The sequence below is a fragment of the Pristiophorus japonicus genome, chromosome 18 (assembly GCF_044704955.1).
Source record: "Pristiophorus japonicus isolate sPriJap1 chromosome 18, sPriJap1.hap1, whole genome shotgun sequence".
Classification (NCBI taxonomy): domain Eukaryota; kingdom Metazoa; phylum Chordata; class Chondrichthyes; family Pristiophoridae; genus Pristiophorus; species Pristiophorus japonicus.
In genome coordinates, this window is record NC_091994.1 from 89,862,018 (window position 1) to 89,917,131 (window position 55,114).

Genomic DNA, 55,114 nt, shown 5'->3' on the forward strand with positions numbered 1-55,114 from the left:
GTGATCCCGGAGCACGGCACTGCACCCCAAGGTGATGCACCCCCATTGCCAACCACACAAGAGCCAGCTGCAACATTTTGCTTCTGGCTCGGAGCATGTTCCCATCTTGGGATCGTCCTCTCCCGAATCTGTCCAAGCAGCGTTCCGGCTGTCATCCCTCCACCCCCAATGAAGCATCGCCTGAGGAGCTCCTTGGCCAGGTGGCTTGGAGTCAGGAGGGGAAGGGGAAGGGGTAGAGGTGGGGAGGAGAAGCGCGGGGGTGGGGGGGGAAGGGTTGATTTGTACAGAAATACTGATGATTTCAGACTAATGTTCGGTTTAAATGTTTTTTATTTAACAAAACCTTGTTGCGCATTGGCTCAGATAGCTGCGCCGTTACACGCTGCTGATTCCTTAACATCAAAGGGTATAATTACACTTAACTTCAATCAACGTAAGCTTTCACTGTCACCAAGGTGATGCCCACCATTGATGTATGACCTGCACACCCAGCAATGTGTCAGCCTTGTAAATAACACCAACGTTCTTTCAGGCAAATTGATCATTGATGAGCTCCTGACGTAAGGCTCTTGCAGCTATCATGCCACCGTGGGCCCGTTCATGCAGTCTACAGGGGGCGGGGGCATGGCTTCAGCATCAGCATGATTGTCTGGGATGATATCAGTGTCCTTCTCCTCTTCCTTTCTCTGGCGAGGTGGACTGTCAGACTCATCAGGCAATTCTTGTCCCCTCCTGATAGCCAAGTTGTGCAGCATGGAGCTACCTGCTCAGCGTGGTATTGGAGCTCGTCTCCTGAGTGGTCCAGGCATCTAAAGTGCTGCTTCAGCATGCCAATGGTTTTCTCCACGATATTGCGAGTTGCTCTGTGGCTCTCATTGTATCGCCTCTCGGCTTCGGTGTGGGTGTCACGCAAGGAGGTCATCAGCCAGGTGGTGAGGCCATATCCTTTGTCACCAAGCATCCAATATTGACCTGGTGGCTGATTGTTAAACAAGTCAGATACAGTGCTCTCACGCAGGATGTGAGCATCATGGATGCTGTCCGGAAATTTAGCATTCACTGCCATTATAATTTGCTGGTGGTCGACAACCAGTTGGACATTCAGGGAGTGGAATCCCTTGTGGTTCCTGAAAACCTCTGCATCTTGAAAAGATGCCTGCATTGCGATGTGCGTACAGTCTATTGCTCCCTTCACCTTGGGGAAGTTTGCAATTCTGGAGATTCCTAGAGCCCTCTCACTCTGTGCCTCCCTGGTCATAGGGAAACTGATCAAGTCCCTCCTGCGTGCGTACAGGGCTTCAGTGACCTGTCTAATGCAGCAATGTGTGGCATGCTGAGAAAGTCCGCAAATGTCGCCAGCTGTGGCCTGAAAAGAATCTGAGGTGTAGAACGACAGTACCGCGGTGACTTTGACCTCGGCGGACAGTGCAGTACTGATGGTGGTGGCAGGCTGCAGATCTGCCCTTATCAACTGCCATACCTCAGTGATAACCTCTTTGTGGAAGCGCAGTCTCTGAAGGCAGATGGTGTTGGGTAAGTTGAGGTGAGACTGCTTCTCCTTGTACTTGCGGGTCGTGTAATGTCTGGTCCTCATCAGACTGTCACATCTTACATTGGGCACATAATGCAGTGGAGCGTACCTTCGACGATCTCAAGTCTACTGCATGTAATTGGTTATCAAGAGAGGGTGAGAAAGGACAGGCCCCATTGCAGTAGCTCTCTGTTTTCCACCGATTGGTCACAAACAAGAAATGTCCCGAAGAAGACACCTATTCAATTCCAATCGGTCACAGTGTGGTCAAGATGTTTGTAGAGATGTTCACATCAACACCAACGACCTACAGAGTACATCTGAACTCCGCCGAGGTTGAAACACAGCAGCCTTTTAAAAGATGCGACATGTGATGTAGAACATGGCGTCCATAACGCTGTGATTAGTTCCGGTTAGTTCCACTTTTTCTGGCCGTTTTTTTGGGGCAAGCGATATTATGTGCGAGGTGGTGAAAGTGACGCTGGCTGATCTCCTGGGCGTTAATTTTGCCAAATGTGATCTTTACGACAAAAAAAAGTGGGCGGGCGGTATTATTGAATCTCGGTATTAATTCCGTGTGGAAAGTAACGCTGGCCGATATTATGGCCGTTGATTTCGCCATTCTGATGATTCCGCCCCAAAAAAGTGAGCAGGCAGTAATATTTTTTCCCGGCGTTAAGCACATGGGGAAAATAACGCTCGCCGATAAGTTTCCTAAAAATGCCTGTCAGTTTCCATTTTGTGCCAAAATAGGCGATATATGGGCGTTATACATAATTTCAGCGGTAAAATGGGCATTAAGTGGGCGTTAAGCACGCAAAGAAAGTGGAGGTTCTAGCCCCTGGTGTTTTTTGGGCAGCTGATTTCCCCTGTTCATTCATGGCATTGTAAACATGGTGAGGGATTCTCTCAGTTTGTTCAAGCCAGTGAAATCTTTAAGTGTATTATTTTACAATATAATTATAACGTTACTAACATGTATTGAACAGAGGAATCTTCTCGACACATTACTGAAGTTGTTAAATACACCACAGAAGAGCAGATTAATGTCATATTACAATTAACGGATTGTAGTTAAAGAAGCATGGAGAAAAATTTGAACACTGCTTTTTATCTGCCTTCTGTTTAATTCAAATTAAGTCTCTTTGTTCTGGTCTGTATAAAAATGAGTGAAGGCGATCTGTAGGTACAGTCAGTGTATCAGGGGTACATTATAGTGCAGAAAGACTTGCCTTGATCAGAATACCTTGAATATCTTGCACCTTTGCATAGAATTATGTAGAATTTACAGCACAGAAACAGGCCAATAGGTCCAACAGCTCCATGCCGCTGTTCATGCTCCACACGAGCCTCCTCCCGCCCTTTTTACTTCATCTCACTCTTGCAACATATCCGTCTATTCCTTTACCCTCATGTTATGTGGAAGTTCAGTTCGCGAGAGGAAATCCTGCCAGTGCACTCACTTCCCTCTGTCATTTTACTTCAATTTAGTAACATAGGAACATTAGGAACAGGAGGAGGAGGGGCCTGTTCATGCCTGATCTGTAATTGATCTCCATTTACCTTCCTTGGATCCATATCCCTTGATACGTTTACCTAACAAAAATCTGTCGAACTCAGTCTTGAAAGCTCCAATTGTCCCAGCCCTTTTGGGGTAGGGAGTTCCAGATTTCTACGACCCTGTGTGAAAAATGTTCCCTGATTTCACACCTCAATGGCCTAGCTTTAATTTTAAGATTATGTCCCTTTGTTCTGGAGTCCCCCACCAGGGGAAATAGTTTCTCCGTATCGATCCTATCCGATCCTTTTAACATTTTAAACACCTTGATCAGATCACCCCTCAATCGCCTGTACTCAAGGAAATTTGAAATCATATTTGTTATAAACTCCTTCTGGAAATAATAGAAACATAGACATAGAAAATAGGTGCAGGAGTAGGCCATTCAGCCCTTCTAGCCTGCACCGCCATTCAATGAGTTCATGGCTGAACATGCAACTTCAGTACCCCATTCCTGCTTTCTCACCATACCCCTTGATTCCCCTAGTAGTAAGGACTTCATCTAACTCCTTTTTGAATATATTTAGTGAATTGGCCTCAACAACTTTCTGTGGTAGAGAATTCCACAGGTTCACCACTCTCTGGGTGAAGAAATTCCTCCTCATCTCGGTCCTAAATGGCTTACCCCTTATCCTTAGACTGTGTCCCCTGGTTCTGGACTTCCCCAACATTGGGAACATTCTTCCTGCATCTAACCTGTCTAAACCCGTCAGAATTTTAAACATTTCTATGAGGTCCCCTCTCATTCTTCTGAACTCCAGTGAATACAAGCCCAGTTGATCCAGTCTTTCTTGATAGGTCAGTCCCGCCATCCCGGGAATCAGTCTGGTGAACCTTCGCTGCACGCCCTCAATAGCAAGAATGTCCTTCCTCAGGTTAGGAGACCAAAACTGTACACAGTACTCCAGGTGCGGCCTCACCAAGGCCCTGTACAACTGTAGCAACACCTCCCTGCCCCTGTACTCAAATCCCCTCGCTATGAAGGCCAACATGCCATTTGCTTTCTTGATTGATAGGATAGCGCCCTGATTATAAAATCCCCCCCAAATACATATAAACTAAAGTAAGAGAGCGATATTGAAGCTCGATTTTTACAATCCTGGTTAGACTTAACTTGTATTCAGATTCAGTAGGACTTCGCAATGTAACCCAAAATATGCCTGTAATAAAACTGACCAACCCCACCCTACTTGTTGGATATTTTAAATATCTTTCCCATTTTAAATTTCAAAAAGTGAGAGAAGTAACGTTACTGTTAGTCACTTCACTCCAGAGAATGTCGTACTACCACTGGGACACAAACTGCTAATTAAAAGCCACGCACACCAAGCTCCTTCGATTAGCTCGTGGATGAATGCGATGTGGGATCTGATACTGAGCCATACAGCTCACAATGGCTCAGATTCAATCCCCGGTCTGTGCTGTTAATTGATCCCAGTCGGAGCATCAGTCGTGGCGGCACAATTGGCCTTGGTTAAAGAGACAAAAACAATCGGCTTGGATTCTGGTTCCTGTTCACTATCTAGTGACTCCAGCTGGAAAGTGTGCATGCTTGGGCACTGGGCGAGGGCAGGATCAGACTTGGCAGTGGTGCCTCCACCCTTCCCCCATGATTAAAAGTTCATGTCTGGGCTCACACATGAAGAATAACCACTTGATTGAGGTATGGGAGGGAGGGCGATGCCCATGGAACCCATACCTCAATAAGAATCAATCAGTGTCTTCAGGAAACCATTGGGGGAGAAAAGTCACGCATGCATAATGTAATACATAGCAGTTATCATACAGCAAAAATGTGCGTACTTGAGACAGACAGAGAGGAATAACCATTGAGAGAGACTAGCAGACAACAAGCCAAAGAGAGAAGAGAATAACTATGGAAAAAGTCCTGCTGAATACACAGGAAATCCAGAGCGTATTGCAAGAAGTGGCATGGCTTGGGCTGTTGGGATCAAAACAGACGTAAATGGGAAAAATGTGCCCAAGGAATGTTAAAACAACACAGCCCTCACAAAGCCCAAGAGCCAGAAGGTTGAAATGAAGCAGTAACTATTCACAGTGCCTGAGGAAGACATTGATGTGTGACCAGTACAGCAGACTGTATGAAAAGAATAACACAAACATGTAGCGAAGAGAAAGAATCACATAACAATCCCGACCCAGGTTTCAGTTATCAGGAAGAGTCTGCAGTGGCTCAGAATTTGCTTGGATAAATCCCGTGTGGCCCGATGGTTAGATTTGTTTTTGCACCTTTCAGTTCAAAGTGTTTGCGTTGTTGCAAATTGCTGGAAATGAGAGTTGTTAACAACACGACACAGTCAATGGAGCATCTGGAACTTTGGTGAATGACGGGACCAACAGTCTATCTCCTTAACATAGAAACATAGAAAATAGGTGCAGGAGTAGGCCATTCGGCCCTTCGAGCCTGCACCACCATTCAATAAGATTATGGCTGATCATTCACCTCAGTACCCCTTTCCTGCTTTCTCTCCATACCCCTTGATCCCTTTAGCCGTAAGGGCCATACCTAACTCCCTCTTGAATATATCCAATGAATGGCATCAACAACTCTCTGCGGCAGGTAACCAATGAGATTTTAAGGATAGAGAAAGAAACAGAGGATGGCGGAGAAGGAAATAAAGTGAATTAGAGTCAAATTAGGTACAGAAAGGGAAATAAATATTGGATTAAGAGAGAGAGAGAAAAAAAGAGACAGAAAGTTAAAGTAAAAAAAGTTATTGCAAGGCTAATGGCAACTTGTTCAGCAATTTGTGGCGATTGGCAACTGACAGGTATATCTTCCTCACCACAGATTGCTGGCTTATTTACACACTAATAACGGCGTGCGCATTAAACTCACCGGTATTTTCCCAGCAAACTCAGTGCCGATGTGTCGAGACTTGGGGAAGGAGGAGCGCAATGACCTAAAGATAGGGTTTACCTTGAATGGAGCTGGTACGGGTCACCCTGAGCAGAGGCTGAGCATCTTGGGTCTACCTCCAGCTGGGTTTTACTGCCTGATTTTTAAAGTGTTGTTTTGCTGACCAAGTAAACCTGTTCACCTCATTGACCAGGTAATCGGTGCCTAGCAACCAATCTATTGGTTAATGAGCGGATGAACGCTTTATGAAGAGTTTTCACTTCTATTCACTAACTGGCTGCACTTATCATTACTATTATCAGATAACAATACTTTCTATTGGCATTTTTTGGAATGTTTACAGCGTAATATTTTTCTACATTTTTTTTCTCTGATCTCGGTGATATTTATTTTCTGCATATTTTGCTTCTATGAATTGAAATATTAATATTATGACCCTGGATTATTCCAGTTAGTGTGGTCTAATACTACCTGTGGCCCTGTCTATTGGGAGCATAAAACATGAGTGACTGCAGGAGTAACATCCAGCAACTCATATTTGTTTTTACTCTAATTCTTAATTTGATTTAAAAATGTAATGTTGTGATGTGAATACATCTCCATTTCCCTCTCTGTCTCTTGTTTCCCAATCTTTGCCCGTCTCTCCAGTTCTCTTCCTGATTATTATTCTCTCACTGGGTTGTTTCTCAGTCTCTACCTGTCTTAGTGATTTTTTTCCCTGGTTATTCTCTTCTCTCTCTTTGGGTTGTTGTCTGCTAGTCTCTCTCAATGGTTATTCCTCTCTGTCTGTCTCAAGTACGCACATTTTTGCTTTTCTGTTTTCTCTGTTGTAACACATTGGGCTCAATTTTCCCCAGTAATTTGTGCCATTTCTTTGGAGCAGGCTGCTTTTTTTGGCCTAAGTTTAAAAAAAACAGTTTCCCCAATCAACTTGCACCAGTGTAACTCAGTTAATTACGATTTTTCTAGATAAGTTTTTTTTTCAGCCAAAGGGAGCGTAACTTGCCACCCGTGCCAATTCTGGCCACTTAGGCAAGTTTGGCCAGCTGAGAGTTACTCCAGTTCTGCTTCAGCCAGTGTATGTGACCTCTGCAGAAAAACCTTCTGGAGAGTTAAAGAGATTGGCGCAGGGAAGGAAATTGGCAGAGAGAGAGAGAGAGGAGAGAGAGAGAGAGAGAGAGAGGCTTTAATAATTGGAGGTAAGTTGCTGCAATATATCTTCATGTGTTTTTAAGTTGATTCAATGTGTTTTAATGTGTTTTTTAATTGATGCAATGTGTTGGGAGCTGGCTGTATGTTTCACTTTGCAGCTTTAGCTTGCATTGTGTCCCTGATTACCATGGCAGCTGATCTTTAAGGCGCAGATCAAGGCTCCACCCTCAAAACTAAAGGACAGGTTAGGCCACACCAAAATGAAGAAATCCAATGGGGAAACACAGAACATTTTTTTTTGGCATACTTGGGCCCCCAAAAAATGGGCGTAACTCTTCAAGTACGCCAAAAAAAAGCTTTGGGGAAAATTGAGCCCATTGTCTTACTTTTAACTGCAGGATTGTGTAACATTTGCGCCTTGACTAGCTCTTGGATGAACTTCTAAATGGAGGTGCATGATAGCAGAATATTCCTTGGGGGAGTCTACCTTAAAACATATTGCACTCTGCGAGGTGCCCCTTGTGTTGCCTGTGGAGTCAGTGATTATTCAGGTTGTCCAATGTTGTGCCTTTCGGAAGGCAGCAAAATCAGATGTAATAGAATAAAAATGGTGAAATGCACTTTTAGAAATGGCCACTTGTCTGCTGTGTCAGTATGTATCCAAAATATGGCTGACAGTTCAACCAGACCCAGACTTCAGAAAAGCAGCTGTATGTCACCAAGTCAAATCTTTTCAGTCTGCCTACATACAATATACGAGGTGTCTGATTTTAAATCATCTTTCAGTGCAATAAGTGATTACAGAAGGGATAATTGCACTGGATATTCTTCTCATGCAGCTGTTGAACCTTTTCCTGCTTTTGTAAACCATTCCATTCCTTTATGTGTGTTACGTATGCAAGGTTCAAACTGAGTACTGTTTAACTGAGCAAGGTACAACCTTGCTCCTGCTTTATTTAGGCCCAAAGTGCTTGACTCACAAAATGGCTGGCCTTTTATACCAGAGCAGCACCGTGTGCTCAGTGGCCTCCAACAATGACATCATCTGGTGGCTAAAAACAGCATGTACATACATGACAGAGTGCCATGTTGTTTGAAGTTGGTCTATATGATAGATTTATCCCACAATCAGCTGGGATGAGTGGAACATAATGTGAGACTTCTGATGATGTGAAATGCAGAATTCATCTTGTGGTCGTGTTGCTGCAAAGGATTCTGAATCAGATCAGCTTTCTGCAAAGTGTTTCAGGAGTCGGTATCCTGTGGTGAAACTACGTTTGGAAGCTGGATGCTTTGGTGCAGTGAATGATGGAATATTCCGGGCTTTACAACTTTATCAATCATCCGTAAAGAGAAGAAAATTTAATCATGGGCTTTTGACGCTTTAATGCCCCTCCGCTTCGATTAAAGGGGAGGACCCCTGTGCACTCTGCAAGGCCTTTGATGGACTCGAGTAGGCCAAGAGGGCAGCATGTGACTGGGCCTGCAGCCCGGCACCCAAGATGGAATGCCAGACTGCACGATGGCGACCCGGACCACACTAGGGCCACTATTGTTGAGCCGACCTGAGGTCATCCACCTTGGGAAAAAACAACAGTAAAAGGGAATATTATTTGAATGGGGAGAAATTACAACATGCTGCGGTGCAGAGGGACCTGGGGGTCCTTGTGCATGAATCCCAAAAGGTTAGTTTGCAGGTGCAGCAGGTAATCAGGAAGGCGAATGGAATGTTGGCCTTCATTGTGAGAGGGATGGAGTACAAAAGCAGGGATCTTGCTGCAACTGTGCAGGGTATTGGTGAGGCCGCACCTGGAGTACTGTGTGCAGTTTTGGTCACCTTACTTAAGGAAGGATATACTAGCCTTGGAGGGGGTACAGAGACGATTCACTAGGCTGATTCCAGAGATGAGGGGGTTACCTTATGATGATAGATTGAGCAGACTGGGTCTTTACTCATTGGAGTTCAGAAGGATGAGGGGTGATCTTATAGAAACATTTAAAATAATGAAAGGGATAGACAAGATAGAGGCAGAGAGGTTGTTTCCACTGGTTGGGGAGACTAGAACTAGGGGGCACAGCCTTAAAATACGGGGGAGCCAATTTAAAACCGAGTTGAGAAGGAATTTCTTCTCCCAGAGGGTTGTGAATCTGAGGAATTCTCTGCCCAAGGAAGCAGTTGAGGCTAGCTCATTGAATGTATTCAAATCACAGATAGATAGATTTTTAACCAATAAGGGAATTAAGGATTACGGGGAGCGGGCCGGTAAGTGGAGCTGAGTCCATGGCCAGATCAGCCATGATCTTTTTGAATGGCGGAGCAGGCTCGAGGGGCTAGATGGCCTACTCCTGTTCCTAATTCTTATGTTCTTATGAGTCGGCTAACAAAAAAAGATGGCGGCCTGAGGCGCTGGCACCCTTCCCTGGCATTGACTTCCGCTTGCGCCAGCTGGCAATTTCGCCCTAGGGGCGTTAAGGAGTCGCTGCAGGGCGATGAGGGGTCGACGCGGGGCGATGAGGGGGTCATCGCCCGTTACGCGGCGGCATAGGGCGCTAACCGTTGGGCATGGCTCCGCAAACTCCCAGGCAATTTACCGGGAGATGGTAACGCCCCCCTCCCCCGGGCAAAAAGTGCCTTGCACCCTGCTGGAGGCGCTAACAGGGCTATAAAAAGGACCAATTTTTCCCTCCTAATCTCCTAACCAGTTTTTAATTGAAATTGCTTCCTTTCCTATAATTCTGTACCCCTTCATCTTCTCCAATAGTCTCCCTATGTGATACCTTGCCAAGGGTTTTCTGAAAATCTATGTACACCGCATCCACTGCATTTCACCTGTTCACCTTATGTCATCTCTTCAAAGAACTCGGAGGCCTAGAAATTCGTTTCAGGCAGTGCCGCAAAACAGGCGGTATCAGATCGACCGCCAGTTAAACATAGCGTCTGATATTCAGTTCCATTGACTGCAATGGGCAGCCGATCCAATACCGCCCAATTTCTCCCCCGCCCCGATACTAATTTCTAAGCCGATCAGATTTATCATGCACAATCTTTCTTTCTGAAATTGGCAGCTTTTAAAATTCTCTCTTCATCTATTAGTCGTAATTCAATCTCTAATTAAAGATTCTAAAATTTTCCTTATCATGGATGTTGAACTAACTACCTGCAATTACTTGGGTTATCTCTGTCTCCCTTTTTGAAAATGGGTATTACATTGGCCACTCTCCAGTCCTCTGGCACACACCCACTCTGAAATGAACCTTGAAATATAATTTCTAGGGCCTCCGCTATTTCTTCCTCCATTTCCCTCAGTATCCTTGGATTTATCCTTTCAGGTAATGGCACTTTGTCCTTCTTTAGCTTAACTAACTTCTCTACTTATTTTATTTGATGATAATACCTCTTATCTTGCTTTTAGCCAATTTATTATTTACTTCCTCCTCAATATCCATCTCTTTTGTAAACACTGATAAGCATCCCTGGACATTTCTATTTATCCTCTGTTATCTTCTCAGGGTCCACCTCACGCTGAACAGTTATGTTTTTCTTAATATATTTGTAGAATACTATTGTGTCTGTAAGCACTCCAGTAATGACTCCACGAGGCAAGGTATTATACTTGAACTGTGGTGACCTTAGTTCATTTATTGCAGCTCTCGAGTAAGGGTACAGTATGGTGAGCTCCCGTTTATACCTGGTTACCTGTCGTGTACTGGTGGCCCCGTAGGTCTCCACCAGTTGCACCCTCTGGTGGTACAAGCATAGTGCATACAGTGTGAAGGTACATTCAGTAGTCTTATGTAACTGTACATTGAGTGTACAGGGAGTATACTTATATTATACATATACAACATCACTCTCGCCATAGTCTTGTGTCACTGGCCTTTGCATTGTGTGCTCTGGCCCTAAACTTGAGTGCCCAAAGCCCTTGCACCTTGTCAATGCTTTGGCTTGGTTCTCTCCCTGTTGACCCCCAAGTCCTTATTGCCACAACATTAGGAAATAGTCAGCAGTGGACGGTTTGAGGTTGCAGTGGGGGTTGAGTGGGTTCTGGGTGTGATTCATGTGTGTCCATGGCTACATACATCCATTTCCAACCCTCCGCAATACATAGACTATGTGTGTGACTCAACACCTGCATTTGCATACATGTACAGAAAGAAAGAACAAAAAAAAAACATAGGATTAATTGCATCACTATTGGTGTTCTGCAGTAGTGGAACAAGTACATTTTACAGGTAAGGTACATACGTGATATCCCAGTCTTGCCCCTGATTTGTGTAGGTGCAGGTGGGTGAGGACGCTAGTTCCAGAGTAACCGGACTGTGTCCAGGTTGTCTGATGGCGGCACTGCGCCCCCTGCCAGCTGGGTGGGCTCGGATCGCTCACCTGGCTGAGTCTCAGGGCCTTTGCCGTTGCCTAGTGGTGGGCAGAGCCACAGGAGTGCGTGGCCTCTCTGTCCTCCTTTGAGGGCTGCGGTATCTCCCTGCTGCCCTTCAGCGATGGTGGGAGCCTGGTCGTCCAAGGTCCCATTGGGAAAGCTGGAGGATGCTCTTGCCCTGGTAGCCAGAGAGGTAGAGCCGATCGGGGGCAGGGTACCGGTAGTGGTGCCTTTGCCGTCCGCTGATCGCTGGTCCTGCAGCTGGTATGCTCCCTCTGTGTGTGGCCACGCTCCCTGGGGCATCACTTTGGTCCCGGAGGCACAGGCTACATGATCGGGTAGCCCGCTGGACCTGGTGCTTCCGATGGGAGGTTGCCTTTGTTTTTGTCGGCGTACATGTAGAACCCGGCATCGTACATCATTATTTCATTTACAGTCATATTACATTGGTTCCGACTGCCCTCGCCCGGCTCAACATAGTTAGTGACATTTACGTATTTGCATTTGTCAATTACATTGTTTACTTGTGTATCATCGGCATCGCTATATAAAGAGTGGAACTGTCCCTTTAATTGTGATGGGTTGCCGGTCTCCTTTAAGAGGGCCTTGCAATCTTTACTCCAATCCGGTTCACTGCTCGGCATCACATGTTGCTCCCTCAACGCTGCCCCTCGTGGTCTGGCCGCTGCCATCTTTACTTCAGGCGCTTCACCTCGTGGTTCCCACGAGGTAGGCTGCGGTGATCTTTTTTTCCCCAGATTCTGCCACAGAGGCAGGGAAGTTGCCTCCTGCGTCGATTCTCTTCCTCCAGAGTTCTGCCACTGGCGCCTGGGAGGTGAGGTTGGTTCGTTTTGCCGTTGGGTTGAGCGGTCTGTGTCATCTCCACGCAGTTGAGTTGAGCGGCTGGTTTCTCAAGTGTTGTGCTGGATCCAAATTTGGGGCCGAATAGGATGTCGATCGCCAGAGGCTGGAAGTTCTCCCAGCTCTAACGGATTTGTTTCATCCATTTTCTTCCGAGCAGCGTTGGACCATCACCAGCAACGATCCACAAAGGTAACTTGTGCATCGCGCTGTCATGGGACACTTGGACATCCACGCTGTCAAAGACTGGGATGGTGTCGTTTGTGTAGGTGAGCAGCTTCACTTGGATCGGGATCATTTTAGGTCGTTCGATTGGATTGTCCCAGAGTTTCTCAAAGGCCGTCTGATTCATCAGCGATTGGCTCGCCCCTGTGTCCACCTCCATCGTGACTGGAACATCGTTGATTTCGACTTCCATTTTCAGCGGAGAGCTCTCGATGGTGCAGGTAAATACTCCGTACACCTCATCGTGAGGCTGAGCTGCCTCCTGGACTCACTTTTCATCGTCACTGGAGTCCAGATGATCAGCCAACTCTTCATCGACTCGGTGAGTACAATTTCTCTTGCACATTCGCAGGAGGTGGCCCTTCGTACATAAGAACATAAGAACATAAGAACATAAGAATTAGGAACAGGAGTAGGCCATCTAGCCCCTCGAGCCTGCTCCGCCATTCAACAAGATCATGGCTGATCTGGCCGTGGACTCAGCTCCACTTACCCTCCCGCTCCCCATAACCCTTAATTCCCTTATTGGTTAAAAATCTATCTATCTGTGATTTGAATACATTCAATGAGCTAGCCTCAACTGCTTCCTTGGGCAGAGAATTCCACAGATTCACAACCCTCTGGGAGAAGAAATTCCTTCTCAACTCGGTTTTAAATTGGCTCCCCGTATTTTGAGGCTGTGCCCCTAGTTCTAGTCTCCCCGACCAGTGGAAACAACCTCTCTGTCTCTATCTTGTCTATCCCTTTCATTATTTTAAATGTTTCTATAAGATCACCCCTCATCCTTCTGAACTCCAATGAGTAAAGACCCAGTCTACTCAATCTATCATCATAAGGTAACCCCCTCATCTCCGGAATCAGCCTAGTGAATCGTCTCTGTACCCCCTCCAAAGCTAGTATATCCTTCCTTAAGTAAGGTGATCAAAACTGCACGCAGTACTCCAGGTGCGGCTTCACCAATACCCTGTACAGTTGCAGTAGGACCTCCCTGCTTTTGTACTCCATCCCTCTCGCAATGAAGGCCAACATTCCATTCGCCTTCCTGATTATCTGCTGCACCTGCAAACTAACTTTTTGGGATTCAGGCACAAGGACCCCCAGGTCCCTCTGCACCGCAGCATGTTGTAATTTCTCCTCATTCAAATAATATTCCCTTTTACTGTTTTTTTTCCAAGGTGGATGACCTCACATTTTCCGACATTGTATTCCATCTGCCAAACCTTAGCCATTTGCTTAACCTATCTAAATCTCTTTGCAGCCACTCTGTGTCCTCTACGCAACCTGCTTTCCCACTAATCTTTGTGTCATCTGCAAATTTTGTTACACTGCACTCTGTCCCCTCTTCCAGGTCATCTATGTATATTGTAAACAGTTGTGGTCCCAGCACCAATCCCTGTGGCACACCACTAACCACCGATTTCCAACCTGAAAAGGACCCATTTATCCCGACTCTCTGCTTTCTGTTAGTTAGCCAATTCTCTATCCATGCTAATACATTTCCTCTGACTCCACGTACCTTTATCTTCTGCAGTAACCTTTTGTGTGGCACCTTATCGAATGCGTTTTGGAAATCCAAATACGCCACATCCATCGGTACACCTCTATCCACCATGCTCGTTATATCCTCAAAGAATTCCAGTAAATTAGTTAAACATGATTTCCCCTTCATGAATCCATGTTGCGTCTGCTTGATTGCACTATTCCTATCTAGATGTCCCGCTATTTCTTCCTTAATGACAGCTTCAAGCATTTTTCCCACTACAGATGTTAAACTAACCGGCCTATAGTTACCTGCCTTTTGTCTGCCCCCTTTTTTAAACAGAGGCGTTACATTAGCTGCTTTCGTGTTACAGCCTTTGCAAGTATAGTCTTTGTAGCCGGTGGGCCCTGTGATTTCCTCCACAACGCCAACATATGGTTGGCCGGTTGGCCGGTTGGCCCCATGTGGTGGACTCAAGGTTGTGGGACTCGGGGTTCTGTTATCTCTACCCTGAGAGAGACTGCTAGCAGCAGCCTTGCCTCCGAAAGGCGCCAGTCGGTTCACGTAACTTGCTGGGTTAGAATCCTGGGGGTGAGTCATCCGCTTGGAATCGTAGGCCAAGACCATGAATGCCTGGCTCACATTGATTGCCTTCTGCAGGGTGACCATGATGTCCACAGAAAGCAACCTGTGGAGAAGGCCCTCGTGGCCAATTCCAATAACAAAGATGTCCCTCAGTGCTTCGGTGAGGTGGTCACCAAAATCACACGGTGCAGCCAATCGTCTCAGGTCTGCAGCATATTTTGCGATTTCTTGGCCTTCGGGCCGCCGGTGGGTGTAGAACCGGTGGCCGGCTGTGAGGGTGCTCTCTTTAGGTTTGAGATGTTCCTGTATCATCGTTACGAGCTCTGCATATGTTTTGGTTGTTGTCTTTTCTGGGGCTAGCAAGTCTCTGACGAGGCCATAGACAGTGGGCCCACAACTGCTGAGCAGGATAGCTCTGCACTTATCAGCCAGCGAGGTCGGGGTGTCTCCCGCCAGGTCGTTCGCAATGAAAAAGTGTTCGAGCCTTTCCACAAAGGCCTCCCAATCTTCCCCATCGGCAAATTTTTGAAATGTGCCAAGGTTAGCCATTTTTTGCGTGGAAATTCGTAATCTCGTCACCAGTTGTTGTGTCTGTAAGCACTCTAGTAATGACTCCACGAGGCAAGGTATTGTACTTGAACTGTGGTGACCTTAGTCCATTTATTGCAGCTCCCTTTTATACCTGGTTACCTGTCGTGCACAGGTGACTCCGAGGTCTCCACCAGTTGCACCCTCTGGTGGTACAAGCATAAAGTGTGAAGGTACATTCAGTAGTCTTATGTAGCTGTACATTGAGTGTACAGTGAGTATACTTATATTATACATACACAACAAACACTTTACTGTTCTTAATATTTTTTGAGACTCTCTCCTAATACTTACTCCTTATCCCGCTCTTAATCTCTTTCCTTATTTCCTCATATTCTCTCGTTTATCATTCCTTTAGGCACCATATACCCACTTCTTCAGTTGTAGATTATTTTTAACCTATTCATTTATTCAGCATTCAGAATCCTGACATATTCTGCTTTTTAATGGTGTACATTTATTCTGCACCTTTATAATCCAAAAATATCCCATTGTTGATCTACAGTCCCGTGTGCCAGTTTCTTGTTCCACCGCGGCTCAGCTAGCTGACTCCACATTTTTATAAAATCTGACCTATTCCAATCTGGCGCCTTTGTTTTTAAACTAACCTTTTCCCTTTTTATTTGGAGCTTAAACTCTATCATACTATGGTCACTATTCCTGAAATACTCACCACATTTAACTCATCTACTTGATCTATTTCATTACTCATTACAAGATCAAGCAACACCTTTCTGCTTGTTGGAAGGAACTCTGCACTAATTTCTCTGCTTACTTCCCTCCCTGTCCCAATCTATGACTGCATAATTAAAATCTCCAACAATAATTTTGTTATTCCGACTCAGCTCCCTGATCTGTTTACAAATTTTCCCTTTCATTCCTCTCCCACAATTAAGGGGTCTTTGATTTTGAACCGTATTGACTCTGTCTGAACCTACTTTTTGTGTACACCAGTCCTCTCTGCAGCATGTATTCTCGCTTTTGTTCGACAGGGCTGTGGTGATACCCGCCCTCCTGTATGGCTCAAAGACGTGGACCATATACAGTAGACACCTCAAATCGCTGGAGAAGTACCACCAACGATGTCTCCGCAAGATCCTGCAAATCCCCTGGGAGGACAAACGCACCAACGTTAGCGTTCTCGATCAGGCCAACATCCCCAGCATCGAAGCACTGACCACACTCGACCAGCTCCGTTGGGCAGGCCACATTGTTCGCATGCCCGACACAAGACTCACAAGCAAGCGCTCTACTCAGAAATCCTACACGGCAAACGGGCCCCAGGTGGGCAGAGGAAATGTTTCAAGGACACCCTCAAAGCCTCCTTGATAAAGTGCAACATCCCCACCGACACCTGGGAGTCCCTGGCCAAAGACCGCCCTAAGTGGAGGAAGAGCATCTGGGAGGGCGCTGAGCACCTCGAGACTCGTTGCCGAGAGCATGCAGAAACTAAGCGCAGGCAGCGGAAGGAGCATGCAGTAAACCAGACTCCCCACCCACCCTTTCCTCCAACAACTGTCTGTCCCACCTGTGACAGACACTGCAATTCAGTCACCTGAGAACTCACTTTTGGAGTGGAAACAAGTCTTGCTTCCACTCCAAAAGTGAGTTCTCAGATGACTGAATTTCGAGGGACTGCCTATGATGATGATTCCCTCCTTCACCTATACTGCTACTCCTCTTCCTATCTTACCTATATGAGATTAAGAGAGGGATAAGGAGTGAATATGAGGCTCAGTGGCTAGCCCACTCGCCCCTGAGTCAGAAGGTTGTGGGTTCTAGTCCCATTCCAGGGACTTGAGCACATAATCTAGTCTGACACTCCAGTGCCGTGCTGAGAGAGTGCTGCACTGTGGAAGTGCCGTCTTTCGGATGAGACATTAAACTGAGGCCCCGTCTGCTCTCTCAGATGGACGTAAAAGATCCCATGGCACTATTTCGAAGAAGAGCAGGGGAGTTATCCTCGGTGTCCTGGCCAATATTTATCCCTCAATCAACATAACAAAAACAGATTATCTGGTCATTATCACATTGCTGTTTGTGGAAGCTTGCTGTGCGTAAGTTGGCTGCCACATTTCCCACATTACAACAGTGACTACACTCCAAAAGTATTTCATTGGCTGTAAAGCGCTTTGATACATCTGGTGGTCGTGAAAGGCGCTATATAAATGCAAACTTTTCTTTTTTTTCAATATTGTCCATCCAAAAATTATTATAAAATATTATAACCCTATATGTTTATCTTTCCCTTCTGCCCAGTTTGCAGCCAAGTTTATATTAGTGCTAGTAAAGTTATATCTTCCTGCGGCATAATTGCTTTCAATTCTTTAGTTTATTCCCCACATTCTGAGCACTGCAGTACATACACTTTATCTCTTTTTCTTTGGTTTCTATTTAATGCTACTCCTTTCCTCTTGATTTTTCTTGTCATAAATACTTCATGCCTTTATCTTGAGTCTTTTCCTTGCTTTTTTTTCTGGTCAATTTGATTTTCTTCATTGACTCCCTTTATTTCTGTATGCTGGCCCTTTTGCTAAACTGTTCTCTATTTCTACCTTATCTATGTTTTTTTACGTTCTCTATTTACTTTTTATGATCGCTTTTATTTTCCCTGCCCCCTTCCTTCCTTCCTTCCTTACTGGTTTAAATGTCTATTCACTTCCCTTTTCACCCATTTTGTCAGTTCATTAGCTGCGTTCCTGGTCAGGTGGGGCCCACCATTGTGGAATAGCTCCCATATTAGAAATGGTGCCAATGCCCCATTAAACAGAAACTCTTCCTGACACCACCCCTTTCGCCATGTGTTGAGAATCCTACCCTTTCTATCATTTCCTATTCTAGTGCGTGGCTGTGGATGGGGGTGAGAGCGGGGGGCGGGATGAGCGGTAATCTGGAGAGTACCACTCTTGAAGTCCTGATCCTGAACCTGCTTCCTAATCTCCTTCTGCAGGAATTCATGAAATGCTGGAAGGATCATGCCTTTATCATGGGAGTCACAGATGCTGTGCTATTGTTCTCACTTAAATATATGTATGTGCGTAACCCTAATCCTAACCCTAACCCTAGTGCAGTGTCCACGTGTGTGTGTCTGCCTGTCCATGTGTGTGTGTATCTGTCTATCCATGTGTGTGTATATCTGTCTATCCATGTGTGTGTATATCTGTCTGTCCATGTGTGTCTGTATCTGTCTATCCATGTGTGTGTATCTGTCTATCCATGTGAGTGTGTATCTGTCTATCCATGTGTGTGTATATCTGTCTATCCATGTGTGTGTATATCTGTCTATCCATGTGTGTGTGTATCTATCTATCTATGTGTGTGTATATCTGTCTATCCATGTGTGTGCATATCTGTCTGTCCATGTGTGTGTATCTGTCTATCCATGTGTGTGTATATCTGTCTATCCATGTGTGTGTATATCTGTCTATCCATGTGTGTGTGTATCTGTCTATCCATGTGTGTGTATATCTGTCTATCCATGTGTGTGTGTATCTGTCTGTCCATGTGTGTGTATCTCTCTGCGAGCACCTGACTGTGTTTTTCTGTGTGTCCGTGTGTGTATGTAAAGAGTTGAAAGACAAGCAATCCGAATGCAGGTTGTCTCCTTGGTATTTAAATCCCAGGTAGAGGCTTCTCTTGTGTGTTCCAGTTACAAACACTTGAAATCAGCAAAACCCTCGAGTTGTAGTCTCATCACATCCTTCCTGCCGGCCCCCATGGGTATCAGCGATTAGGCTACGAGGGCTCTCAGCAGATTAATTATTTCCTTGGGTTGGAAAAACGAATCAGCATTTTTTACCCAGCTGCTTGTTCGCACTTGTTTCTTGCTGACTAGAAGCTTTGACGAGTGACACTGAGCTTAAAGGATACATGGATCTGGCTTGCCTCATACTTAATGTATCACACTTTGTTTATTTAATTGTTTCCCTGCTTGTCCTGAAGGCACTGGTCTGTAATGCTCCTACCAGTGCCCCAGCTGAGATCAGCGAACACTGCACCCAGCGGGGTTGGGTCTCTTCGGTCTGTGCGGTTCCATTTTCCCCATTGAACCATCGATGAAACCCTGTCATTTTGTTTTTCATTTGTTTTAAAGACTGCACAGGCTGGGTCTCTATTTTCTCTAGAAAAGAGAAGACTGAGAGGTGGCCTTATAAAAGTCTTTACAATTATGAAAGTGTTCGATAAGGGTAGAGGTAGAGAAGATGTTTCTACTTGTGGGGGAGTCCAAAACCAGAGGCCATGAATATAAGACAGTCATTCATAAATCCGATGGGGAATTCAGGAGAAACCTCTTTACCCAGAGAGTGGCGAGAATGTGGAACCCGCTGCCACGGGGAGTGGTTGAAGCGATTAGCATAGATGTATTCAAGGGGAAGTTAGATAAACACGAGGGAGAAAGGAATAGAAGGATAGGTTGATAGGGTGACATGATGAGGGTTGGGCAGGGCTCATGTAGCGCATAAACACAATAGACTTATTGGGCCGAATGTAATTAGAAACATAGAAACATAGAAAATAGGTGCAGGAGTAGGCCATTCGGCCCTTCGAGCCTGCACCACCATTCAATAAGATCATGGCTGATCATTCCCTCAGTACCCCTTTCCTGCTTTCTCTCCATACCCCTTGATCCCTTTAGCCGTAAGGGCCATATCTATAGAAACATATAAAATAGGGTCATTCTATTTCAAAAATGAATAAAAGAGATTATTCTGAGGAAACACAGGCAGATAATAGTGATAACAAGCTCCATGATTAGCTTACACTGGATTTACCTGATGCTAAACAGCCACTGGGGTGGATGCATGCCTTCCTCTGTGTGCAGGACTGCCTGAGTAAGATGCTGTTTATATTATGAAATTAAACGACGACAGTAGTCCATGCTCATGCACGTGGGTGCTTACATAGAATTACATCGGACTTACAGCACAGCAACAGGATCCGCGGACCAACTTGTCTATGCCGGTGTTGCTCCACACAAGCCTCCTCCCACCCTACTTTATCTAACCCTGTCAGCATATCCTTCTATTCCTTTCTCCCTCATGTACTTATCCAGCCTCCCCTTAAATGCATCCATAACATTCGCCTCAACTAGAACACGGTGTCACTGACTCCAGACAATTACAGCAGTTTCATTTCTTTCCAGTCACACACTTTAACACTTTGTATGCTATTTAACAGGGTCATTTATGCTATTTAACAGGTTTATTTTACATCAAGTTGCTCCTTTAAGGTCTATTTCAAAACTGAATAAAAGAGATTATTCTGAGGAAGCACAGGAGGATAATCGTGATAACAAGCTCCAAGCTTAGCATACACTAATGTGGAAAATATTCCCAGATACGTCACAGAAGGAGGAGAAAAATAAATAAGAGGACTAACCGAGTTGACACGAAGCTGTGGTGAGAGAGTTAGGAGAGCTGACAAAATGCAAAGCTGTTTTGAGAATGTTTTTGAAGGTAGACAGAAATAGAGAACCGGAAAGGTTTCTGGAGCAGGTTCCAGAATTGAGGCAGCTGAGGGCTCTGCCACCACTAGTGGGGTAAAGGGAGGGCAGGAGGCACAAAAGACCAGAGATGGAAGTCTGAAGTGTGTAGGAGGGACACGTGTCTGTCGGCACTTGCAGAGATGGGGTGGAGCAAGACGACAGCGAGGTATGAAGATGAGGACAAGGATTTTAAATGTAATGCATTGGTAAACAGGAAACCCAGTGTAGGTAAGTGAGGACTGTGGTGATGGGCAAACTGCATTGAGTGCAGGACAGGACACAGTAAGCTGAGTTTTGAACATGTTGCAGTTTATTCAGGATGGAGAATGAAAGTCCGGCAGGGAGGACACTAGCGAAATCAGCCTAGAAATGTAGATGCGTGGCACCCGTTTGTGGGCGCTGTATGGCCTCCTAAGCCTCCAATATCGCGTGCAGGAAGCGCATGCCCATTACAGGCCAGATAGTGCGTGGGCTACCATAACGGTGAATGGCAAAAAAGCGGCATTTGTGCTCGCACCTGAAACAGGTGTTAGGTTCTTTGCAGATACAAATAAGGGGCGTATTGTCTGTTTGAGGCCCCCACTTCCCCCACTATCAGTGACAGCTGCCCGCAGGAAAACTGTGTGTGTCCTAACAGGTGGTCCTTAAATAGACCGCCTGTTACGCTGCACAAACACGGTATATTCTAAAAAGATACTAACCTAAATGTGGAGCTGCTAGCCCCACTCCCACCCTTCCGCTGCTAGATCGGCATCTTACCCCCCCCCCCCCGCGCTGATTACCGTCATTACCCCCGCTCCCCCCCCCCGCTGATCAACATCATTATCCCCGCTCCTCCCCCCCGCTGATCAACATCATTACCCCCGCTCCCCCCCCCGCTGATCACCATCATTACCCCCGTTCCCCCCCCCGCTGATCACCATCATTACCCCCGCTCCTCCCCCCCGCTGATCACCGTCATTATCCCCGCTCCCCACGTCACCCCCCTCCCCCGCACCCCCCCACCTGCTGATCATCACCATTACCCGTGCCCCCACCGCCGATCGCCCTCGTTACTTCCCGACCTGGTCGCGCCCCCACTTTTTGATAGCAGCCCCCCTTCCCAGTCACCGTCCCTTCCTCACTTACCTGAGGACTACTCCAATGCCATCAGCGACCCAATCTTTAATCGCACCTTGCCTGTGAGCTGCCTGTTGCTCTTGGCTCACCAGCTTGATGTATATCGGGAGCGCCATGTGCCTCACCATTCAGCTGCAGGGATCAGTCCCTGTGCCGCCCCCCCCCCCCTACCCCCTCCTCTGTGCAGCCAAATTTCCCGACCATCAAGTCTAGATAGAGTGGATAAAGCTTTCGGCAGAGGAAGTATGTCGTTTTGTTGATAAATAGGATGTAGGATTTGAAGCTACGGTCAAAGTAGATGCCAAGATTTCACACAATCTTGTTCGGCCTGAATGAGTGACCAGGGAGGTGGCTGCAGTTAGTGACAAGAGATGTAGATATGGTGGAGGCCGAAATCAATAGCTTTGGTCTTCATGGTGTTCAGTCGGAGCTAATTTCTCTCTGCTCCTTGAAAAGTGTCCTTAAAACCCACCTGTTTGACCATCTGTAGAGTCACCTCGATTAACCTCCAATAAGACTCTATCCATCCATTCCTCGCTTTGAAGCACGTTAGGATGTTTTTCTACAGGAAAGTGTTGTGTAAATGCTGGTTGTTTGTGGGCAATTGAGGGTAGGGGGCCCAGAAGAGGCAAGGGCCCAGGGGCAGCACGGGCCAGCCCACACTGCGATATGTGTGCGCATTAGGTCCGTGCAGCAGAGCAGGTCTCCAGTCATCCTGGTTAACCCTTGCCACTGGATAAAGGCCTAGCTCTGTCAAGCCCGTGTGGTGGCTGATGTGCAACGGTCACCACACGTTAAAAAAATTCATGCACAGGCATCTTCCACCCCTGGAGTTCAGAACTGGAATATCGAGTCCTTCATTGAAACATCTCATCCTTTTTGGTGTGGAAGCAAGTCATCCTCTTTCGAGCGACCGCCAATGATGATGATGTTTGTAAAGAGTTACAAAGGGCATCCATTCAGAGGGTTACATTGTAAAGAAATGTAAAAATTATATAAAGTGTGGGCTCTGCCATCTTTTCATTTGTTACAGGCCTGGCTGTAGACCTCCATACAGCAGAACACCAAAATAAATAGGCACACCTTCAGCCTGCTCCAATATATAAACCTATCATTTTCTCAAACTGTTGGCGGTGACCATCTGTGTGTTTTAGTAAACTGTCCTTACATCAACCTAAATTACATTTCTCATCTTTCAACATAAAACTTAGTTATTTTTCTCTTCAAACGCTGGGAGTTATGAATGTGGGTGTAAATCCATTTTTCAACTGAAGAATAAGAAGTCTGAAGTTTGATTGCCTTGAGCGATTGGCACTATTGTGACTCAGTGACAAGCTGCGATCCAATTAACGAACCTATTGGTGATGTGAGTAGTGCTACAGACACTCAGACTGAATTCTTTCACTTTCAGTCATTCCATCCCAAGCCAATTATGATGAGGTGTTGATACCAAGACAAGGCAGAACATCTCTGACATTGTTTGCATGCACATACCTTTAATTAAAAGAATTGTGCTGCTTATCATGTGGGGAGTGTTATTTAATTTAGAGGGATCCTGCATATTTCTATTCTCCCCGCACCTGTGCGTGCTGACACATACATACATACACATAATTTTTTTTTCATGTGGTGAGCATTTGTGCCTCTTCCTCCTTTTCAGGCAGTGAGTTCCAGACTGCCACCACCCTCTGGGTGAAAAAAAATTCCTCTCAAATCCCCTCTAAACCTCCTACCTCCTATAAAAGAGCACATCACAACTTCCAAGTTTGCGACGATTTCGAGGTGGGAGACTGGTGAAGTCATCAAAACCCAGGTCTCTGTTTGGAGCATGGGCAGGAACATCAGCAGGGCCCAGGTACAGAGGAGGAGCAGGAAGGTCGGGACAGATGAGCGGCGAGAGATCGTGGCGGAGGTGCGGCGAGAGATTGAGGCGGAGGAGCGATGAGAGATCGTGGCTGAAATTCGGCGTGTGATCGTGGCGGAGGTTCGGTGAATGTTTGGTGCGGAGGTGCGGCGAGAGAGCGTGGCAGAGATGCGGCGAATGTTTGTGGTGGAGGAGCGTCGAGAGATCGCGGCAGAGGTGCGGCAAGTGACGGAATGGGGCCCAGAAGAGCCGAGGGCCCAGGGCAGTACGGGCCTGCCCACACTGCGATATGTGTGCGCACTAGGTCCGTGCAGCAGAACAGGTCTCCAGTCGTCCTGGTTAACCCTTGCCCCTGGACCAAGACCTAGCTCTGTCAAGCCCGTGTGGTGGCTGGTGTGCAACGGCCACCACACATTAAAAAAATCCTCGCACAGGCATCTTCCACCCTCTCAATTGGAGTTCAGGACTGGAATATTGGTCCTTCATTGAACTATCTGTGAACTCATCCCTTTTGGTGTGGAAGCAAGTCATCCTCGTTCGAGGGACTGCCTTTGATGATGATGCACACATACGTGCACACACAATCACAGACAGGTGGATAAACAGGAAATGCCAGAAATACACAGCAAATCAGTCTGCAGCTGTAAAGGGAAAAGACTAGTTGATGTTTCGGGTCTATCATCCACTCCCAAACGCCGGCAGGAATGATGTCAGGGCAGGTGGGTGGGGGGGGAGTGGGAAGTGTGGTGGTAGTTGAATGCCAGCAGGGATCCAACAGAACAGTTCCTGACTAGAGGCAAATGTTTGGGCGGGGGATGGGGGGGGGGGGAGGCAGGGAGGCGGGGTGGAGAAGTTGGAGGGGGAAAGGGGGGGGGAGTAGGGTGTTGCTCAACTGATGCAACGCCGGGGCTGGGGATTACCAAAGATTTCTTGAGAGGTCCAGGGGGAACAATCCTGCTCCTCCTGGGCCCACAAGAATTGCACATAAAAGTAGATTTTGTAAACTTACCTTGGCTTCTTCTGGCCGTTCTGCGGACTCCCGCCATGTCGAGTTTGGTCCCATGTGGACCACCCGAATCTGTGTTAAAATGAGTTCTCGGCAGTGATCATGTCACCAGGCCACAACTTTTAGATCTGAATGAGACCCTGCAACAGTTTCCTCAGCCGACTTCAAAGTCTGTGGAGATAAACTGTCGCCGGATGGGACGGTGTGGTCGTGGGCCGGTAAGAGGACTTTGGACGATTTTATCTCTCCCTCGCACCATTCCTGTCAGGTGGGTGGGGGAATTAAAATCATAGAAACGTACGAGTTAGGAGCAGGAGGAGGCCATGCAGCCCTTCAAGCCTGCTCCGCCATTCGATAAGATCATGGCTGATCTTCGACCTCAACTCCACTTTCCCACCCAATACCCATATCCCTCGATTCCTCTCGAGTCCAAAAATCTATCTATCTCAGCCTTGAATATACTCAACCACTCAGCATCCACAGCCCTCTGGGGTAGAGAATTCCAAAGAATCACAACCCACTGAGTGAAGAAATTCCTCCTCATTTCGGTCTTAAATGGCCAACACCTTAGCCTGAGACAGTGACCCTTAGTTCTAGATTCTCCAGCCAGGGGAAACAACCTCTCAGCGTCTCCACTCAGTATCTTATACGTTTCAATGAGATCACCTCTCATTCTCTTAAACTCCAGAGAGTATCGGCCCAATCTACTCAAGCTCTCCTCAAAGGACTGCCCTCTCATTCCAGGGATCAGTCTAGCACACCTTCACTGCACCACCTCTAAGGCATGTATGTCCTTTCTCAGGTAAGGAGATCAAAACTGTGCACAGTACTCCAGGTGTGGTCTCACCAAGGCCATGTACAATTGTAGTAAGACTTCCTTACTCTTGTACTCCAACCCTTTTACAATAAAGGCCAACATGCCAATTGCCTTCCGAATTGCTTGCTGTACGTACAATTTCCCCGTAGGTGCAATCGACCCCTTTCCCTCGGTGATAACCTCGTTGCGCACCATTAGCGCCCCCCAGAGGTGCCGAAGGGACAATAACAAAGAGCAATATTGCCTCCATGTGTACATGGACTTCAGGTGAAGATGAGGTCAGGCTTGGTTGCGATGTCCTCTGAATTCAAACATTCTGCTGCCGCTCACTGTCCCGATTTGCACATGAAGAACAGCCACTTGGGCGAGGTACTGGAGAGTGGCCAAGACCCTGTGGGACCTGCACCCCAGCGAGAGTTAGCACTTTCAGGAGGAAAGAGGGATGGAAAGTGGAAAAGAAACATTGAGGAGAAATTGTTTGGTCCAAAACATCGAGTTGGTGCTGTGTTACCAACTCACAGCCCATAGCTTCTGAATCCATTACACATTGTGATTTATTGGTTCGAAGATATTTCTGTTGCTTTCCTGAATTGCTTTGACACACCCACTGTTACCATGGCCACCACTGCAATGCTCAATGGTGGCACTATTTTCTTCAATGATTTAATTGTATCACCTTATACAAATTGCCCATCATTTTACTTTGTTCACCAAGGTGAAGGCAAGTCAATGAGAGTCTGCGAGGACTGCAAGTGACGCACATTAACATCTCGGGAAGTTCAAACTGACACTTTCAATAGATGTCAACCATGGACAAAGCACCAAAATAACCAGTGATTCCAAATGAATAAAATATTCTTTATTCTGAATATTATGCAGCGACACAGGGGCAACAAGCAATCAGCCACAGATCGCAGCTGTTCCTCCGTGCATACATATTGAAACAGAGTGATGGATGCCTCTCCCAGATCAAACATCGCGACAAATAGACAGTGTCCAGCAGCTGCTGACTCTAATTACACATGGTCATATTCACCACTTGACTAATGTTTCCAAACGTTTTTGATTCTACACTGAAATGACTGTTGGAAATATCAGTCCACGGTCAGTCAATGGGCTGGAATGACATTCCATTGTGTGCTGATTAACCTCTCCACTGCACAGAGGAATGTCACACGAGTGGTTTAAGGATTCAGGTCTTGGTGTTATCCACTGTCATTTATAAACGTTTTTCCTGTTTTTGAAAGCCAAGTAATATCCACAGGGCACCGTATACCATGAGATGGAGACAGGAACGCACACAGCAATGTACACACAGTATACACACAGCACTGTACAAAGCGATTTAGACACAGCACTGTACTCAGTGATAACCACAAGGCACTGTATATAGTGATATGCACATTGTACTCAAAACATTGGGCACATTGATTTAGCCTATTTCTCTTTGTTCACCCTCCCCTTCAATTTGCTCCATCTGGAGGCAATAACTCATACCTGTACCAGAATATATGTCCCAGGTGCCAACCACCTACTGGTATCTTGTCCAAGTGGACATCCTTTACGTGTGAGTGTCGACTCCGAGTGTCAGTTATTCACTATGGAGGCACCAGAGCTGAGCCTCACCCTGTCCTCACACAATATCCACACATACACTTTACAATGGGAATCAATGGACAGTGATCGGGGCAAGAACCCTGCTTTTGTTCGACTCTAGCCCCATAGACATTGAGGCAAGTTGTAGCAAACCCTACCAGCACACCTATTGGGAAAGTTAAGAGGGGACCTTTTAGAGGTCTTCAAAATTCTGAGCGGTGAAAATATAGTGACTAGTGATAGACTAAAGGTGAGATTGTAATGAGAGGGCACAAATTTAAGATTATCACAATAAAAATTAAAAGGGAGGTCAGAAAAAAGATTCTTTACAGAGAGGGTGATTACGATAGGGAATTCTCTTCCACAAACCGTTGTTGAAGCGGACTCCAGAAATACTTTAAAAAGGGAATTGGATAGTTACTTGACAAAAAGTTACATTAAAAAAAATCCATGCGCAGGCATCTCCCACCTTTTAAGATGTAGTTCAGGACCTGGAATATTAGGTCCTTCATTGAAACACCTGTGAACTCGTCGTATTTTTGGCATGGAAGCAAGTCATCCTTGTTTTGAGGGACCGCCTATGATGATGACAAACAGGAGTGTGGGGAGTGTGCAGGATGAGACTAGGTGGCCCATCTGGGGGGTAATTACCATTGCTGATGGGTTGTTTCTGTGCTGAAACACACTATGATTCAGTAATTCTCCGATTCAATAATTCAAACACTCTAAGATTTACGATTCTAAGGGGGTAAAATTGCATAGCGCCCCCAGGGCAGTAACAGCAGTGAAGCGTGACTTCCTGCGCCAGGCCCAGAGGTCCGGCCCCAGCAGCAAAATTGGGCTTACCCTGGCCAAGAGGAAGTGGAGCGCAAATTCTCGTGCTCCATTTCGTCTCGGCATCGGGACTGGGGCGTTAACGTTTGGGAATTTTCCAACGCTATGCAGAGAGGCGCGTAACGCTGGCGGGAGCACAGGGCCCTCCCCTGCCATTAAAGGGGAGGGAACGCTGCGGACTCTGCATTAGGGAGAAGGGGGCCACCACTACGCTGCTGGGAAGCAGGTTACCATGGAAACAGTCCGGCACAGAAGCGGAGCGCCGGGTTGGAACATCGCGGCACGGACCGCGCGATTTAAAGAGGGCAAGGCCGCGACCGATAAGTCAGCCATTGAAAAAAATGTCAGCACGCACCTCCCCCCAGGGAGCGCTAACGGGGCACACACGACTTTTCGCCCAGGCGCGGTGCCGCTAACGACTCCTGCTAACTTCCGCGGGAGTTTAGTGATGGCGGTAAACAGTAGTGCCCCGCTCTGCTAGCGATGACGACATCATCACTGTGCCCAGTGACCCGTTTTCGCCCTGCAGCAAAAATTCGGTATCGTCCCCTGTGCCAGCAACAGTTTCAGGGGCACGTACATGGCGGCCAGCCGCTCGCTGGACGCTCGTTAAAGGGGAGGTGGCGTGCGCGTGATTAAAAAATTGGCTGACTTACTTGTGGCAGCCTGCTGCCTCCTTGAATGCGGGGTCAGTGCCGCGATGTGATGGCGCGGCACCCCACTACCACCGCGGTGTTCCAGGCCGGGCCCCGCAGAGGCTGCAGTTTGGCCCACCCCCGCCCTTCAATGTAAAGGAAAATTGGGCAAGGTGTATAATGAGGGCCGATCCACTCCCACCCAGTTTACTCTCAAGTGGAGATTGTAAGTTCCGCCCGATGACTATCAGCCTTCGTCTGTGGAGCTCAGTTTAGGGCCTCAGGTTTTCACCATATCGACCAAGGAACAGAGAGTAGTGCAGTAAACAGGGCAGATGGGAGCAGGAAGTTACAATGAGACATAGATGGATTGAGTGAGTGGCTAAAACTGACAAATGGTCTTCAATGTGGGGAAGTGTGAGGTCGTCCACTTTGGATTCAAGAAAGACAAATCGGAGTACTTTCTGAATGGTAAGAAATGAGCAGCTTTGGAGCAGCAAAGAGATTTGAATATCCATGTACACAAATCACTAGAAGCTGGTCGACAGGTACAAAAAGCAACCAAAAAGGCTAATGGAATGTTGGCCTTTCTCTCAATGTAGCTGGAATACAAAGGGGAGGCGGTTATGCTTCAGTCATCTAATACTTTGGTCAGACCCCCATCTGGAGTATGGTGTTCAGTTCTGGGCACCGCATCTCAGGAAGGATATATTGGCCTTGGAGCGGGTGCAACGCAGATTCACCAGAATTATACCAGGACTCAAAGGGTTAAATTATGAGGACTGGTTGAATAAACGTGGCTTGTATTCCCTTGAGTATAGATGTTTGAGGAGTGATCTGATTGAGTGTTTAAAATGTTGGAAGGAATCAATAGGGTAGAGGCAGGCCATTTAAAGAAGGCAGTAGAAATCTGAAACTCTCTTCCCCCAAAAGGCTGTTGTAATGTATTTGCCTCATGAGTTCTTGCTTAAGAATTCAGAGCAACACATTGCTATTAAGAACGAGTTGGTTTATTAGCAAAGGTTTAACAATCACACTACACATTACCGGTTCATCCACCGGGCTCACAACCACCTGCCTCATCGTGGATCCCTGGAACTCAACTGGCTGGGGTTTTATTGAGTCTTGTGAACATCACATGACTGGCTAAGCCACTCCCAACTCATCAGCTCTACCAACCTGTGAGCATGCTCACAATGCATGCATTACAGCTGTGGATGCTGGATCAGTGGAAGCTTTCAAAACTGAGATTGATAAATCTTTTTTCCATAAGGGATATGGAGCAAAATGGAGTAAATGGGGTTGAGCTGCAGACCAGCCATGGTCCAATTGAATAGTGGAACAGGCTCGAGGGGCTGAATGTCCTCCTCCCTGTTTCTATGTACTTAGTGTCTTACACAATTGAAGCATTGGGGGAAGTGGTCCAGACCATAATTTTCATAAATTTCTGAGGGCATGCGTTGATATTACACCACCTAAACCATCGGCAAAGAAATCCCACAACTCTAATCATTTACAGGCTATTCCTGTAAGTGATGTAGTTTAGAAAGGTTTAACAAGAAATCCACACACTTTTATGTAGCCATTTATAAATGCAGACAGGATAGTCACTTGTATTGTGTGCAATTCAGCCACCCACACTTCAGGATGATTCCGATCTTCTTTCTTAATTTGCTGTGCCCTGTCGCCACTACCAGTGGATAGAATCCCACAAATCCCGAGGCAGAGAACCTGGCGATAACCAGCATGTAGCGTGTTGAGGAGCTACCCTTAAAATTATAGTAATTCACTGAAAAGACATGCGTGCCCCAACAAAAAATAAACAGCAAAATCAGGTACAGGATGGTCTTGGCTGCTTTCCATTCAGAACTGATGTGGTTGCTGGCGAATTGGACATCCTGGGTTTTCTTGTAGTTTTTGTAGAGAAATAACAAGGTGGCAGTGTTTGCAAATACCATTAGACTAACGGGGATTGCTTCGTGTATTATGACAGAGATCAGTGTGTATGTGAAGCCGCCAATTTCATTTGGAAATGTCCACACACAGCCGAGTAATGGTCTGATAGTGCTACTGATCACCATTAGGTTATTGGTACTGTTATTCTTTGCGTTGGATGAGTATACCAGGGCAAAGCTCGAGTAGACCAGGCTCAAAGCCCACTCCACCACCATGGCCTGCACAACCCTCCTCCTCTCATTTAACCTTTCCAACATGCCCCGGCTTGTTCTGATTGTGAGAAAGTGGAACAGGCTTAGACTGAGGGTGACCCAGATGCTTGCTGACCTCAGCCAGGTCCAGATGAACATCATCAGCTTGCAGCCCTCGTCAGAGAACGAGACAGAGAGTCCAGCGTCGAACGCCAGTAGCAAGGTGTTCCTTGTCACGGAAAGCAGCAAGTTCGCCACCGCGATGTTCATCAGGATGAGGTCGGATGAGGCAAGGTAACTGTTCTCTCGGGTGGTGTCGGCAGCAATCCAGATAACCAGTGCGTTTCCCAGGATACCACAGGAAACGAGCAAACCGTATATGAAAACTTGCAGTGGGTGTTCCGCCATGTCACATCAGCACCGTGTCTACGGAGGATCACTGAAATAAGATAGACATGGCAAAGAATTGATACAAGAGTCTTAATGAGGAACCGACCCTCTGAGATCCTTAAACATTGAGGATTTCTTTTGTTTATTCTACATTATTGTTCTGTAAATAGTGAGTTCTAAAGGTATCTGACACCCATTTCCTATTCCATACTAAGACCTTCTCGCCCATCATGCTTACCCTCGTCAAACTACACTGGCTCTCAGTCTCCAATACATTGCATTTAAAAACCTCGGCCTTGGTTACTAGTCCCTGCATGTCCTCACCACACCCTATGCCTCTGCTCACATCCTCTCCCTCCAATTCATCTTTGAATGCACAGTCTTCAGCTAACATGCCCCATTCACCCTCCCTTCCTAAATTCCTCACTGCCTCTCTCACCGCCTTTAAAAACTTCCTTGAAACCTTCAGGTTGGCAGGCTGTAACTAGTGGGGTGCCGCAAGGATCGGTGCTGGGGCCTCAACTATTTACAATCTATATTAATGACCTAGATGAAGGGACCGAGTGTAATGTATCCAAGTTTTCTGACGATACAAAGCTAGGTGGGACAATAAGCTGTGAGGAGAACACAAAGCATCTGCAAAGGGATATAGATAGACTTCGTGAGTGGGCTGTAAGGTGGTAGATGGAGTATAATGTAGGGAAATGTGAGGTTATTCACCTTGGTAGGAAGAATTGAAAAACAGAATATTTTTTAAATGATGAGAAACTTTTAAATATTTGGGTGTTCTTGTTCAAGAAACACAGACAGCTAGCATGCAGGTACAGCAAGCAATAAGGAAGCAAATAGCATGTTGTTCTTTATTGCAAGGGGGTTGGAGTGTAAGAGCAAAGAAGTCTTGCTACAATTGTACAGGGTCTTGGTGAGACCATATCTGGAGTACCGTACACAGTTTTGGTCTCCTTATCTAAGGAAGGATATACTTGCCTTGGAGGCGGTGCAACGAAGGTTCACTAGATTGATCCCTGGAGGAGAGGGCTGTCTTATGCTGAGAGATTGTGTAGAATGAGCCTATATTCTCTGGTGTTTAGATGAATGAGAGGTGATCTCATCGAAACATACAAGGTTCTGAAGGGGTAGATGCTGAGAGGTTGTTTCCCTTGGCTGGAGTGTCTAGAACTAGAGAGCACAGTCTCAGGATAAGGGTTGGGCCATTTAAGACAGAGATGAGGAGGAATTTCTTCACTCAGAGGGGTATCTTTGGAAATCTTTGTCCCAGAGGGCAGTGGATGCTGAGTCTCTGAATATATTCAAGGCTGAGATAGATAGAATCAAGGGATATAGAGATAGGGCCATGATCTTATTAAATGGCGGAGCAGGCTCGAGGGGCTGTATGGCTTACTCCTGCTCCTATTTCTTATGTTCCAATTTTGTTCTTATTTGATCCCACTTCTGCTAGCTCCCCGACGTCTCCTATTCCTGCTCAATGCAACACATCAGCATCGGATGCTTTACTATGTTAAAGGTGCTGTACAGCTCTGATTTTCATCAGTTGTCCCATTAATGCGTGCAATTGGGATACAAGAGCGTAAATATGAGCGGAGATGATTTACGTGCGGCACATATTCTGGTCAAGTTAACGTGAAGCTGCTTGCTGCACAATTTTACAATATAATATGACATCACCATGCAGTACCCTGGGGTAGGAAAGCCACGAACAGTAGTAAGAAGATGGATCAGAGGAGGCTGAAGATGCAACTGCTGAACCTTTTCCAATTATTCATCATGTTCTCATTGACTTTCTCCTTAATTACCCATCCAACCTATTGAGTCAATAGTCCTGCCATCTCTATCAGGTCCTCAACAAATATCCAGCACCAAAAGCAGTGTCCAGCACTTTTGAGGCTTGATGTGAAGCAAAATCTTATACGTTCCTCTGCTTTCTAGTGATAATCCTGAGGCAATATCAGCTTATTAGGATTTTTCAACCTGTGGAAATCATCTTTCACTGTTTACCCTCTTGCATAATTTTGAAAACCTCTGTTAGCTTCACTGTGCCCCAATTATTTGAGCTTTTCTCCATAACTAATCTCTCGACTGGTATCATCCCAATGAACCTGTATTAACTGATGCTGACTCTCCCGAATTGACCCGGGCTGATTCTCCCCGATTACCGCTTGTTGACTCTCCCTGATGAGCCCATGCTGAATTTCCCACATTAACCATGTTTACCCTCTTCAATTGCTCCTGTTGACATTACCCCAGGCTAACTCTTCCCGATTACCCTATGCTGACACTCCATAATTACCACAAGTTAACTGTCCTGGAATAATCCATACTGATTCTCTCTGATCAATCTTTGCTCTTCACTCATTTCATCATTTGGTTGTCCCTATTTTTTTCACCAAATGTTCTCCTTTCTTTCTCTCCCAAAGGTGATGGGTATGGTTCCATACACACACCAGGTTTCCTCTGGTACCTTACCTGAGTGACCACTCTTCATGAGCCAACACAGGCTATTCATTTGAGCAGGGCTACACGGGCAGGAATGATTAAAGGAAGTGAATTGCTATGGAGGTAATTCTGTGATCAAGCGCTCCCAGTGGGGGAGCTGTCCTTGCAGGGGCTTGAGATGGGTCCTGATTACAGCCCTGACTCTCCGATCTGTCTCTCTTGTTCCCTGCACATGATTACAGAACTAGACCTTTTTATGGATATAATTATGGACTGTTACATAACTCAAATTGTTATCGTTGATACACAGAAAGACTTGCTTTTTATGAATGGCCAGGGAATGGTGGACACAATCAGAGTCAGAAAACAACTCATTAACAGTGACTACAACACAGTAAAGTTTGAAGTAAAAGTTACAATAGAACTAGTGAGCAGTACAACTAAGAATTTTAACTTCAGGAAGGCAGACATTGAAAGAATGAGGAAGGAACATAGAATGACAGATTGTTGTACACTGATCGATGGGGTACAGATTTGTAAATGATCACAGACTCATATAACAAACACACTCCAGATTATATAGAGTCCTTTGACAGACTTGTATCATGGACTCCCTGTAACAGACTCCTAAAGTAAATACATTTTCCAATTTTCTTGTTCGGTGTGACCCCAAAATTTCCCAAATATTCTGAACCTGAACCTGAGGGGGCTGAAATTTCCCCTTTCGTTAACGCCTCTGGCCGGTCAGAAAGGGGCGGGCAGGGCTTGTTGTAGAATGGCCACCGATTTTTCGTGGAATGGCCGCCGTTCGCGCAATTGCCCTCAAGCATTTATCCGGCGGTGACCATATCCGCCCCACTCCCCCCACTTCCACCCAGCTGCTGCCGAAGCCTCCTAAATGCGTCATGAGAGTGTGCACAGCCGATGTCCCACCCCAGAAGCGAAATTCAATTGAGTGCCCATCCAATGTATAGCTGCCATTCCAAATGGATTTCCTCAAATGGACACAAGGTCCATTGTAGGGCAGCCTGTCAATGTAACAGAGTGTAGTGCTGATTAGAGTAAGTGCGGTGTCTCATCATATTTACCAAATACGCTGAGGATGTCTATGCTATAACACTTCTTTCTCCACTTGATTCCTTCAATCCAACATTGGACCGCCTGAAAGCAAACATGAGATTTTGACAGGATCCAACAATGCTTGCGATTAGCTCAGGGAGGGAGGTATTACTCAGTTAGCATCTTCCCTAACAGGATCCTCCAGAAACCTTCATTAATAGTAACAAAGAATGGGTGACTTTCACTGAACTCATCTGAGCAAAAAGACATCTAATCACAGAAAGGAAACAATAAAACAGACACCTTCCCTCATCGGTTTGAGATTTTACTTCATCACTCCCCAGTAAATTTTCCTGTGGGCAGAAGTCAGTGCTGGTGAAATTAGGGAGAAATGCTTGCCTGGAATGCCCTTTCTGCAATTCCACAAAGGCATTAAAATCCATTTAATATGCACCTTTGTAAAATAGCAGACAACGGAACATCCTCCAAATGTGTACATCCAGTAATATCAATAACAGTAATTTCTAGCCTGTAGTTTCACAATGATTTCTGCTGGGAGTATTTAACCAGTGTTCTTACCTGACTGAGCAGTTTGCCCTTTGCTAACCTATGCTTTAGAAATGACTTGTTAGAAATGCTAAAAGATTGCACAGCTCATTTACTTGTTAATGACTTTTAGTACAGCCCTGTCCGATATATTCCATTTAAGCCCATTCTATAAACTATACACAACTCTCACCTGGGTCTTTTTTTCTTTACGAAAATGATTGTGATTAAATCCGAGTACAGTGTACTTGTGATGGAGTTTGAGAGCAGTATGTGGATAAACATGTCAGATTTATGTACAAATAGCTTAATGCCCACGAGGGATTCCCTTCTATACTGCAGCAATGCATACGTGACAGATCAATTAATTAATGTGTTAGTATTACTGACACAGCAAACAACATAAGGCAGACACGTTCACATTCCCACTGCTCTGAATTTAGTGCAAAAACTATCACCTAAAATGCTCCTACTGACCTGGTGGGTAAATACAACACTCTGGGTGGGCACTAGACCATCACTGTCTAGATTAATCTGACTCACATTTATAGACAAATTAGTTCTTATAGAGAGAGTATGATCCAGGCGAAGAAAATTTTACTGAAGAACAGCAAAGAATTGTCCCTTATTCAGGTCTCACACCCCTAGGAGTGGCCAGACTCCTCGGAAATGCCAGACTTCTCCTTCTGGGTCAGATATGAATCAATAAGCTGCTTTATTTCACAGACAGAAAGTAAACATAGAGAGTAACAATCATGATCGGACACACTTAATTCAATCAGTACTACTTGTCTTTGCATAGTAATACAAAACAATGAATGCACTATGTTTCCCCACATTACTGGGTCATCTTTGTTTGTGAGTGCTGTTGGGGAGAGTTTAAACTAAGTTGGCAGGGGATGGGCACCAGGATGTAGCATTCGAAAGGAGAAACAAAGGATTGGGAGAGACAGATAGCACTAAAGCAAGAAATAGTAAGGTATTAGGTGGGGTCTATTGTGTTCCTAACACAGATGAGACTGCACACAGGGAGGTTAGAGTAACAGTGACCTCAGTCTTTAAGACACTCTAGAGTGAGGAACAGGCCTCAGGGGCCGGCTTATATACAGTGCTCCCAAGTGATGCTGGGATCCCTTGGGACTTCAGTGGATGCGCACCCTGGTGGCGGAACATGGGAGTGCATCCTTTACAGATACACAACATCACTGCCCCCCAAAGTCAAAGTGAAAGCTATTTACAAGCTGAGGCGGTCGGGAGCCTTTCTTTCCCTGGTGGACCGCCTCGGTACAAATGTCTGTTCTGGTGTGTTGGCTGTGCCCTCGCTGGTCTGGTGTGTTGTTGGCCCTGCAGGGCTGCTGGGTGAGCCTGGCCTTGCTGGGCTGTTGGGCGTGATGGGTTCAATTTCCTGGTCCGGGGTGGTGTCGTTGATCCTTTGGGTGTGTGTTGTCGGCTCGGAAAAGGTGGTGTCTGCTGTGGGTTGTTCAGGGCAGTCTGTGAACCGCAGCCTCGTTTGGTCCAGGTGCTTTCTGCAAATTTGTCCATTGTCTAGTTTGACTACAAACACCCTACTCCCTTCTTTAGCTATCACCGTGCCCGTGATCCACTTGCGACCATGTCCATAGTTTAGCACATACACAGGGTCATTCAGATCAATTTCCCATGACACAGTGGCGCAACCATCGTTTACATTTTGTTGCTGCCACCTGCTCTCTACCTGATCATGCAGGTTGGGGTGAACCAGCGAGAGTCTGGTTTTAAGTATCCTTTTTCATGAGTAGCTCAGCCGGGGGCATCCCTATGAGCGAGTGAGGTCTCGTGCGGTAGCTGAGCAGTACTCGGGACAGGCGGGTTTGGAGTGAGCCTTCTGTGACTCATTTGAGGCTCAGTTTGATTGTTTGTACTGCCCGCTCTGCCTGCCCATTGGAGTCTGGTTTAAACGGGGCCGAGGTGACATGTTTGATCCCATTGCGGGTCATGAATTCTTTAAATTCGGCACTGGTGAAACATGGCCTATTGTCACTGATCAGTATGTCAGGCAGGCCGTGGGTGGCAAACATGACCCTCAGGCTTTCAATGGTGGTGGTGGTGGTGCTTCCTGACATTATTTCACATTCAATCCATTTTGAAAAAACATCCACAACCACCAGGAACATTTTACCGAAAAACGGGCCCACATCGTCGACATGAATCCTCGACCATGGTCTGGTGGGCCAGGACCACAAACTTAGTGGCGCCTCTCTGGGCGCGTTGCAGAACTGAGCACACACACGGCATTGCTGTACACAGGACTCTAAGTCAGAATCGATACTGGGCCACCACACGTGGGATCTGGCTATCGCTTTCATCATTATTATACCCGGGTGTGTGCTGTGGAAATCTGCCTGAATGGACAGCTCGTCCTTTCGCCGCTGGAATGGCTTGATTAGCTCTTGCATTTCAACTGGGATGATCGCCCAGCTTTCATGCAGTACACAATTTTTTACTGGGACAGCAGAGGATCTTGGCTGGTCCAAGTCCTAATCTGGCGGGCCGTGACAAGTGATTTATCATTTTCAAACGCTTCCATGACCTTCAACAAGTCTGCTGGCTGTGCCACCATCAACAAGTTTGCAGGCTGCGCCATTTCCACCCCCGACTGAGAGCATCCGCACAGTTCTCAGTGCTTGATCTGTGGCGGATGGTATAGTTATACGCTGAAAGTGCGAGTGTCCACCTTTGTATGCGGGCTGAGGCATTAGTATTTATCCCCTTGTTTTCAGCGAACAGAGATATGAGGGGCTTACTACAGAAGATAAAGGTACGCGGAGTCAGAGGAAATGTATGAGCATGGATCGAGAATTGGCTGGCTAACAGAAAGCAGAGAGTCGGGATAAATGGGTCCTTTTCAGGTTGGAAATCGGTGGTTAGTGGTGTGCCACAGGGATCGGTGCTGGGACCACAACTGTTTACAATATACATAGATGACCTGGAAGAGGGGACAGAGTGTAGTGTAACGAAATTTGCAGATGACACAAAGATTAATGGGAAAGCGGGTTGTGTAGAGGACACAGAGGCTGCAAAGAGATTTGGATAGGTTAAGTGAATGGGCTAAGGTTTGGCAGATGGAATACAATGTCGAAAAATGTGAGGTCATCCATCTTGGAAAAAAAAACAGTAAAAGGGAATATTATTTGAATGGGGAGAAATTACAACGTGCTGCGGTGCAGAGGGACCTGGGGGTCCTTGTGCATGAATCCCAAAAAGTTAAGTTTGCAGGTACAGCAGGTAATCAGGAAGGCGAATGGAATGTTGGCCTTCATTGTGAGAGGGATGGAGTACAAAAGCAGGGAGGTCCTGCTGCAACTGTACAGGGTATTGGTGAGGCCGCACCTGGAGTACTAAGTGCAGTTTTGGTCACCTTACTTAAGGAAGGATATACTAGCTTTGGAGGGGGTACAGAGACGATTCACTAGGCTGATTCCGGAGATGAGGGGGTTACCTTATAATGATAGATTGAGTAGACTGGGTCTTTACTTGTTGGAATTCAGAAGGATGAGGAATGATCTTATAGAAACATTTAAAATAATGAAAGGGATAAACAAGATAGAGGCAGAGAGGTTGTTTCCACTGGTCGGGGAGACTAGAACTAGGGGGCACAGTCTCAAAATACAGTGGAGCCAATTTAAAACTGAGTTGAGAAGGAATTTCTTCTCCCAGAGGGTTGTGAATCTGTGGAATTCTTTGCCCAAGGAAGCAGTTGAGACTAGCTCATTGAATGTGTTCAAATCACAGATAGATAGATTTTTAACCAATAAGAGAATTAAGGGTTATGGGGAGCGGGCGGGTAAGTGGAGCTGAGTCCACGGCCAGATCAGCCATGATCTTGTTGAATGGCGGAGCAGGCTCGAGGGGCTAGATGGCCTACTCCTGTTCCTAATTCTTATGTTCTTATGTTCTTATGTGATCGGTTTGCAGCTCAAATTTTGAGGCCAAACAGGTACTGATGCATTTTCTTTACCCCGAACACACACGTTAATGTCTCTTTCTCAATCACGGCCTTAGACAAGCTCCTGGAGGCATAGGCGACAGGTTGCAACTGCCCCGCAACGTTAGCGTGTCGTAATACACACCCGACTCTGTACGACGACGCATCACATGCTAGCACAAGTCTTTTACACGGGTTATACAATACAAGCAGCTTGTTGGAGCATAAAATGTTTCTGGCTTTCTCAAAAGCAATTACTTGCTTTTTTCCCCATACCCAGTTCCCACCTTTGCGCAATAATACATGTAGGAGCTCTAAGAGGGTGCTTAACCCCGGTAGGATGTCACCAAAATAGTTGAGGATTTCCAGGAACGACCGCAGTTCCGTGACGTCCTGTGGCCTGGGCACGTTCCTGATAGCCTCTGTCTTGGCGTCTGTGGGCTGAATGCCGTCCACCATGATCTTTCTTCCCAAAAACTCCATTTCTGTTGCCATGAAGACGCATTTTGACCTCTTCAGCCGCAGCCCTACGCGATCCAGTCGCTGGAGGACCTCCTCCAGGTTTTGTAGGTGCTCGACCCGTGACCAATATGTCGTCCTGAAAAACCACTGTGTGTGGTACCGACTTGAGTAGGCTCTCCATGTTTCTCTGGAAGATCGCTGCAGCCGACCGAATTCCAAATGGGCATCTGTTGTAGATGAACAGTCCCTTGTGCGTGTTGATGTAGGTGAGGCCCTTCAAAGACTCTTCCAGCTCCTGCGTCATGTAGGCCGAAGTCAGGTCGAACTTGGTGAATGTCTTGCCTCCTGCCAGTGTCGCAAATAGGTCATCTGCGTAAAGTAGCAGGCATTGGTCCTATCGTGAGAAACGATTAATAGTTACTTTATAATCGCCGCAAATCCTGACCGTGCCATCACTTTTGAGTACTGGAACAATCGGGCTGGCCCACTCGCTGAATTCCACTGGGGAGATGATGCCTTCGCATTGCAACCTGTCCAGCTCGATTTCCACTCTCTCCCTCATCATGTGAGGTACCGCTCACGCCTTGTGGTGAATGGGTCGTGCCTCTGGGACCAAGTGGATCCGCACCTTCGCCCCGGAAAAGTTTCCAATGCCTGGCTCAAAAAGGGAAGGAAATTTGTTAAGAACCTGGGTACATGAGGCCTCATCGACATGTGATAGCGCTCAGATGTCATCCCAGTTCCAGCGGATTTTGCCCAGCCAGCTCCTTCCAAGCAGTGTGGGGCCATCGCCCGGGACAATCCAGAGTGGCAGTTCATGCACCGTGCCCTTGTAGGTGACTTTGACCATGGCGCTGCCCAGGACAGTGATGAGCTGTTTGGTGTACATTCTTAGTTTCGTGTGGATGGGGCTCAGGGCTGGTCTGAGTGCCTTGTTGCACCACAGTCTCTCAAGCATCTTTTTACTCATGGTGGATTGGCTAGCGCCAGTGTCCAGTTCCATGGCTACGGGTAAGCCATTCAATTTTACATTTAGCATTATGGGTGGACATTTCGTCAAAAATGTGTGCACCCCGTGTACTTCAGCATCTGCCTCCTCTCTCTGAAGCTCGAAATTGTTTTGATCCACCATGGACCGATCTTCCTCTGCCACGTGGTGGTTAGCAGGTTTTGCAGCGCTTGCAGCTTGTCTGCAAGCTCGTTGGAGGTGCCCCATTGTTCCACAGCTCTTGCAAACATACCCTTTGAAACGGCACGAATAGGCTGAATGGAAGCCTTGAAAAACGCCACCAAGGTGTGAATTGCCTTGCATTCATCCTTTGTTGCGGACTCGGAGTCATCTGGGTCACCTGAGGCCTGCTGGCAGTTGCAGACTCGTGGTTTCTGCCCTGTACATTTCTGCTCGCAAACACAGTTCCAGTTAATTTATGAACATTACTAGCACTTGTGTGCTGAGAGATTTGGTTGTGTTATCACTGGTGGACATAAACGCCTGTGCTATCGCAATGGTCTTACTGAGGGTCGGTGTCTCTACAGTCAAAAGTTTTCGTAGGATGGTCTCGTGGCCAATGCCCAGTATAATATAGTCTCTGGGCATTTTCTCCAGGTAGCCGTCAAACTCACATTGTCCTGTAAGTTGCCTTAGCTCGGCGATGTAGCTCGCCACTTCCTGACCTTCAGATCGCTGGCACGTGTAGAACCGATACCTCGCCATCAGCACGCTCTCCCTCGGGTTAAGATGCTCCCGAACCAGTGTACACAGCTCCTCATATGACTTATCTGTGGGTTTCACCAGAGCCAGAAGATTCTTCATGAGGCTGTAGGTGGTGCCCCACAGACCGAAAGGAGGACCGCTCTACTTTTTGCAGCGCTGCCTTCTCCATCCAGCTCGTTGGCTGCAAAGTACTGGTCTAGTCGTTCGACATAGGCTTCCGAGTCCTCACCCTCCGAGAACTTCTCCAGGATGCCCACAGTTTTGCTGCATCTTTGCGTTGGATTCGTATCCTCTTCACCAGTTATTGTGTTCCTAACACAGATGAGACTGCACACAGGGAGGTTAAAGTAACAGTGACCTCAGTCTTTATTAAGACAATCCAGAGTGAGGAACAGGCCTTAGGGGGCCAGCTTATATACAGTGCTCCCAAGGGATGCTGGGATCCCTTGGGACTTGAGGGGATGCGCTCCCTGGTGGCGGAACATGGGAGTGCATGCTTTACAGATGCACAACAGGGTCAGACTAAGAGAACACAGGATGCTCTGAGTTAGGTTTACTGTGTACGTATGTGAACACACGAAGCATATTAAACAAGATTGATGAGCTGCAGGCGCAAATAGCAAAGAGGAAATAGTTCAGGTACTGTCGAGGCACATTCCCACCAGGGGGAAAGGTAGGGCAACTAAAGTCAGAGCCCTCTGGATAATGAACGAGATAGAGAGTAAGATGCACGTATGACAGATGTCAGGTCAAGAATACATCTGAGAATCAGGCTAAATATAGAAAGTTCAGAAGAGAAGTAAAAAATAAAATAAAAGGGGCAAAGAGAGGTTATGAGAATAGAATGGCAACTAACATAAAAGGTAATCCAAAAGTCTTCTATCGGCATTTAAATAGTAAACGGGTAGCAAGAGAGGGTGGGGCTGATTAGGGACCAAAAAGGAGACCTACGCATGGAGGCAGAGGGTATGGCTGAGGTACTAAATGAATACTTTGCATCTGTCTTCACCAAGGAAGAAGATGCTGCTATAGCTATAAGAACATAAGAACATAAGAAATAGGAACAGGAGTAAGCCATTCGGCCCCTCGAGCCTGCTCCGCTATCAATAAGATCATGGCTGATCTGATCCTGGCCTCATCTTCACTTCCCCGCATGCTCCCCATAACCCTTGACTCCCTTATCTTTCAAAAATCTGTCTTCCACCTTAAATATATTCAATGACCCAGCCTCCATAGCTCTCTGGGGTAGAGAATTCCAAAGATTCACGACCTTCTGAGAAAAGAAATTCCTCCTCATTTCTGTTTTAAATGGGTGACCCCTTATTCTGAAACTATGCCCCCTAGTTCTAGATTCCCCCACTAACTTGCGGTGCTGCGGCTCTGGTCGGACTGCGACGGGTTCTGCCTCTTGGTGAACCGCTGGTTCTGTTGCCTGTGGTTGGAAGTCGATGTCACTGTAGTCATCCAGCGATTCTGGATCATCGGTGAACTTCAATTTGGTTTGATCGATGTGCTTCCTGCAGGTTTGGCCATTAGTGAGTCTTACCACGAATCCCCTACTCCCCTCTTTCGCTATGACAGTGCCTGCGAACCACTTGGGGCCTGTACCAAAGTTCAGCACGAAAACAACGCGTTACAGAGTTGTGGTCATGATATGTAGTTTGCTTAAGATGCCGGTTTTCGACAATCTCACTCAAAACCGGGTGCACGAGGGACAACCTTATTTTGAGGGTCCTCTTCATGAGGAGTTCGGTGGGCGGAACCCCTGTGAGTGAGTGGGGCCTCGTCCGACATGCAAGCAACACGCGAGACAGACGGGTCTACAAGGGGCCTTCCATCACTCGCTGCATGCCCTGCTTTATGATCTGTGCTGCCCATTCGTTAAGCTTGGCCATTGGAGGCTGGTTTGAACGTGGCCGACCTGACATGCTTTATGCCATTACAGCACATAAATTCGCAAAATTTGGAACTGGTAAAGCATGCTCCATTGTCACTAACAAGGACGTCGGGCAGGCTATGGGTGGCGATTATTGTCCAAAGGCTCTCTATTGTGGCGGTGGATGTGCTGGATGACATAATAACACATTCGATCCATTTAGAATAAGCATTAATTACAACCAGGAACATTTTTCCTGGAAAGGGACCCGCGTAGTCTACGTGGAAATGGGACCAGGGTTTGGAGGGCCAGGATCACAGGCTCAGGGGGGTTTCCCTGGGTGCATTCCTGAGTTGCGCGCATGTGTTGCACTGGCGTACGCACGATTCTAAGTCTGCGTCGATGCCGGGCGACCACACGTGCGATCTCACAATGGCTTTCATCATTATGATGCCGGGGTGTGTGCTATGGAGATCCTTGACAAATAAATCTCTGCCCTTCTTGGGCAGTACTACGCGATTTCCCCACAAAATGCAGTCGGCCTGGATGGATAACTCGTCCTCGCGCCGGTGAAACGGCTTAAAATCGCCATGCATCTCTCCATATGTGATTGCCTGGTTTCCACTTAATATACAGTTTTTCACCTGGGACAGCAGTGGGTCTTGGCTGGTCCATATTCATATCCCTTCGCCCTCAAAGGCTTCCATGGCCATGACCAGTTCCGTGATCTGCTCCGCTTTACCCTCGGTGGTGGCGAGCGGGAGCCGGCTGAGTGCATTTGCGCAGTTATCGGTGCCTGGTCTGTGGTGGATCGTGTAGTCGTAAGCAGACAGCGTTAATGCCCACCTCTGAATGCGAGCTGAGGCGTTGGTATTAATGCCTTTGCTCTCAGAGAATAACGACGTGGGCGGCTTGTAGTCGGTTTCTAGTTCGAACCGCCGGCCAAATAGGTACTAGTGCATCTTTTTTACCGCGTACACACAAGCTAGGGCCTCCTTTTCGACCGTGCTGTGCCCCCTTTCAGCCTTGGAAAGGCTGTGGGACACATACGCTACAGGTTGGAGTTTACCCGACACGATCGCTTGCTGAAGCACACACCCGATCCCGTAGGATGACGCATTGCACGCTAAGACAAGATGCCTACAGGGATCATACAGCGGCAGTAATTTTTTTGAACACAATAAGTTTCTGGCCTTCTCGAAGGCAGTTTCTTGATTTTTACCCCAGACCCAGTCATCACCCTTACGGAGCAGTACATGTAATGGTTCAAGCAAAGTGCTCAGCCCAGGCAGAAAGTTACCAAAGTAGTTCAGTAGTCCTCGGAACGAGCGCAGCTCCGTCATGTGGCGTGGTCTCGGGGCCTTCTGGATCGCCTCAGTCTTGGAGTCTGAGGGTCTGATGTCATCTGCTGCAATTCTCCTTCCCAGGAATTCCACCTCTGGTGCCAAGAAGATGCATTAGGTTCATTTCAATCTTAGATCTACTCGATATAGTCGGCGTAGCACCTCTTCCAGGTTATGGAGGTATTCATCGGTGTCGTGTCCGGTGATCAAGATGCTGTCTTGGAAGACGACCGTTCCTGGGACAGATTTCAGCAGGCGCTCCATGTTTCATTGAAAGATCGCAGCCGCTGAACAGATCCCGAAGGGGCACTGGTTGTATCCGAACAGCCCCTTGTGTGTGTTTTTATGCACGTCAGCTTCTTGGACGATTCCGCCAGCTCCTGGGTCATGTCGTGAGATCCAATTTCGAAAACAGCTTTCCACCCGACAGGTTCGCGAACAAATCCTCCGCCTTGGGTAGCGGGTACTGGTCCTGTAACGATACTCGGTTTATGGTTACTTTACAATCCCCACAGGTTCTAATTGTCTCACCACTTTTAAGAATGGGGACAATGGGACTGGCCCAGTCATTAAATTCCACTGGTGGTATGATGCCTTCGCGCTGAAGCCGATCTAGCTCGACTTCTACTTTCTCCCGCTTCATGTAAGGGACCGCTCTGGCCTTGTGGTGAACAGGTCTCGTGTCTGGGCTGAGGTGAATTGTCACCTTGGCCCCTGTGAAGATGCCGATGCCAGGCTGGAACAGTGACGGAAACTTGTCTAAGACCTGCGCGCATGTGGCTTTCTCCACCGACGATAATGCTTTTATATCGCCCCATTTCCAGTTAAAATTCCGTACCCAGCTTCTGCCAAGCAGCGTGGGCCCGTTACCGGGAACAATCCATAGTGGCAATTTATGCACAGAACCATCATGCAGCACCTGAACCATTGCACTTCCGGGGACCGGGATAATCTCTTTGGTGTAGGTGCACAGCTTCACGTCGATCGGGCTCAGCTTGGGCCTGTGTGCCTTGTTTGCCCATAACTTCTCGAAAGCCTTCTGGCTCATGATCGATTGGCTCGCACCCGTGTCCAGTTCCATCGGTACCGGTATGCCGTTCAGTTTAACGTTCATCATAATCGGGGGACTCTTGTTGGTGAAAGTGTGCACTTCATGCACGTTCACTCCATGTACCTCTTCCTCCTCGATCATCTCTGCGCGATCCTCAGGATCTACGCTTGACCTCCCATCCTCCGCTACGTATCGAGTTGTAGCATGTTTACACATTCGTTGGAGGTGCCCCATCACTGAGCAACTCTTGCAGACATATTGTTTGAACCTGCACTGGTTTGCGCGATGAGCCCCTCCACAGCGCCAACAGCTTGCTGATGGACTTGCATTCACAGGTACTGATCTATTCACAGTAGTCCATTGTTGTGGTGAGTGAGTCACCTCAGGTCGAGCAGAGGTCGCATTAGCCCAGCTGGGGGCACTTCTCCTGTCTGCCGACGAATTTAGCTTATTCACGGTGTTTGGCCCCGGGTGATTCCGAAGTTGTGAGTAGAGTAGCTTTGTTTCTTCCTCTCTGGCCATGAATGCCTGAGCAATCAGGGTGGCTTTGGCTAAGTCCAAGTCTTCCTCCGCTAGCAATTTGCGGAAAATCCCTTTGTGCCCGATTTCCAAAACAAAGAAGTCTCTTAACATTTCTTCCACAACTGTCCCGAATTTGCATGGCCCAGCAAGACACCTGAGCCCAGCGATGAACGCTGCCATGTCTTGGCCTACCCTGCGCCGGTGGGTGTAGAAATGGTACCTTGCCATGTGCGCACTGTATTTTGGCATGAGGTGATTTTGAATTAGCTCGCACAGTTCTTCGTAACTTTTCTCAGCGGGTTTCGTCGGGGCCAGTAGGTTCTTGATCAATGCGTATGTCCGTGATCCGCAGACCGTGAGGAGGATAGCCCTGCGTTTGCTGGCATTCGCGTCTCCCTCTAAGTCTTTCACGACGAAGCATTGATCCAGCCAGTCAATGAAGTCATCCCAATCTTCGCCGACGCAATAGCGCTCGATGTAATCAATGGTGGCCATAGCTGCGTGTTAGTATCCCATCCTCATCGCCAGTTGATACATATGCTTATCACTATAATAAATCACACCTGGCCCATTGCTGGAGCTGATCACCTTGTGACCTTTAGGTTTAATGTAAACTCCAAAAGTGAAACCTGTAGGAGGAGCCTGCTTTATATAAGGCGGCAGCACAAGGTGCAGTAATGTGTGCCTGCCGGGCTTTCTCCATCTGTTGGCTGTTACACGGAATTACATGGTACAGAGCATGGCTGCAAATACATCACAAATACCTTACTATTTCTTACTTTAGTGCTATCCATCTCTCCCAATCCTTTGTGCCCTTTGTTTCTCCTTTCTAATGCTACATCCTGGTGCCCATCCCCCTGCCAACTTAGTTTAAACCCTCCCGAACAGCACGAGCAAACCTCCTGCGAGGATATTGGTACCAGCTCTGTGGAGGTGCAACCCGTCCGGTCTGTACAGGTCCCACCTCCCGCAGAACTGCCTCCAATGCCTCAGGAGCCTGAAGCCCTCCCTCCTGCACCATCTCTCCAACTACGCATTCATCTGTTCTAGCCTCCTATTTCTATAGTCACTAGAATGTGGCACCGGGAGTAATCCAGAGATTACTACCTTTGAGGTTGTTATGTATGTAATAACTCGATAGACTGAATACTGTAAACTAACACAGGTACAAACCTGGCTCTGCTTTATTAGGACCCAAAGTGATTACATTACATGATGACGTGCCTTTTATACCTGGGCCGCACACACGTGGGTACAGCCCAACGACCTCCGACAGTGGTGCCACCTGGTGGCTAGTAACCCCGAGCATACATACATGACAATATCCCCGTTTGATATTTTAGTAACAGTCTTTTTACAAATTGAGATGGTCCGGGCTTTCCGCTCCTGAGTTGATTGTCTCAGTTCAACTCCAGCCTTCGGCGAGCATTCTGAGTCTGTTATGACTGGGGGCTGGGGGCTGGGTAGCCGATCTGATGGGAGTGGCAATGACCATGTCAGGGATTGAAAGTCCAGATTCAGTGATGACAGTGGAGTCCTCTGATGACTGAGCGTAGGTTGGTTGGTCACTGATTGTGTCTTCCTCAGACTGTTCTGGTTCATCTGTGTGCCCCAGCTTTATCTGCTCAACATGTTTCCTGCAGGTTTGCCCATTCTTGAGCTTGACGATAAACACTCTTTTACCCTCCTTGTCCATAACAGTACCGGCGATCCACTTGGGACCTTGACCATAATTTAGTACATACACAGGATCGTTAACGGAAATGTCGTGTGACAGCAGCACGATCATGATACCACTGCTGACTTTGACATCTGTATTCAACATGATCATTCAAGTCAGGGTGGACAAGAGAGAGCTCGGTCATGAGACCTCTCTCCATCAATAGTTCAGCAGGGGGGACCCTGGTAAGCGTGTGGGGTCTTGTCCTGTAACTAAGCAATATGCATGACAAGCGAGTCTGCAGTGAACCTTGAGTTACATGTTTCATACTCTGCTTGATAGTTTGGACAGCACGCTCTGCTTGACCATTAGATGCGGGTTTGAATGGTGCTGACCTCACATGCTTGATACCATTGAGTTTCATGAACTCTTGAAACTCCAGACTAGTGAAGCAAGGTCCGTTGTTGCTTACAATGATGTTGGGCAGACCATGAGTGGCAAAAATGACACAAAGGCTCTCAATGGTAGATATGGATATACTGGATGACATGATTATACACTCTATCCACTTGGAATATGCATCCACCACAACTAAAAACATCTTTCCCAGGAAGGGACCTGCAAAGTCGATGTGGATCCTGGACCATGGTTTAGATGGCCATGACCACAGACTCAGCGATGATTCCGCTGGTGCTTTATTTAGCTGCATGCAAGTGTTGCACTGATGCACACATGATTCCAGATCAGAGTCAATTCCAGGCCACCATACATGAGACCTGGCAATGGCTTTCATCATGACAATACCGGGATGAGTGCTATGTAGATCATGTACAAATTTCTCTCTGCCTTTCTTAGGCATAACAACACGAGTACCCCACAGTAAACAATCTGACTGAATGGATAGTTCGTCTTTGCGATGGTTGTAAGGTTTGGTCTCATCACCCATTTGCTTGGCATGGCAGACCAATCACCACTAAGGACACAATGTTCCACTACCGATAATATCGGGTCCTGGTTGGTCCAGGTCTTAACTTGTTGAGCCGTGACAGGGGTTCCTTCACTTTCAAAAGCATCCATAACTAACAGTAGGTCTGCAGGTTGTGGCATCTCCACCTCCGGTGTGGGCAACGGCAGACGGCTCAGTGCATCGGCACAATTCTCGGTGCCAGGTCTATGGCAATAACATAATCATAGGCAGATAATGTCAGTGCCCACCTTTGGATGCGGGACGATGCATTGGTATTTACATCTTTGTTTTCCGAAAACAATGAAATGAGTGACTTGTGATCTGTTTCCAGTTCAAACCGAAGACCAAACAGGTACTGATGCATCTTTTTAACCCCATACACACAGGCTAACGCTTCTTTTTCTACCATACTGTAGGCTCTTTCCGCCTTTGACAAACTTTTAGAAGCATACGCAACAGGTTGTAGTTTACCCGACTCATTAGCTTGTTGGAGCACGCAACCAACTCCATATGACGAAGCATCAGAGGCCAATACTATTCACCTACATGGATCATAATGTACCAGCAGCTTGTTGGAGCAAAGCAGATTAGTAGCTTTTTCAAAAGCTCTATCTTGAGACGCATCCCAAACCCAGTTGTCACCTTTTCTTAGCAGCATGTGCAGTGGTTCTAATGAAGTGCTCAATCTAGGTAGGAAATTATCGAATGAACATAGCTCCGTCACATTCTGAGGCTTGGGTGCATTTTTGATGGCCTTGATTTTCGAGTCCGTAAGCCTGATGCCGTCGGCAGCAATTTTCCTCCCCAGGAATTCGACATCCGGTGCCATGAAGACACACTTCGAACTTTTCAGTCTGAGTCCCGCTTTGTCCAGACGATGTAAAACCTCTTCCAGGTTGTTCAGATTTTCGGCGGTGTCACGACCTGTGACCAGTATGTCATCTTGGAACACGACGGTTCTAGGGACGGACTTCAGTAGACTCTCTATGTTCCTCTGAAATAAGTGTTGATGCACCTAAGTTTCTTTGACGTCTCGACCAGCTTGTGTGTCATGTAGGCCGATGTCAGATCCAGTTTAGTGAACGACTTCCCCTGGCTAGTGTTGCAAACAATTCATCAGCCTTCAATAACGGGTATTGATCCTGTTTCGAAACTCGATTGATTGTAACTTTGTGGTCTACACAAATCCTGACAGTGCCATCACTCTTCAACACAGGAACAATGGGGCTGGCCCATTCGTTAAATTCGACCGGTCATATGACCCCTTCACGCTGGAGTCTGTCCAGTTCGATTTCGACCTTCTCCCTCATCATGTACGGAACCGTCCGAGCTTTATGATGGATGGGTCTTGCATCCGAGTCCATGTGGATCTGCACCTTGGCTCCCGTGAAGTTGCCGATGCCTGGTTCAAACAGCGAGGGGAACTTGCTCAGCACTCGAGCACATGGAGTATCCTCCTCTGACGACAACGCTTTGATATCGTTCCAATTCCATTTGATTTTTTCTAGCCTATTCCTGCCGAACAACGTAAATCATGAACCGCACCATCATACGACACCTTGACTACTGCACTGCCAATCATCGTTATGAGTTCTTTAGTGTACATACACAACTTGGCACTGACTGAACTCAGCTTAGGCCTCACAGCCTTAGTATCCCACAGCTTGTTGAATGTCCTCTGGCTCATTATTGATTGACTCGCACCCGTGTCCAATTCCATCGGTACCGGCACACCGCTAACTTTCACATTAATCATTATCGGTTGGCTCTTTCCTTTGGTATCTCGGATTGCATATCCGGATCCGCGCTAGACTGGTCATCATCCTCCATGTGGTGTGTCGCAGCACGCTTGCTCAGTTGTGGACACATGCGCTGGAGATGCTCCAGTCGTGAACAGCCTTTACAAATGTACTGTTTGAACCGACACTGATGAGGCTGATGATTGCCCCCACAACACCAACATGGTGAAATCGGATTCATTCCCATTGGCGGACTTTGGGCAGCCACAGGTTTCGCATCCACAGTCGAGTAGCCCCTGCCATAGGCAGCACTGCCAAACGACGATACAATCTTGTTTACAGTACTTGCCGAGTTCCGATTTTTCGATGCTATCTGCTTTAAGTTTTTGTCCGTCGTCATGCATGCCTGGGCAATCGTGATGGCCTTGCTCAAATCCAGCGTCTCCGCCGCCAGTAGCTTACGCAGGATCACCTCGTGGTTGATGCTGATTACAAAGAAGTCCCGCAGCATGTCTCCCAACGCATTTTCGAACTTACATGGTCCAGCTAGACGTTTTAGGTCGGCAACGAATTCCGACACATCCTGGCCCTCAGAACGAACGTGCGTGTAGAATCCATATCGTGAGATGATGATGCCTTCTTCTGGTTTGAGATGGTCAAGTACCAGAGCACACAATTCCTCATAGTCCTTGTCCATTGGACTTGCAGGTGAGAGAAGATTTTTTATGAGTCCATAGATTTTCGGACCGCAAACCGTGAGGAAGACCGCCCTGCGCCTAACTGCGTCACTGGGTTCCTCCATTTTGTTGGCCACGAAGTACTGGTCCAAGTGAGCTACAAAAGCTGTCCAATCCTCTCCCTCTGCGAATCTCTCCAGAATTCCAATTGTGCTCATTTTTGCATGCGAAGGTTCTTAAGTTACCTCGTCGCCAAATGTTATATATGTAATAACTCGATAGACTGAATACTGTAAACTAACACAGGTACAAACCTGGCTCTGCTTTATTAGGGCCCAAAATGATTACATTACATGATGGCTTGCCTTTTATCCCGAGACTGCACACACGTGCGTACAGCCCAATGACCTCTGACAGTGGCGCCACCTGGTGGCTAGTAACTCTGAGCATACATACATGACAGAGATCCTGCTTTTTAAACTCTTTCCTAGCTCCCTAAACTCTGCCTACAGGACCTCATCCCTCTTTCTACCTATGCCGTTCGTACCAATATGGACCATGACCTCTGGCTGTTCACCCTCCCCTCTCAGAATGTTCTGCAGCCGCTCAGTGACATCCTTAACCCTGGCACCAGGCAGGCAATATACCATCCTGGAATCATGTCTGCGGCCACAGAAATGCCTGTCTGCTCTAACTATCAAATTCCCTATCATTATTGCTTTCCCTGTCTTCCTCCTCCCATCCGTCCCCCGCCCCCTGTACAGCTGTGGTGCCATGGACTTGGCTCTGGCTGTACTTCCCAGAGGAACCATCGCCCTCACCAGTACTCAGAAGAGAATACTGGTTGAAGAGCGAGATACAGACTAGCATTGTCGGCCTGGTCCTTCTCTTCTGCCTGCGTATCTTTTGCTGTGGGGTGACCACCTCCGGAAACATGCTAACCCCTCACCCTCAGCCTCACGGTTGCACCGTAGTAACGCCAGCTGCTGCTCAAACTCTGAAACCCAGAGCTCGAGCTCCTCCAGCTGACGACACCTCCAGCGCACATGGTTCACCAGGACACAGGAAGTGTCCTGGAATTCCCACATGTCACAGGATGTGAATTCCGCTGGACTGAGATGCCCTGCCATGCCTTTATTTATTCGACTATTAACTAACTTCTTTTTTTAAGTAACTTAACCGAAATAAACCTAAGACTTAAAAAAATCAATCACCAACTACTCACCAATCAGCTCCTTCCCTTGCGCTGACGTCACTTACCTCGCTCCCTGACACTCGCGCTCCCTCCAGGCTCTTGGGCCTACATTTATCTGCGGCCGCTCCTCTTGCTATCCCGCAGGTCTGCTCTCCTGTCTATTAACTTAGAGACATTGGGTACTGTGGCTCCAATCCTCCTTTTAAGTCAGTTGCCTCAAACACCTTCCTCCTCTCCACCAATTCCTGCGCTCACAAAATTCCTCCACTCTGCTTGTGACTCACTCAGTTTGCTTTCTCCCAGCTTTGTCTCCAAGCTCTGTGCTCAAGTAGCGTGATAATGACCGGCTAATCAGTTGTAGTGACGTTGGTTAAGGGATAGATATTAGCCAGGAGAGCTCTCCTGCTCTTCTTCGAAATAGTGCCATGGGATCTTTTATGTCCAGCTGAGAGGTTGACAGTGCCTTGGTTTAACATTTCATCCGAAGGACAATACCTCGGACAGTGCAGCACTCCCTCAGTACTGAATTGGACCTACATGCAAAATGTTGGTTCATGATACGCCCAGGCTGTATAAAATAATCCTGCCTGTAGCAGTACAGTAAAATGTCTTAGCTCCCAAATATTGAAACCATTTAACTGCTCAATAAACTCTTCTCAGTTGGAAGAAACTAACCAAATTCAGAGGCCAGTAAAATGCCTTGTCTGCCCCACCACAATACCAAAAATATGTGCAATAGGGTTCTCTGTTTAAATGTTGTACAAATGCCGCTGGTATAGCACTGGTAAGTACAATGTACAGACAGTGTTATGTATGTAAACACTGTAACTGTGTAAGACTAGCCACCAGAGGGCGCAACTGTTGGAGGCCCAAGGGCCACCTGCACACCTCGTGCAAGAGAGTATAAAAGGTTGTCTGCCAGACTGCTTAGGCACTCTGGAGTTGTATTAAAGAGACTAAGGTCACATCAGTTTTAGCTCACAGTACTCAGTCTTGTGGAGTTCTTCCATCCTTAACAATTGGCAACGAGTAACAGATTACGAACTTTCACGTGGTCATGGCTGCCGTTGGTATTTTAGAGAGATTTGGAGAGGATGATGATTGGGAAGTCTTCATTGAGCGTCTCGACCAGGACTTCATGGCCAACGAGCTGGATGGGGATGATAAAGCGATCAAGTGCAGGGCGATTCTCCTCATCGTGTGTGGGTCCACATATACAGCCTCATCAAGAATCTGGTAGCACCGGAGAAACCAGCGGAGAAGACATATACAGAGTTGTGTACGCTGGTTCGGAACCACCTCAAGCCGAAGGAGAGCATCTTAATGGGCAGGTATCGCTTCTACACGCACCACCGCTCCGAGGGCCAGGACATGGCAAGTTATGTCGCTGACCTGAGACGGCTTACGGGAACATGCAAATTTGCTGGATTTTTGGGGGAAATGCTGCGGGACTTTTTTTGCTTGGCATCGGCCACGAGGTCATTCTTCATAAGCTGCAGTCCGCCGAATCCCTAGACCTGAGCTAGGCCATCATGATAGCCCAGACATTCATATCCACGAGCGATAATACCAGACAGATATCTTCCCAACATCGAAGCTCAGCGGCAAGTACGGTGCATAAAATAATGTTGCTAGCAGGCAAACCTGTATATGGCAGGGCCTACACGCCTGCAGCTGCAAGACCTAGGATGACCCAGAGTTCACTATCGGGCGTGAAGGCAAATCCATTAGCACCATGTTGGCGCTGCGGGGGTAATCATCGAGCCCATCAATGTCGATTCAAGCACTACGTGTGCAAATGCTGCGAAACAATGGGGCACCTCCAACGAATGTGCAAGAGTGCTGCGACTCACCATGTGGCAGAGTCGGCAGAGGATGATCGATCCGGCGCGGATCACGCAGAACAAACAAGAGAGGCAACTCAACACAAGGAAGAAGTGTATGGGGTACACACCTTCACCACCAAGAGCCCTCCTATTATGCTGAAAGTCAAATTGAACGGCATTCCGGTATCAATGGAGTTGGACACGGGGGCGAGTCAGGCAATTATGAGCCGGAAGGCCTTTGAAAAACTGTGAGGCAACAAGGCACAAAGGTCCAAACTGAGCCCAATTCAGACAAAGCTGTGCACCTACACCAAAGAGCTCATACCAGTCATTGGCAGTGCAGCAGTTAAGGTATCGTACGATGGAGCTGTGCATGATTTATCACTGTGGATTGTACCAGGCGACACAGTCTAAGGATAAGGGGGAAGCCATTTAGGACTGAGATGAGGAGGAATTTCTTCACCCAGAGAGTGGTGAACCTGTGGAATTCTCTACCACAGAAAGTTGTTGAGGCCAATTCACTAAATATATTCAAAAAGGAGTTAGATGAAGTCCTTACTACTAGGGGAATCAAGGGGTATGGTGAGAAAGCAGGAATGGGGTACTGAAGTTGCATGTTCAGCCATGAACTCATTGAATGGCGGTGCAGGCTAGAAGGGCCGAATGGCCTACTCCTGCACCTATTTTCTATGTTTCTATGTTTCTATGTTATTTGGCAGAAGCTGGCTGGGAAAGATTCGATGGAATTGAGACGATATCAAACCACTATCTTAAGTGGATGATGCCCAAGTGCTGAGCAAGTTTCCGTCGCTATTTGAACCAGGCATCGGCAATTTCACAGGCGCCAAGCTGCAGATCCATCTAGTCCCCAATGCAAGGCCCGTTCATCACAAGGCTCGAGCGGTTCCATATGATGAGGGAGAAAGTCG

The 55,114-nt window shown here is 47.0% G+C and overlaps 1 protein-coding gene across 1 annotated transcript; it reads right to left on the reverse strand.

The window, feature by feature from the left end:
- Positions 1-30,200: 30,200 nt before the first annotated feature.
- Positions 30,201-31,148, reverse strand: LOC139229067 (olfactory receptor class A-like protein 4). Its single transcript, XM_070860725.1, has one exon. The coding sequence runs from the start codon at positions 31,146-31,148 to the stop codon at positions 30,201-30,203; it is 948 nt and encodes a 315-aa protein (XP_070716826.1).
- Positions 31,149-55,114: the final 23,966 nt, after the last annotated feature.

Bases quoted from the DNA above. Each gene is read 5' to 3' on its own strand.
- LOC139229067 (XM_070860725.1), bottom strand. From the start codon at position 31,148: ATGGCGGAACACCCACTGCAAGTTTTCATATACGGTTTGCTCGTTTCC.